The 53085-nt window shown below is 34.3% G+C and overlaps 6 protein-coding genes across 9 annotated transcripts; 1 reads left to right on the forward strand and 5 right to left on the reverse strand.

Annotated features, from left to right (window-relative positions):
- Window positions 1-502: 502 nt before the first annotated feature.
- LOC131004142 (serine/threonine-protein kinase RIPK-like) lies at window positions 503-2606 on the reverse strand. Its single transcript, XM_057930752.1, has 5 exons — window positions 1987-2606; window positions 1772-1907; window positions 1565-1698; window positions 1360-1483; window positions 503-1175 (listed from the first exon to the last, which is right to left on the reverse strand). Exons 1-5 carry the CDS (start codon window positions 2371-2373, stop codon window positions 637-639), a joined length of 1320 nt encoding a protein of 439 aa, XP_057786735.1. The 5' UTR covers window positions 2374-2606; the 3' UTR covers window positions 503-636.
- Window positions 2607-4478: 1872 nt separating this feature from the next.
- On the reverse strand, window positions 4479-8010 carry LOC131004143 (uncharacterized). Its single transcript, XM_057930753.1, has 7 exons — window positions 7852-8010; window positions 7707-7764; window positions 5858-6092; window positions 5654-5783; window positions 5249-5572; window positions 5034-5141; window positions 4479-4945 (listed from the first exon to the last, which is right to left on the reverse strand). The coding sequence occupies exons 3-7, from the start codon at window positions 6085-6087 to the stop codon at window positions 4604-4606; spliced, it is 1134 nt and encodes a 377-aa protein (XP_057786736.1). The 5' UTR covers window positions 6088-6092; window positions 7707-7764; window positions 7852-8010; the 3' UTR covers window positions 4479-4603.
- Window positions 8011-15806: 7796 nt separating this feature from the next.
- LOC131004144 (putative late blight resistance protein homolog R1A-10) lies at window positions 15807-19028 on the reverse strand. The gene is made up of 2 exons (XM_057930754.1): window positions 16278-19028; window positions 15807-16044 (listed from the first exon to the last, which is right to left on the reverse strand). The coding sequence occupies exon 1, from the start codon at window positions 18895-18897 to the stop codon at window positions 16279-16281; it is 2619 nt and encodes an 872-aa protein (XP_057786737.1). The 5' UTR covers window positions 18898-19028; the 3' UTR covers window positions 15807-16044; window position 16278.
- A 2946-nt stretch (window positions 19029-21974) lies between these two features.
- On the reverse strand, window positions 21975-28962 carry LOC131004124 (exportin-T). 2 transcript variants are annotated; one of them, XM_057930732.1, is made up of 14 exons: window positions 26796-28962; window positions 26598-26687; window positions 26429-26518; window positions 26182-26286; window positions 25788-25847; window positions 25346-25408; window positions 25180-25275; window positions 24477-24641; window positions 23768-23941; window positions 23613-23678; window positions 23438-23536; window positions 23085-23231; window positions 22450-22622; window positions 21975-22362 (listed from the first exon to the last, which is right to left on the reverse strand). In XM_057930732.1, the coding sequence occupies exons 1-13, from the start codon at window positions 28518-28520 to the stop codon at window positions 22533-22535; spliced, it is 2970 nt and encodes a 989-aa protein (XP_057786715.1). In that variant the 5' UTR covers window positions 28521-28962; the 3' UTR covers window positions 21975-22362; window positions 22450-22532. The 2 variants fall into 2 exon arrangements, with proteins under 2 accessions (XP_057786715.1, XP_057786716.1); XM_057930733.1 differs by lacking the exons at window positions 21975-22362; window positions 22450-22622; window positions 23085-23231; ... (1 more) ...; window positions 23613-23678; window positions 23768-23941 and adding an exon at window positions 23949-24398 and having other exon boundaries at window positions 26796-28947.
- A 16710-nt stretch (window positions 28963-45672) lies between these two features.
- LOC131004094 (probable GTP diphosphokinase RSH2, chloroplastic) lies at window positions 45673-49148 on the forward strand. Its single transcript, XM_057930696.1, has 6 exons — window positions 45673-46838; window positions 46933-47118; window positions 47390-47850; window positions 48034-48192; window positions 48280-48631; window positions 48722-49148. Exons 1-6 carry the CDS (start codon window positions 46134-46136, stop codon window positions 49016-49018), a joined length of 2160 nt encoding a protein of 719 aa, XP_057786679.1. The 5' UTR covers window positions 45673-46133; the 3' UTR covers window positions 49019-49148.
- Window positions 49149-49859: 711 nt separating this feature from the next.
- Window positions 49860-52015, reverse strand: LOC131004095 (transcription initiation factor TFIID subunit 9). 3 transcript variants are annotated; one of them, XM_057930699.1, is made up of 4 exons: window positions 51857-51976; window positions 51364-51395; window positions 50504-50817; window positions 49860-50363 (listed from the first exon to the last, which is right to left on the reverse strand). In XM_057930699.1, exons 3-4 carry the CDS (start codon window positions 50762-50764, stop codon window positions 50112-50114), a joined length of 513 nt encoding a protein of 170 aa, XP_057786682.1. In that variant the 5' UTR covers window positions 50765-50817; window positions 51364-51395; window positions 51857-51976; the 3' UTR covers window positions 49860-50111. The 3 variants fall into 3 exon arrangements, with proteins under 3 accessions (XP_057786682.1, XP_057786681.1, XP_057786680.1); XM_057930698.1 differs by having other exon boundaries at window positions 51352-51395; XM_057930697.1 differs by lacking the exon at window positions 51364-51395 and having other exon boundaries at window positions 51857-52015.
- Window positions 52016-53085: the final 1070 nt, after the last annotated feature.

A 53085-nucleotide genomic window follows, 5' to 3' on the forward strand; every position in this document is an offset into this window, starting at 1 on the left:
ACCCCACTTTCGAAATATTGAAATTTATGCTAATTATAACTCTACTCCTAATTAGTCCTAAATAATTTAGTTCGAAATTCATTTAAGATCTTAATTATACTGTAAATTATGCAACATTTATATATGAAGGACATGTGTCAATTTTAAGAATTTTGATTTGCCCTTTATTAGAGTGTCTATTTTCCTATATTAAACTCTAAATCGTAATTTTTTAATATTGTATCAGGTGTCAATTATACACGAATGCAATAAGAGATATCACACTAGAAGGCAATAGAAAATCCAAAATTGAAGAAAACTACCCTATACTTTTGGTTAAAAATATGATTGGATGCAAAAGGAGGTAAGCGATTAATTAGTGGAAGAGGAAAGTTGTGATATTGATGCTGTTAATTAATGTACTAGGTTAATACTGCATCTCTCAAGGAAACATGTCTGCAAAACACAAACACTAGCTGATCAAGATCAATAGCTTCAACAACAAAAAAGGCAACCTTAAAAGTGATCAAAAATAAAAAGTTCTTGAATCTTTCAACAACCAAAAAGGCCATGAAGAAGAAAAAAAAAATCTACACAACACACTAAACAATCAAATGTACATCAAAATCAACATTTTCTTTTTTTCATTTCCAACTTCTATCTCCCTTCAATCCCTACACTAATCATCTCATTCTTGTAAGTTCTATACAAATGAGTATCGGTGTAGACACCACGAGCCCTTATGGGATGCTTGTGCCTATAGCCTTTCCTCCTTTGCTTTCGCCTCGTCTCTTTCTTCGCCTTCCCTTCATCTTCGTCTTCATCTTCCTCATTGATCTTTGCATCCGCCTTACCTTCTGTAGGCGCGATGTAAACAAAGGGCACGTCTCTTAGTTGGGTGATAAGCTCCAAGATCTTGACCACATGGTTCATAGTTGGCCTGGATTTTGGGGAGTGGCTAAGGCATTGGTGAGCCAATGCAGCCACCCTCCTAGCTCCTTCGGTCGAGTACTGCCCCTCGAGGCGTTGGTCTATTATGACATCGAGCTTATGGTGATCCTTCAAGTAGGGCTTTGCCCAATCCACGAGGTTTTGCTCTCTGGGAGGCCGTTTTTTATCCATGGCTCGCCTCCCAGTTAGCAGCTCGAGCAGGACTACTCCAAAGCTGTATACGTCGTTCTTTGTTGTCAAATGCCCTAAAACAAAAAGAGGCCATATTATTGTCTAGGACTAATTTCTTATAAAGTTAACTAATAAAATAGTACAAATAAAAAAGTAGCCACTACTATACAAAAAAGATAATAAAATTCACGACCGAGGGTAGGTTCAATTGTGTTTATGGCTATCTTTATCTTTACAATACAAGGTTGGTTTCTTCACCTGTCATGATGTACTCCGGCGCTGCGTAGCCGTGGGTGCCCATTATACGCGTGGACACGTGAGTCTCGTCTCCCTCCGGCCCGTCCTTGGCCAGCCCGAAGTCGGAGAGCTTCCCGTTGTACTCCTACAATTCCACAAAAATACACTATGATGATCAAATTAATTGCACATTAATTAATGTTGAAATTAAGAGTATGAATTTTACAGAGTCGAGGAGGATGTTGGAGGTCTTGAAATCGCGGTAGATGACCGGTTTCTCCTCGCCGTGGAGGAACGCTAGGCCTTTTGCAGCGCCGAGCGCGATCTTCATTCTCGTTTCCCATGCCAGCGACGCGTATCCTGTGGATCGAGGGGGCCGGGGGAAATCAGTACTTCAACTGAAACACGAGATGTAAACAAAATGTAAACTTACTTCGAAAGAGATGGTTGTCGAGGTTGCCTCGCGCCATGTACTCGTAGACGAGCAGCCTGTGCTCGTCTTCGCAGCAGTATCCGATCAGCTTCACGAGGTGGGGGTGCTTCAGCTGACCCAGCAGCACTACTTCTGTCTGTTTTCAGACACATGTTAGAAAAGTACTAATTAATGTAGGAAAATGTGTGTGAGTGCGTGTAGGAAAGGACGCTGACCAGCCATTCCCTGTGGCCCTGATCGCCGTCGGGGTCGAGGAGCTTCACGGCGACGGGCTGCGGGTGGAGGCCCGGGCGGCACTTGGGGTCGACGAAGCCCTTATACACGGGGCCGAAGCCGCCCTCGCCCAGGAAGTTGACGGCGGAGAAGTCGCTGGTCATGATCTTGAGCTCCGAGAGGGTGAAGATGTGCAGATTCGATGCGAATTTGGAGTTTGAGAGGTCGCTGAGGCAGAGAGGCGACCCAGGATCACTTATATCGGACAGAGAGATTCTTGAATTTGAGTTGTGGATTGTCACATGGATTCTTGAATCCATTTTGTGGCTGATTCTGGCTTTCAGACAAGATGGGATGATCCATCTCAATGCCTTGTTTTTGATTCCCATCTTGAAATGATTATGGCAAGACAGAGGTTTGAATGAGTGGGATATATATTGTGGGAGAAGCTAAGGGGATTCATGTTGTCATTTTCTTACATCATGGGTCCTTGCAATTCTTGCCTTGACTTGGAAAAATGGTTTAGTGAAGAAACTAAAGTTGGTGTTTCAACTGTTTGAAGTGAGGCCATTGAAGAGTTGATTTTGGCCTCAAAAAGCCCAAACTGGGTTTCCATGATGTTTCTGGAATTAGTGTTTTGGGATGACAGGTTGGCAAGAATTGCTCCCACTGGACTATTTATCTATGTTCATATTAGTGGGTTTTATTAAATATCACATGTATTATCTAGTTATAGATTTAATTGTACACGTCCACCGACCCACCTACGTGAGACTTATGAATTTAAATCATTTAAACAAAAATACATGAATTTTATCATAGTTTTGAAGAATTTCATTTAAAAATTACTTTTGTCTTATATCCAAATAAATAAAGTATAATCATGTATACTATAATAAAATTATTCTTAAAAAAAATATGAAATGTTTATATTATTGGTGTATCAAATTTTGTAAGAATAATCACTTTTGAAATACTGATAATAGATATTATGAATGATTTTCATCAAATCATGAATTCATGAGAACTGTCGTAAAATTTTAATGGTTTCAACCAAATCTTGTTTTATAACGACAGAAATACCAGTCGTTAAAGTTTAACAACTGAAAAACTGGTCGTTAAATATAGAAACAATCATCAAATTCATGATGTCTAATTTCGATAAGGGAGTGTGACATGTGTTTTAATAAAAGTTAGTTGAGTATTTGATAGTAGATAATAAGTCCCACAAAAAATAAAGATTGTAAGGATAATAGTTAATGAAATTATTTCCAAAAATAAATTAAAAAAATATTTTGGGGACAGACCAAAATAAAGAAAAGAGAAAGATGTTTGAGGGATGGAGGGAGTAATATATATAACTACCGAATCCTCATTTTTAACGATCATCTTTTAAGTAGTATTGTCGTCGTACACTACAAAAAAAAAGTGATTACCGGCGGCATTTCCCGTCGGTAAAAAAGGGACGGCCGCCGACGATTCAATTACCGGCGGCATTACCGGCGGCAAGTTGCCGCCGGTATATATCTCGTCGGAGATGTGAATCCCGGCGGCGAAGCTCAGCCGCCGGAGATTGGCGGCGGCCCTACCGCCGGTGGAGTTTCTCGGGAAGCTCAGGTGATTTCCCGAATGTTTACCGGCGGTCATTGCCGCCGGTAATCAGCGGCGGCTATATGCAGCCGGTAATCAGCGGCGGTACCATTGCCGCCGGTGATCACCACCACTACACCGATGGTCGTCGATGTTTGGGGATTACCGGCGGCCCTTTGCCGCCGCCAATTACCGGCGGGATATTGCCGCCGGTAATTAATTAATTATTTAAATTATTTATTTATTTAAAGTATTTATTTTATTTATTTTATTTATTTTATTTTCGTATTTATACAATATTTCAAACCTTAGGCGAACTTCCCAGTGGGTCACCCATCTTAGTTGTGCTCTAAGTCAAGCACGCTTAACCTTGAAGTTCCTTTTGAATTGTCCCCAGTAGAGAACACTCGTATAATTGATATATCTATTGCCTATTAAATCATTTAAAGGCTATTTCAATATACAATATATATCATATATTCATAACATTTGAATATGAGGAGATTATATCCAAGTAATGTTAATTACGGACCAGTCTCGTGCCGCCCGTATTTTTATGACAAATAAATATTTATTTTTTAATTTATTTTTTAATTTTTTTTAATTTTTTTTAATTTTTTTTTAATTTTTTTTAAAATTTTTTTTAAATTATTTTTATCAATATAGTTTATTAATCATAAGCATTTTAATTTGATAGTTTTAATGTATTTTTGAATTCATTTGCATATATGTCTTTATTTTTATGTCGAAACAATATATCTATTTATTAATCAATATGTTATTAATTTTTTTTTATCAATCTACGTTATAGAATATAAGTATTTTCATTTTGTAATTATAATATATTTTGAATTCATTTGCATACCTTGAATTCACTCACAATAAATAGAACGATTTGAAAACATAAAACAATTAAATTGTTCAACAAAACACAAATGTTAAACAAAGTTCAAGTGTAATTGTGTTTATTCAGAAACATAACATAAAAAAAAAGTTCAACATGATATAGATACATAGAAGTGATCATGCTCAAGGTAGCTGACCCGACCGCCTCAGTATCTCCTCTAACTGACTCATCCGCTGCTCAAGGGCCTCACGTGCTGCTTGTTCGGCCTCACGTGCTGCTTCCTGGGCCGCCCTATCCTCCTCAGCATTTTGGAGACGCTCCTCCAGTGTGGAGATCCGAGTCTCATACATCCGCTGAGACATCTGGGAAGAGCATGTACTGTTGGTAGACCCCCTACTGAACTGGCTCACACCAGCACTTCCAGTGCCGTACAGTCGTGACCTACCGGGACGTACGAGCTCCAAGTAGACCTCATCGAGTCGGTCCTCTCGTCCTGTCTCAGCGGCAACACGATGAATCTCCGCCTAATTCATACATAACAATACACAATTATTATAAAATAAATACATTTTACTATGTATTACTAATATTTGTTCAAACTTAAACATTTACATCAAGGTTGGCATCCTTTTCTGACACAAAAGTTCCATCTGCGTACATGTGTAGGCGGAGGAAAGTGCTGTAGTTAGATGCAGTTGGGGGGACTTCACCATCCACGAGCTGTTCATGCATTTATATAAGAAAAATAAGGTAATATATATATATATATATATATATATATATATATTTATATTTATTAGATAAATACTTAATCGATAATTACTAACCAGACTCTGCTGCAGAATACGACTCGACTGAGACCCTCCAACGTGCCGACTGATCCCTGTACCAACTCCATCTGGCTCAGAGTATCGGTTCTCACGTGCGCGCCTAGAAACGGCCTTAACCTCATCTTGATCCCAGTATGCCTTGAGTCCCGTCCAAAAGGTGTCGGACATGCCCAGCGGTGTCTCCATCATCTCCCCTGCCTCGGTCTTCTGCTTGAGCAGTCTCTTATACTCGCTCATGTTGTCACTGTACCTTTTGCGGGCCTTTTCTAACCACATTTTTTTCACATCAGCCTCATCCTCAGGGTCCCAAGTAAACTCTTTCTGTTGAATATATTGGTGAAATTAATATAACATTTTAACAATATATAATGCTAAATTTATATATAGTAGAAATTCATTTACCTTGAATTCCTCAAAATACAACTCCTGCACCGTTGGCGGAGTTAACTTCCACGTGTACCCGCCTGGGTTCGGAATCCTCTTAAACGAGTTCGTGCAGCAGGTGGAGATCCCCGGGGGCTCGATCAACTTACTGTACCAATATATCAAAATAATTTAAAGAATTACTTGATATAGACAAATAATGATTTAAATAAAAATACTCACCCAACAGTATTCCTCTGAAAGAGGATCCTCCCGTCGCGCCTAACACACTCAGCCCTAATCTGCGCCACTGATTTGCCTTTGGGCCTTCTAGACCCAGATGCAGCAGCGCTCTGTGGAGGGGAACCAGACTCTGGAGTAGCGGAAATATACGGCCCAGAGCCTGAGGAGGACTGTGCCTCAGGCCTAGAAGACCGACTACCAAACCCCAACAATCCTCTACGATGAGACATGGTACCTATTTCAAATAGATTCAAATAAGTATAGACACAACCTGTATACAGTGATCAAAATAACACTCATGTCACAGAAATTGATTAAGATAAGTATAGACAGTCTGTAAATTGCAGGAAGTTTCTAATCACACATGAATAACAAGTATAAACAAATACATTGCCAAATAACCTCAACTACTGTCATCATCATTACTGGCGTCGTCATCATTACTGGCGTCATCAGATGTCAACGATTGGTCGTCGTCTTCTGGGTCATCATTACAACTCTCTAGCTCACTGTCGTCCCCCCAATACAACATGCAGTTATTAACGCAACAATCAATCTTCTCTACTGGCAAACCCAACCCGCGCAGATTTCTCTTCGTACTGTAAAAGCTGTCAGGGCAGTTGTTATCCTTCGGTAAAGCCTTTTGAACCATCTCAGATATCTGATTAAAACATCTCTCTGACATGTGATTTTCAACCTTTATGCTCATCATCTGTGTCATCCAGGATAACTGTGAGTAAGTATCACAGTCTGGGTATAGAGGACTATCGGCTGCGTTCAACATGTCATAAATTTGTTGAGCGTCAGGATTAGGCGGCTCCTCAAGATTTGGAGGATCTTGATAATTACTAGGTCCAGCATGATCATGCACCATCCTTTGGTAATTACTGTATGACCCATCATCCTCATCCATTATAGTATGTTCTGCTGGCATATACACTGGTGCTTCCCCTTGATAACACCAGTTCGTGTAATTGTGGACAAATCCACGCCTAGTAACATGTTCTCTGACTGTAGGTACAGATGCAAAGACTTTATTCTTACACTTCCTACACGGGCACCTAATGTTACCAATTCCATCTGTATACGCTGTTTGATTTATCGCAAACTCGAGGAAACTCTCAAGTCCCGTTTCAAATGCAGCACGATCATTGTATCTCGCGTACATCCACGATCGATTATCACTCATTCTTGCAAATTCTAATTGAGAATAAAAATAAATCAAATACAATAAATTACTTGAATCTAAGAAAATTTCGACAGCATAACCCCACTATCCTAACTACCAAGTGCTCGACTCTACCAGCAACTATAGTGACCATAGTGGTCCTAATTTACTAAACCTATACTAGGTCTACCCGGCCCCCCAATGTCGAAACAATAATAAAATAACATATAAAACAATAAAAAAAATAAAGTAATAAAAGCAAACACAATCATTTGTTGGGAGAAGATCCTTAAGAAATAATCAATTTCTATCCCAAAGGGAGAAGATCCTTAAGAAATTGATTAAATCTATCCCACAATATATAATAACATATCATTTCATCCAAAACAGAAAATCAATTTAAAATTAATCTAATTAACAAATTAATTTCAATTAATCATACTTTAAACATCCTATAAAGTAACTACAGTTAAATCAATTCATAATTAATCTAATTACCAAATTAATTTCAATTAATCATACTTTAAACATCCTATAAAGTATCTAATTACCAAATTAATTTCAATTTATCATACTTTAAACATCCTATAAAGTAATTAGAATTATGTTAATTTTAATCAAACAAATAAATAATAAATAAATAAACAAATAAATAAAAGTCTATTAAAAACGAAAGTGTACCGTAGGAGTTGACGGCGGAACCGTGCGGTGGCAGGAGCGGTGAGACGGCAGGATTGGCCTGCAATTAGGAGGAGAAAGATGAAGAGAGGATGAGAGGGTGAGAGAGAGAGAGAGACAGAGAGAGAGAAGGAAAGGAGGGGCTTACCTTGACGGAGGCGACGGCGGCGACCGGCGACGGCGACAGGCGGCGGCAGCAGGGCAGGGCAGCGGCAGGGCAGGGTGGGGGGGGGGGGGCAGGGGGGCTGGAGGCGCGAGAGGGGGGAGGGATCTGTTCTGGAGGAGAGAGGGTTAGGGCACGATTTTGGGCTTTAAAATTAGCGGCGGCCCATTACCGCCGCTAAAGCCCGACCCGCACTATTTTTACCGGCGGCAAATTACCGCCGCTAATCACCGGCGGCAGCTGCCGCCGCTATCTGCTAAATATAATAAAAAAAATTAAAAAATAAAATTCCCGGCGGCCTTAATATTTACCGGCCGCGTTGCCGCCGGTGATCACCGGCGGTGACTTTGCCGCCGGTATCATCGCCATATATTCAAAAAATACGGGTCGGCAGCACCGCCGTCGGAAAGCCGCCGGTGATCGCCGGCGGCGAGCCTGCCGCCGGTAAATCCTGCCGGTAAATCGGCGCTTTTTTGTAGTGGTAGTAGTAGTAATAATAATAATAATAATTTATTATTATCTTGTTTTTTATTTTATTTTAACTTGGATAAAACTTTTTTTGGTGTCTCTTTTACACATACATAGTATATGGAATTCTTGACTCAATTTTTCTTTAATTTACCAGTCAAAAAGCTTCTTCGACACTTCCCTGAGAAAGAACATGAATTTGGAATTACGAGCTCTATTTATCATTTATCACCATTGATACACAGTAGGGTCAAGTCAATATTCTAAAACTATAGTGGACCAATTAAATACGATACTTTTTATATTAGTAATTTGAATAAACAAACTACAGCAGGATTTTTTATTTTCTCTATGCATTTTATTTTCTAATATTAGTATATTGAAGGTAAATTCGGGCTGATGAATAATTTACTCAACAAAAAATCCTGCTAAATACACTTTAAACATTAGAAACAATTTGTATTAATTTATTTCCTAAAAAAAAAATTGTATTAATTTATAAATTGTTTCCGATTCATTCACAAAAGAACTCAATTAAATTTTCAAATCATAGAAGCGCCCGTATAACATGTCAATAATTTTTTATCAACTACATACCAATAATTTTATTAAACGTTTGGGGTTTGAATTCTGGAGTGCGAGATTTTCAACAAATACATATTTTCAACAAATACGTCAGTTAATAAAAAATTATTGACATGTTCTTCACAATTATGGATATGTTCATCAAAATTTGGACACAAAATTTAATCTTAATTATTGACCGTTCGATGGATCATGATCAATGGATGAAATTGTTTCTCCCTTCTTTCAACATTTACTTATCTCTATTGAACATTTTCTTATATAAATATATATATAGAAATTACATAAGTAAATAAATTAAGAAATTTAAAGACAGCGCGACGGAGAATTCGAATCCAGTACCTTAGGTCTTGGACAAGAAATTTAAAGACCGTACGACGAAGGATTCGAACCCAGTACCTCAAGGTTTTAGGCATTAACCTTCTACCATTACGCCAACACACGCACACTCCCATATTTGTATTTTAATTTGTACAATATAAGAAGACATTTTCTTATAAAACTGCCTTCTCTCTCTTGCTAGGCGTTATGTTGAATTTTTTTTCATAAATATGACGAACAATTAGTTACTACTGAATTAAATTTTAGTCCTTTGAACTGAACTTAAAAACTTATAGGTCCACAAAGTCAGAAATAGAAAATTGCAGATAAAGAATTGATTATTATTTTATAAATTTTACTGAAAATTTGTGATGTTTGCCATTGAAACTAGGCTTCTTTTTCAGATTTCAGTAGGAAAACTAACATACCCGTCAACACAAGTTGCAATATTATACACAAAGATTACAGCAATTGGCAAATAATAATAATAATAATAATAATAATAATAATGAAAAAAATGGCATTTTGAGTCAAGTCCTATTTTGCAACCAAACTATTTCTATATTTTTATTTTTTAACAATGTCAACGCATGACTCATTTTTTTCAATATGCCTAAATTTTTTCCATATTTTAAGTCAAATAGTGTAGCAATAATAATTTCTCATAATGAATAAAGGTGATTAAATTCGCAAGGCTTCTATATTAATCAGTTTCGAATTAATCATTTTAATTTATTTTTCCTTTATATTTTCGAGTGACACGGAAAAATTCACATTATTGTTATTCAAGAATAAAATACGCGCACTATAATCGTAGTGCATGCGAAATAAAATTGTATTAAATAAATCTTATAATGCAAATTAAACCTAGAAAATATGGGGAGATTTTTCGAATATTCTACATTATTTTTATTTTTCTTCATATATGGTTGTTATAATGCGTTACAGAGCTAAATTTAACTATTGTTGCCGTCTGAAAACAATATGAAACTCGACTAGCACATGAATGTGTAATGATTTCTATACAGCTAAGATTTAATTTAATTTAATGATTATTAGCACGTAGGTGAATTTTATTGACTAATAATAATATTATCCTCTATAATTTAAAACGACTTTATTATAATAATATTGGTAGCTAAGTGACAAATCAAAAGGAGTTATAGTAGTGGAATATCTTGAGCAGATTTATCGGTCAGGTGGCTTAAGATGTTTCCCATTGGCCATTGCAATACAAAATTTTAATAAAGTCATATGTTACCAAATTCTTGATCAATTGATTTATTTTTCTCGTAAAGTTTTGAAAAATAAGAATTTCTTAATTATTTTTGTCCGAGGTTTCGATTGCACATCTCATCAATACGTCGAGCAATTGTTGCAATTTACCCATTTAATTTTGTGTGGTTAAGAAGTCAATAATCTAAAGCTCCATTTGAAATTGTAAGAAGAAAAAGACGATTTTAGATTACAACTTTTAAAACAAGTTGCAGAAACCATTATTAACTGCCAATACAAGCGATAAGAATTTATATTATAGTCATTTAAAAGCTAGATGCAATTTAATAGCAGTCCTAATTACCTATCATTATTTCAAATGTAACTCTAATTTATAAATTTGATAACCAGTCCTAATAATCGAGTTTCAACAGCTGAAATTTTTTAAAAATTATTATTTCTACCCGTAATCTATATATATATTAAAGCAAAATAAATATTATCCTACGTGGCATCATATAATCACTCCATTCTCATTTATTCTTATTTTTTTCTAAATTTTAATCAATTTCTATATCTAAAAACCATTAAAAATCTAAAAATCATGATATATTTAAAAACTAAATATTAAAAAAATATTATATAAATATTTCAACAAAATAAATTATATCCTACATGACGTCGTGCAATCACTCCATTCTAATTTTCCTCAATTCTCATTCATTCTTATTTTTTTAATTTTTAATCAATTTTCATATCCAAAAACTATTAAATACCTAAAAATCATTATATATCTAAAAACTATTGAATATCTAAAAAACATTATACTAAGATTCCACTGATCAATAAAATTTTATTTATATCCTTACACGAAAAATAGAAAATACATACATATTTGTAATTTTGAGCAAAATAAATCTTATTCTACGTGGTATCGTATAATCACTCCATTCTAATTTTCCTCAATTCTCATTCATTCTTATTTTTTTTCTAAATTTTAATCAATTTCTATATCTAAACACCTTTAAAAATCTAAAAGTCATGACATATTTAAAAACTAAATATCTAAAAAATCATTATATAAATATTTCAACAAAATAAATTATATCCTACGTGGCGTCGTATAATCACTCCATTCTAATTTTCCTCAATTCTCATTCATTCTTATTTTTTTAATTTTTAATCATTTTTATATCCAAAAACTATTAAATATCTAAAAAATCATTATATATCTAAAAACTATTGAATATCTAAAAAACATTATACTAATATTCCACTGATCAATAAAATTTTATTTATATCCTTACACGAAAAATATAAAATACATAAGTATTTGTAATTTTGAGGTTGTAATGATTATTGTAATATTATACTTTATGATATCCAACGTTGAAATTTCAATTTAAAATGTACATGATATACTTTAATATATATGACTTTGATGTTATTAATTCTATTTAAATTCCCTAAAAAATTATCTTCGACTTCATGGACAGACCAATTCAGGTTTCAACGTATATAATACTTCAATTGAGTTAAAATAAAAACCATCCTTAAGATAAAAATGTAGAACATTAATCTATACCTTTGATCAATAATACTTAATATATTTTAATTTGCCTCTAATACCTACTGTATATTAGGAATAAAAAACTACTATAGAAAAAGACTATAGATCCCTTAAAAATCGCAACAAAGTTGATCACAAAATGCAAAACTAGATAAGTATTCTTAATTATTAAATCTACAAAAAAAAAAACCTTTGGAATAGGATTTAATCATATCCATTAAGATGAAAAAATAATTAATTTAGTTCTAAGTTCTTACAATAAAAATGGTTTTTAATTGAACTCTTCCCTATATATATATATATATGATATATATATATATATATATATAATAACTATTAAATTCAATTGTTAACATTTTTTCCTTCAAATATAAATAAATTGATTTCATTGTTCAAAAGAGCACTGGTGAATTTATACGGTTGAATGAATTTAGTCATTTCTATCTTCCGATGAACTATCCGCTAATATTCATTTATGAAGATGACTGATTATAAATTCTCATTCATTCCAATTACTCCATTCTAATTTTCCTCAATTCTAATTCGTTCTTTTTTTTCTTCTAAATTTTTTTTTATCAATTTCCATATCTAAAAATCATTAAATATCTAAAAATTATGATATATTAAAAACTATTAAATATCTAAAAATCATTATATTAGTATTTCAACAAAATAAATTATATCCTATGTGATGTCGTATAATCATTTCATTCTAATTTTCCTCAATTCTCATTCATTCTTTTTCTTTTTCTAAATTTTAATTAATTTCCATATACAAAACCATTAAATATCTAAAAACTATGAAATATCTAAAAATTGTTATATTAATATTCCACAATTCAAGAAAAATTTATTTATATCCATAACATAATTAATAATGGATTTGGTACATAATTGTTTAAGAATAGAGCTATTTTGGCCCCCACTAATTAATGAGATGATTGATACGATAAATGATTACGTCATGTCTCCAATGTATATTAAAGAAATGGTTTATCTAAGTTCAGACAATATTTGCAAAGAAGATGGATAAATTGAGCTTGACGAACAGGTGTTCTCGGTTGAATATCTCGACACGATCAAGTGTTCAAGATTGCCAAATCATGAGATTAAATTGAAAGAGGCATGCATAATCACGCTTCTCAAATATATGATCAATCTAATGAGCTCCAGGCTAATAGTAACTCAACTTGGGGAACACGTAAGTGAATGGAAACTCATTTCAGGAAAAAAAAAATGAGCACAATAAGTTTTCTATAGCTAGAATGATTACGATTTCATCGCATTTCACTAAATTTTCAATTATGTTCCAGAGAAGGCAATTCCCTATGAGTGTTTATTTTGCTATGTCGACAATAAATAAAAGTTATGGACAATCTCTTTTAAATGTATACCTGTCGAAACCTATTCTTAGCTATGGACAATTCTACATGGCAATCTCAAAAGTCACGAAAAAAATATGTCATATGCAAGACGCAACAACTAACGTGTTGTATGATGAAATTTTCGATAGATTTTGAGGTAATTGCAAATTTAATAATTTATTCAAATTTTTAAAGTTTAAGTCATTAATGATATTATTTAATTTATTTTTTTCTTATTTTTTAATTATTGGTTTCAACTACAGACATCTAATATAGATACGTTTCAAATAATTGTTCCAATTTCTCTTTTAATATTTTTTGAATCGAAATTCTGCTTACATATAAATTTTATAAGATATTTAAATTAGGTCAATTTGAAATAAATATTATAACTTTTTTACTTATTTAAAATAATTTTATTAAATTCTCTATTTTTATAAAAAAATAATTCATGAAATAAAAAATGTATTAATAATTTTATAATTTTATATTTTAATAGATTCTTCGAATTTCGACGAGTCATTACTAGTTATTATATACTATACTAGTAAATAATTTGTGTGACACCCGGCCTCACATTGTGAACATGTATCGAGGTTCTAAATTATTTCACATGAATCCAAATAAAATAAAATATTTAAAATCATCAATCACGTAGTCATAGTGTTATATATTTATAGATTATAACCATAAAAATAAATTATTTAGAACATCTTCATATCTTGGATGACTGCAAAAAAAATATGCACTATAATCCGAAATTATACACGCTCTGAAACAACCCCCAAATTAAAATTAGAAGATGTAGAAGTAGAAGTCAGCACGCGTCGAAGGCGACATCATCAATGTATATATGTATAATTGTTTATAAAGAAATAGTTTCAACACGTGTTGCAAAAACTAGTGACGTCATTCTGATTCAGGATTAAAATCATAATTATAAATAACATGGACGACTTCAAAGTTAAAAATAGAGTTAATTACATGTAAATTAGTGAATTTTATCACAATTTTCATTTTCTACATTAATCTTAAAATTTATATTAAAATTTCGTAAAAATTAAAATTTTCTTATTTTATCATCTCGTTCATTTTTTGGCCAGATCCTACTTAGAGTTGTTGCAATTTCAAAAGCAATTGTTGTTGTGTAGCTAAGTAGCTATTACTATCTCCGTCCCATTTATCTTGAGATAGTTTTCTTTTTGGGCGTTCCATCTATCTTGAGACATTTTCTCATTTGGCAAAAATTTTACCATTTATTTACCTTTTCATTTTTCCCCCTATAAACAAAACACTACTTTCTTAATTTTCATACAAAAAAAAAGGTCTCAAGATAGCCGGAACGAAGGGAGTATTTCGAAAGCAACAGAAATTTCAACAAGAAGAATCGAAGGAATTTAATATTTTGTTGTTGCAATTTCAATAAGATAATTAGGAAGGAGAACACGAAATAGGGATAAAAGAGATTAAGGACTTTTAATTGTATGTTACAGAAATGACATTGTTTTCATTCAGCTCAACAATAATACGGCGTTTCTATTTTTTGTGTAGTCATATTTATGCCACATGAGCATATTTATGTCATGTTACTGGGTTAGAATCCGACAAACTAACAACAACAGAAAAAAGTACTTCCTCCGTCTCAACGAAAACGATGCGCTTCTTTTTGACACGGAGTTTAAGGAGAATAAGATTGTAGTGTAAAAGTGTGTAAAGGTGTGTGATGTCACATTGTTTGTAGTGTAAAATTATTATCAAAAAATGAAATACACCATTTTTGTTGGAACAACTCAAAAAGAAATACGCACCGCTTTCGTTGGAACAGAGGGAGTAATGAAATAATTTTAAATATAAAAATCCCTCCGTATTATCACTATTATGAAATGAACTTTCAAGATTTTCACCTTTCTACTTTATCCTTTTCTTTTGTTTAATAATACCACCTTCAACTTATTAACAAAACAACAATAATAAAAAATGCATCCAGATGTTACCTGCAATTATTATCTTAGCAAAAAGAAACAACATGGCATGATAGCACAAAATATATATTCTAAACATAAAGAACAAATTTATAAATAAATAAATAAAAGTAGATTTTGTGAAAGCCGTATACGTAGACTTGAGCACAAACAAACATTTTCAACCATCATTTCCTGCGTCAACTCATTTTGTACAAATAAAATTATAGTATCAATCACGCCCTTTTTAGACAAAGGATGCCTCAGGCATCATAATTTTTTGAATAAAAGGTGTTCCACAAAACAAAAGTCGAAGAAATTAAGAATTACCTAATATATCAGGAATTGGATAACAATCATAGGATTATTGAAGACGATATTTTGCAAAGATTCACATTCCAGAATTAAAAGGAATTCACGAAGATCATAGATAGCATGAGAAACAGAACTAAAAACTAGAGATGCAAATTTGGATTCTCCAGTTATCATTTATGACTTTAATAATTGTGATTGATGAAAGCAAGAGGAATCATCTTCCTATGTTTATTAACACTGCACTATAAATATCCATATAAATTTACAAAAATATAACTTGGTTCTTCCCTGTTCTTGCTAGAAACCACAACAGTAAGGCCCCCTTCAAAATAAATTCCTGCATCCGTCCCAGTTGAGGTGCATTCTTGATAGATAGCATCTGAAGCACAGAAAGTATAAACAATCAACAAACAACTAAAGCCAAACCAAGAAGAATGGGGCAAAACTAATTAATATAAATACTATATACAGCAAATTGGCTAAGAAATTTTGAATAAATGCAACAAATTATTAATCATTTCAGACTCAATTAATTTTTTACTATTTTTTTTTACAGATGATCCAATTTGTCATAGTATTATAAATAACAAGAATTAATCTGTGTCATTGTACCTTAGTTACTCCCAGCAATCAACACACGAAAGTCGGGACTTGCCAAACTCTCCAGTGCTTCGTTCTTTCTTGATAGCATAATTCCGACTTGGAGGGTTACTTCCCCTTGTAATTCCTCCTGTTCCTCTAGTATTCTCTTAGCAGAAACGACAGCAGAATCACTGCAAAACTTCAAGTCAATATATCTAAGTGTCGATGATTCTGCAAAATCTAAAGGAATCTCCTGTAACAAGAACAATCGGTGAAGTACAAGGTGTTCAAGGCGTGGAAAGTGGGAGCTCTCCGTTTTCCAGAATTCTAGTTCATCACACTCGTGAAGTTCCAAGAATTTAAGGCTGCGGAATTGCCCTTCACTCGTTTCCCACGAGGACCCTCCAAAAGACCCATAGTAGAGTTTGAGCTTCTCGAGAAGTGGCAATCTACCTATCTTTTGCAATATGGCATCCCAACATCGCCAGAATCCACTTTGTAGAGACAACTTCTTGAGCGAATTTGGGAAGTTAAGGCATGCCAGATAATCAGCATTGGTCTTTGGAAAACAAAAGCAGCCAAAGGACTCGAGTTTATCTAGACATACAAGATTGCTAAGACAACTTTCCCTAAGTCTCTCATAAGATACTCGCAATTTCTTGATATTGGGAATTCGCTTAACCACCTCTTTGCTACACTTGAAATCTTTTATTGTCACAAGTGTTTGTAAGTCTCTCAAGACAATGTCACCTTGGCCGCTCGGATCTGGGAGACTTAGCCCTCTCCAATGGACATGCCTAATTTGAGGCATGTGCCAAATTTCAGCTGGTGCAATAAGGCCTTGGAGTGTGTCAACAATCAATGTCTGTAGATTCCAAAGCAGATTGACTGAAGAAGGGAATCCTCTCGCGCGCCCCCATTGGGCGCTAATATCTAGATATCGCGAGTTAACTAGTCGAAGCATATATTCTTCTAGGCTATATGCTTTAGTAGATCGAGAACTACATGTGACCAATATCCTCAACAATCTAAAATTTAGTGATGGTGGAGCTTCCCCAAAATCCCATATCAAAGAACGAGCTAGTGACATTGACTGCAAGGCATCCGAGACTTTCTCCTCCGATGTGTTGTTAGAAACAACAAGGCGGCGTTGGGCATTCATAGTTTCTTGAGACGTATCTTGTCTCACTACACCATAAAACCTTTCCTTTTGAGCCTCTCTCAGGCAGAAATCTCTCAAGAGATCATGAATCTTGCAGTATTTTATGCTTCCGGTGCTGCCTAGTTCATGAATCAAAATGAGGTTTCTACTGATTAGGCCATTCAAGTACTCTTTTCCTATATCTTCCAAGCTTATTCCTGCTATAGGCTTTAGAAATCCTTCGGCAACCCATAGCTTAATAAGCTTTGAGATATGAATCGGTTTATCCTCCGGAAAAACTCCCATATAGAGAAAACATGGTTTCAAATGTACCGGCAATTGCCTGTAACTCATGTACAATATTTTCAAGCAACGTTCATCATCCTCTAAATTAACAGTTGCATTCAAGTTTTCCCCTATGTATTCCCAAAACTCTCTTGCATGTTTGGACTTGGCCAAAAGCCCTCCCACTACAACAATTGACAATGGAAGTCCTTTGCAACTTTTTCCAATCTTTTTTCCGATTTCCTCCAATTCAAGAGGGCAACTTTCCTCACCAAACACAATTTTGGAGAGAAGATCCCAACTATCAGCCTCATCCAAAAACCTCATCTTGAGGCTATTAGAGCTGGCTAACTCAACAGCCAAGTTTGCTAGCCTAGTTGTTATTACAATTCTGCTACCATTTTTGTTGTCTGGAAAATACCTCATAACTCTATCCCAAGCCTCAATACTCCACATATCATCCATTACAATCAAGTATTTTCGACCAAACAGATGTTTATGTAACATCTCGCCTAACTTATCTTCCCTAGAATGTTTACTATATTCGTTAATTAATTCTCCAAGAACTTGTATGAGAATTTCTCGAATGCTATATTCTTGAGAGATGGTAGCCCAACCACAAACATAAAAATGCTCCTTAATAAGACGTTCTTGATAAATGTTTCTAGCAAGAGTGGTCTTACCAGAGCCGCCCATTCCTACAATTGGAATGATTTGTAGATCACGGCAATCAGAAGTGAGCTTATCCATCATTTGAAGCTTGAGATCGTCAGCACCCACCATCCTACTCTTCTTCTTCTGCGAAATTGAAGCAAGTTCCATTGAATCTGAAGGCGTTGACTTTATGCGGGGCTGATTTTGAGTCTGTTTGACTTCCATGGCCTCTTTTTGGATCAACGCCATTTCTTTGATCACCTTCTCCAGAGCTTGATGCAAGGCGTCGGAGCTAATCTTTCCCCCATCACTTGTGATCTGATCCACAATATGAGATTCGATCACGTCTTCGGCCGCATGAGCTGCATCTGCAATGCGACTCTCCAAGGGATCTGCTTCTGTGGTGTAGCCAAGATGAGGGTTGTAGGCTTCGAGAAATTCGAGCAGGAAACAAACTTTTTCAATGAGAGACTGAACTTGTTTAAAAGGGAGAGAAATAGGAGGGCAAGGATGAAGCTTAAGGGTATCTATGATATTCATAAGAGAAAGGAGAGATGCATAAGCCGCCATGATTTTGAAATTGTGTTTTAGCTATTGAGAATGCAGAATATGGGAATGAAAATGAGACGGTGTTTCTAAATTCTCAAAAGTTGAGCGTCTATGGAAGTTCACAAAAAGCTATGGACCGAGAGGGACGGAACGGAGAGGTCACACTCAAAAATTTATAAATAATTACTACTACTACATACTCCCTCTGTTTTTTTTAAATTTTAAGTGTCCTATTAAGATAAATTTATTGTTCCTTTCTAAGTGTCCTATTTCAAAATTTGAGAATAAAAAAATAACTAACTTGTTTCTCTCTTAATCAAATTAATCACATTATTTGTGACTCATTTGTTTTTAAGAACATCCGCAATGGGCTTACTTGATAGCCTACTTGATAGCTTACTTGATAGGAGGGGTCCACAATGAGCAAGGAGGCCACACTGGGGTTACTTGATAGTTTACTTGATTTTTTTAGTTTTGATTTTTATGCTTTTCATTTAAATTTAATTGCTCAAATTTAAATTACACAATTTAATTCAAATTTAAATTGCATTAATTTTAAAATCCTAAAAATTACATAAAACTTAATTAAATAAAAACAATTCCTAAAATAACTATTCCGGTCCTAGAGGTCCGAGACGTGCCCAAATGTGCTCCATCAAATCGAAGGAAACCGGGGTTGCTCCAACACTCTCCGTCGAGTCACTGCTAGACGCCCCGTGTCCTGCGTCGTCATCTCTCCAATTGGTAGCCGCTTCACCTTCGTGATCCACAATCATGTTGTGGAGAATGATGCAACACATCATAATGTCCTTAAGATGCTCCACCTCCACGTACCAATTACGTGACGGGCTTCGAATGATTCCCCACCGAGCTTGAAGGACTCCAAAGACACGTTCGATATCCTTTCGTGCCGATTCTTGCATCTTCTTGAAACTCGCCTCCTTCGGATTGGTCGCCATCGGTGGACTCTTGACGAAACAACACCACTCCGGATATATGCCATCGCACAAGTAGTAGCCCATCTGGTAGTAGCGTCGATTGGCCTCAAAGAGCACCGGCGCCGCCGTTCCATCCAACACGTTGGCGAAGAGAGACGATTGGTTCAGAACGTTGAAGTCGTTATTCGAACCAGCGACACCGAAGAAGGCGTGCCAAATCCACATATCGTGGGATGCAACGGCCTCCAAGATCAAGGTCGGCTCTTCTTGATCACCGAGTGTATATGCGCCGTGTCACGCCTTTGGGCAATTCTTCCACGCCCAATGCATACAATCAAGACTCTCGAGCATCCCGGGAAATCCGTATCGCGCTTTATGCATCTGAAGAAGGCGTTGGATGTCCTCCGGCGTTGGACGGCGAAGATACTTGTCTCTGTAAGCTCGGATGACAGTCTTGCAGAATCTCTTGAGGCATACACGCCCCGTCGATTCGGCCACCTTGAGATACTCATCAAACGTATCCGCACTGACGCCGGTGGCTAATTGGCGGATAGCCGCCGTGCATTTCTACAAAAACGTGAAAGAGTTCCGACCTATTGCATCACTGCTCATCTGGAAGTAACTATCCACACCTTGAACAACTTCCACGATGCGCAAGAACAGCTCCTTCTGCATTCAAAAACGACGTCGGAAAAATGTAGGCTCGTACGTCGGATTGTCGTTGAAGTAGTCTTGCATAAGACGTAGATGGGCATCCTCATGATCACCGTGGACGTAAGACCGGGGACGTTTAACACGTTCCGGCGCCGGTTGGGAGTAGATTTGAGACATCAATTGTTTGTGCAACTTTATCTCGTCCATGATCGCTTGAGCTACACCGTCGGATGAATTGGACGAAAAATCGTGCACCGGTTCCGCCATTTTTTGAAGAAAAAAAAGGAAATATTGAAAGATTGAAGGAGAAGAATTGTTGTTGTGTGAATGAAGAAGGAGTTTAGGGGTATTTATAGATAGGAAATTAAAAAAAAAGGAAAAATCGTCAAAATAGCCGTTGAAGGCAAAAAAAAAGAAAAAAAAATCAGACAAAGCCGTTGGAATGAAATTTGAATTTGATTTTTTTTATTATTATTGTGGCGTGTGTAAAACACACGCCTGATTTTAGGCGCATCATGCTTACCCGTTCTATCGGGTAGCACTCGAGTAGGGGGGGGCTGCATCGCCCTACTCGATCTCGCCCTTACTCGAGTAGGGGAGATCGAGTAAGGCGTTGTGGATGCTCTAACACATGATTAAGAAGAATATTTAAATTGAATAAAAATAATAGAACTTATAATTTTTTAAGAATTTTTTTTATAAATTATATCACAAAATAGTAAACGGATCAAAATAAAAAATGAGTCACTTCAAACGAAGAATGGCTCATTTTTTTTATAAAATGACTTATTTTCATAAAATGCAATAATTAACTCTTAAAACGGTATGAAGTTCACAACTTTTATAAATTTTATATATTTCTCTTAATTTACGTGTCAAAAGAAAAAACTACAAAAAGCGAAATGGAGTAATAATTTTTAAGATTGATTTAATTTAGTCATATCATTGTTAATATAATTTGAATCAAACCACTAGCATGTAGTGGATTTAGATTTCATTTTGTTATTGTTAGATGTTTACTTTCTCCGTTCATAATATCATTATCATTTTGAAAACAACACAAGTTTTAAAAGTTTGTGAATAATAATTGATAATTATAAATATTATTGTGAGTGAAGTTTGAATATTGAAGTTTGTGAACACTAGTCAATATATTTTTATGTGAATATCAGTGCCTTAAGGAGGTGAATCGACTTTTTATGTGAATCAATGATATTAGAGAGATTGTCAACAAAAATCTACAGAATTTTGAAAACTCCAATTGTTCAGATTATATGTATGTTCATATTGAATTGGAAATTATTATACACAAACCATTATCAACTTCATGATCATCATCATTAAATGAACTTTCGGAATCTCGTAGCTAGCTTTCTACTTTGTCTCCAAAAAAAACAGCCTATCATTAAAAAAAATATATATATAGTCTAAACATATAGAATAAATTCTAAAAAGGAGAGGAAATCTCGAAAAGCCATCCATCCACACTTGAGCAAACAACAAACATTTTCAAGAAGAAAATGAGCATAGGGGAAAGCAGCTCAATACGATCATAGATGGGGTCGCTTTGTACGAAAACAACGAATGAAATGAAGCTCGTGTAACAGCTACGAAAAACATTTGATGAAAACAAAATCTGCTCATTTTCACAAAAGGAATGTAGAAGTTTTAAAACCAGATCTACTATTCCCTCATTATATGAAACACAGAACCTGAGGTTCAGATTCGTCGTCGTCGCCACCTTCTTGAGCGTGTGTTGTTTGCTGAAGCTCTCTACCAAATGACGCGACACCAAAGAAACGAAACAAAACTGATGTCACATGGAAATAACGAACATCCATAGATCTCCAGCATCCATGATGACCAAACGAATTATATTTACACGAAAAGAGACCTGCAATTTTCAGGAAATTAAGTAGGCGCAACAATTGTAAGAGTTGATTTGGAGGGCCATTCACGAGAAAAGTAATTGGTGACCAACCTTTCGAGGGATAAATATTGAACAGCAATAGCTGTTAGGACCCTTCGAACAACACAGAGCCAGAAAGAATACGGGACATTTTGTTATCTGAAAACCAAGCTGCCATTTTGTAATGGTCTCAACCTTTCTATGAGGGATTGGTAGAAGGATTTCAGTGCCTTGAAGTCATTGGCCTGATAACAAAAACAATGCCATATCAAATCATCACAAATTTTGGTCTGTATTTAAGCACACACACATCAAATAAAATTGTAGCTGCATAATTAACATCTAGTGAAGTAAAATACTAATTTCATCATGGACAAAGCTGCAGTAATACACTACTCTCATTCAGCTGAACTTCTATCTCTCTGTGGGCATGGATTCCTGAGTTAACTAACTGTCGTTTTTTAAGATGAGAATTAGTCTGCGTGACTCTGTGTAAGTTTAACAAGCATACAATTTTAAATCCAGTCAGATGCTACAGAGCTTCTACCACGACTTGTAGCCTAGTGTGTACCCATCACCCAACTAATAAAAAAGGAGGATGCTATAGAACTTCTGATGCATATTCAATTATGAAGGACCTGAAAATTAATCCAAGTTTAATTTATTTGGAAGCACGACAGAAAACTGTTGAAAGCGTTAGATAGTACCTGCAGCTTTTGACAATACTGCTCTGCCAAGTCTTGAGGGCAATGAATACTTGGAAAACACTTTGATACAAAATGAAGAAGGAAATCATTGCCGAATTTCTCATACATGACCTTTTGGGCTGTTACTATTTCACCAAACAAGAGGACCTGTCAAAAAAATGCCAAAAGAAGAAAAAATGGATGTGTTAAGGCATGGCAAAGGACGAATGACATAAGATACATAGTAGATACAAACAGAGAGATAATAATACTTACGTATATATACTTAATTTGGTAAAATCCAAAAGTCATACAATATTGAATCAATGAATGGTAAATGTTATGATACGTGCATAAGATCTGTTTGAGCTTACAGTATTTGCATCACGAAACTCAAAGGATTTATCCAGCACACTGTACAGACAACAGTTGACTGCAAATGTCTCGATTATGAACCGCTGAAAACCAGGCACCTGAAAAATAGACCTACTTTCAGTTTTTCTGAATAGAACGGTAAAGCATAAATTATAAGTAGTCCATGTCTGATACCGTTTCTTTTCCGTAAGGACCAGTGCACCAATCTTTGATTAACCTGATGAATACTTGAACACATGCCTGAAAGATATACATAGTTTGTTAACCCACGTAAAAATAGAAAAGAGCACAAAGCTTGTGACATGAAATGCGAGAATTAGGCAATGTACCTTTCTAATAGTGATATCCTTATGATTACAACAATTATATAACAGCAACTGCATCATCAAATCCAGGTGCGTACTACTTTTAGGGGATAGGAAGACCGATGAAAGCTCATGTGTAGCAATAACATTCAGAAATATAAAGACTGTTTTCTGAAGCTCTTGCAATTCACGGATTTCCTGAGAAAAAAATGCATATTAAGATTCACAAAGAAGTTGACTGTGAGCTGAAATGGAGAGATTTGCATTAGAAGAAGACATCAGCCTAACTGATACATTGGCCATAATGCATATCTAATAAAGCTACGATTGCCACTGAAATGATGAGTTGATGACATTTCAGGCAGGCTGTTATTATGATAAAGAGACAAAACAAATTTTGGGAAAAGGCCATAGACATATCTCCACACAAGAAATTGAACAAGCAATTCAAACACCTAAAGATAAAATTAAGTTAAAGTTATAAGATTATGCTCGAAGGCAACTTTCCCTGGGCACTATGACTAAAACTGTATTCAAGAATTCCAAGCTTCCAGCCAACAGAGGGCAAATAATACTCATCAACGTCGTCCAACTGCTTATCCACTTCAATTTTACCATGTGTGTTAACTTGAGATTAAGCCCATCTCAGATCTTGCTGCACAGCCCATGTAATGATAATTTTCCATCTTATCAACTCAAAATAACATCAGGAACTAGTTCACTGATAACATACCTCACCACAGCTGCCTGGCCCTGACTGAATATCATTTCTTGGGAGAATACTGAATGCCCTACTAGCAATAACAGGGTAAACAGCTTCCAATATGTCGCGGACTTCAGCACCAAATTTGCAGATAAGCTGATTAAGAAGTACAAGAAAACCCACCAATTCCTTTGGCTGCAATAAAGCATTATAAAGATTGATGTCATCACTTTACAACATAGACAACAGAATGGAAAATACTCAAATAGATTACATGGATCATGCATATAACTTTACTATAGCTCACTAATAACTGAGGACATTATAGAGAAAACAAGTTCATTTATTAACCCCAACCTCAAATCAATAAGTATTTAATGAGGCTGAGGAAAACATATGACCATATACTTAGTCGAAAGTATAGTTTCCATACAATAGAAGTGTATCTAAACCATACAAGCCTGATGATCAAACATGCACTCAGCCCATTTAGCTGAAGATGTTGCTGCAAATGTAAAATCATCAACCATATAAAACCACAGACACCAGAAAGTCCAAAACATCAAGGCAAAAGGGTACTTTTTATTTCAGAACATATGAACACAAGAACTCAGCATAACTTTTATCAGTAACTGACCATTACATCCCCACACAAAGTTTAGTATATAAAATTAAAAGTAGTAAAATAAATAGAAGATTCAAGAAAAAACGATTAAGAGACAAATCATTATACCTCACTTTCTATTAGCAACTGGCCCAGTGCATTCGGAAGATAAGGAAATATTGAAGGTCCTAGAGTGTCCACCATACGATGAATGAAAGAGGTAACCTAGAAAAAAATGTGTCGTTAGGTAGAGTTTGGAATATGGCCATCAAGTGGAGAGATCTGCAATTCTTACCTTACTTCGCAGGGGTTCTACCTTTGGGAAGACAACAAGAATTTGCAGGAGAATATCCAAAGTCTAGAATAAATAACAAGTCATCAGTATGTACACATATGAATAGAGACCGATAGCAACTAACTCCACATGTCCAGATTACAGAAACATACGTACAAATCTCTGCTTCTAGATTCTTGTGAAGCACAAAAGTATATGAACTAAATGAAAAGGATGAAGAGAAAAAGAGGGTCGAACTGTGAATGAATACATCTTTATCAGTATTTACCTATAATCTATGTCATGAGAGGGGAGAAAGCTAGCTGATGTAATACATGATAATAGGAATATAGTAACTTGCCATTTCTCCAATAAATTTGAATCAAGCCACACTAGATTACTAAATCAAGTAGTATAAAAGAATAATAGCCAATTCATAACTTAGTAGTTGCCTAGAAATTACCTTCTTGAACATGAGACCAATTCCAGGGCGGGTAGTAGTTACCAGACGCTGACTGAAGCCCTAATCACGCAAAAGTCATAAGTGTGTAGTAAATATTTGCATAAAATAGCTAATACATCATATCTCTACAGACCCAAAATATAGAATGCAAGCAAGCTTCCCACATAGACACAGAGTATGTCTTATGGTAACAAAATAAGCAGAAATATGTGTTGCCAAGAAAGAATGTGACATCATCAGGCGTATTATGTCGCCCTAAACTAATATAATTGCAACAACCGAAATAGGCAAAATGAGACAAAGCCTGTAACAACACTACAGTTAACGAAATAGAAATGGGCTAAACCAACTAATTGAACAACATGACACAAGAAACTTGGGTCTCGACGATCACCTTGCTAAGAGCATTAATAGCCATGACTATTTGCTGCATATTTTCAATCTGCAGAAGAGACTCTTCAGGATTTTGAGGCTTAGCATTTAAGAGGGCCACCTCAACCTGCAAAAGCATAAAAATTGCAATTTAGCGTGGTTTTTCCACCATAGTCAAGATCCAAAAAAGGTAGGAATCCTTCTCCATAGTCCCCTACAAAACCCAACTGTAACTTAAAGAAAAAATACTGTCATATGCCAATTTTGACCTGCTGGCAAAGGGGAGTCAGCAGTGAAGAGAGATAATCAGATTGCTTCTCAGGGGGTACATCTTCCATCCCTATTAACAAGCCAATTGCCTAAGAGAACAAAAAGATAGCGTCAGATAACAACATCAACTATCTTAATGAATCAAAAACCTCCATGTAAAGAACCGACCTCAAAAATGTGACTTCCATCTTCAGATACTGAAACATCGTTTGGGACCCTGCCCATTCTTGTAAATTGGGCAACTGTATCCTGTAGGCTCTGGAATTTTATGTGCATAAAAGGTGTCAAGAGAGAGCAAATATAGAAGCATCTTTTAAAGCATATATTGCAAGAACAAATAAGAAAGCTAGGAAGTTGAACTGCTACCTGCAAGATTGTCTCAATGTAAGGCACAAGCTTTGCTTTTAGCAATTTGACAACCCTCATGAAGAGATAACTCGCCCTTCTGCTGACATTGACATTTGGATGGTGTATACCTCTCTCATCAAGAAAGGCACGCAATGCAATTGGAATATATTGTGTATTCTCTGATACATACTTCACATATCTTGTTATTGTATCCAAATACACATGCGCAACAAGTCTATTTGAGTGGCAAGGAAACCGTGTTGATAACAGCATTGGTATTAATTCACCAAGTAGACCGGTCCTCATAGCATCATCACTTAATGATTCTCCGAGGGCATAAAATAAGGAAAGAGAAGCCTCAACTTCTTCAACATTTCTATCTTCTGAGGATGACATAGAATTGCCCAGTGAGTTTTTTATGAATGCCTGAGTCAGATCCGGTGCAACACGGCCTACATTACGGATCAATACAAATAAATCCTTCCGAAACTCCGCCATCCTATCTGCTTCTTGCTGCCCAATCTTGTCCAATATGTCCAGATTATTTCGATACATGGGATCAAACTGAATCTGCATTCGGATCACTTCCAGTATCTGGCTCAAATGAAGCAGCTGCCTGTCTGTCAATGTCGAATGGTTTTTCATTGTGCCAACATAAACTGAGAGAAAATGCACAATGCTGAATGCTGAATCAACTTCACCATTCTGAATAATGTTGAAAACTGATGGCAAAACCTCATTTAGAAGTTCTAATGAAACTTCTTTCCCATCCTCTGGCTCCAAATGTTTCGAACATTCCAAAACTTCAGTTGCATACCCAGTGAGCAATGAAGCCACACCAGAAACCAACTCTGAGCCACTATCATCTGTAACCAACCTAAAAACCCTAGATATCTGAAGGCTTTGCAAAAGAGCAAGCTTTGATTTAAATTCCATCCTTTTTGACACCACCGCGAGAACAGCACCAGATGCAGCAGCTCGAAGCTGATCTGGTAACCCATCCACCAACATAAGTTCAAACAGTAACTGAGTGAATGCATCATTGGCTATCAACCCTATGTCAATCCACGAAACATACTTCCTCATAGAATTCAAAACACTAGAACACAGGTCCGGGTCTGAATTCTTATACATCAAAACAATGTCGTACCAGGCTCTAACCATCTGAGGCACGCATTGCACTCTCATTGCATCCTTAATCCTCCCCGCCACAGCCACATCATTCCCGCTACGCGGATAATCCAAGCTAATTAACTCATCATCCATCACATTCAAAACCCGACAAAACATATCAATCACAGCAGCCCCTTTACTTAATTTATGCAAGAAATCAACAAAAACAGATGGCCAAATCTCCGGATACTCATAATTAATCAATGTTACAACAACCTGAGCAAGCTTATTTTTTACAAATGACGGGCTCTCAAAAATCCTCACCGAATTAGTGTCATTAGCATGGACGGGTTCACCGCAAGCCATCGAGAACACAGATTTCCGAATCAAATCCTTCTCCTCCGACGACATTGAAGAGTACCTAACTCGAAGAATCTCATGGAGGCACTGTAAACACCAAAACTTAACCTCCACCAGGTTCGACAGACAAAACTTTTCTATACATATGCTACAGATTGACGGTGTATCCTTAACTTGCTGAATAAAGGCAGCTGCTTGTAATTTTATCAGTGAATTAATCGTACCAGATTCATCAAAGCTTATCAGAATTGCCTTTTCGAGATCATCCATCACTCGCCAAAAACCCTAAACCCTAGAATCAGAACTTCAAAAACTGAAAACCCCCCAAAACCGATCCCCGATTGCCAACTCAACTTAGTTCTAACTCCTGACAGCGGAAGACTACCAATAAACTCAATTTCCCCACTTCTTTATCGAATTGATCGAACGAACAAAACCTCCATACCTTTGATTAAAGGATTATAGAGCTTGAGTTTTGAGTAGAGATTCAGCAATGAGGTGTACAATCGTCAAGCTTTCATAATCAGATTCCGAATAGGATTAGGGTTTAACAGCTTCGGATTAATCGGTGCGGTCGATGTACATATATAGATGCCTCAATTAATACACGAATTTAGTGAGAGATGAATACTTAGAGAGAGAGAAGAAATGGAGGTTTATATATAATGGTTGAAGAAGAGAAGAAAAGGTGAAGACGGAGGTTTTTCAAGGGATCCTAATTTATAGCACCCACAATCCCGAATTCGCATCAACTACTCCCCTGATTTCTCTTTTTTTTTTTTTAAACAAAAATAAATACAAAATTTCCATAAATATTGATTTTCTGCTAATTTTCAACTAAATATTTGGGAGTAATGCTGCAATTTAAGGACTTGGCCACGCCCTACATAAATGAAATTTCTTAGTAAAATCTTAGCATCTCGTCAAAAAAAATGAGTAAAATCTTAGCATTTAGTAAATATTTACCTTATAACATGAGAAAATATCGAATCTCTTATTTAAATTATCTTCTTTAAAACTTGGAAAATCAATATTGATATTTTAGGTAAATTATGTATCGAATCTCTTATTTAAATTCTCTTCTTCAAAACTTGGAAAATCGATATTGATATTTTAGGTAAACGAGCTGATTCGAATACTTACAAGACTCAAACTCAGTTCGTTTAAATATTCAGATGTTTGAACTTGCTTCGAAACCGACTCAAACTTTTGTCTTGTTGATCGAGCTCGACTCATCATTCATTCATCAAGCTCGAGCTTGAGATTAGCTCATATGATAATCAATAATGTCGAATTTGACTTGAGTTTGACATCGACTCGTCAAATATTCCCCTAAAATAATATCCAAGTTTGAACTCGTTAAAAACTCATAAAAGGCTTAAAAAATGTTTAGAATGTGTTATTGATCTTAATCAATATATTCGCGAACTAATGAATCTGAATATGTTTGTGAGCTCAACGAGTCGAGCATTGTCAAGTTCGAGCTCGACTCGTTTATTATGAATTCAAAATATGAACGAACTTCTTTTTGAATTAAACTTTAAATAATTTGCGAGTACCTCTGTTCGTTTAAAAAATTAATTATTAACCTTCAACCACATAAAATAAACAATGACGTTTAGTAAGTTGTGAGATTGCGTGAAATAATTTCATATTACGGGCTTACAATTGGGCTTTAATAGTAAGCTGACAGTGTTTTCAATTGGGCTTTAATAATTATGGGCTTTTACATTTATTTTAGTAGTATGTCATTATTTTGGACTCTAAAAAGAATTTTCAATTGGGCTTTAATAATTTTATGGCCATTATGTATTAATATTAGTAGGCCATAAATTTTGGACAATTGGTCTATTAAAACCTTCAACTTGGGCCCAAATTGACTATTTCGAAATTCGAATACACTTCTTTTTTAACAAATGTTTATGAGAGCATTTGAGGAATCGTGACCTAATATTTTATTATGTCCATCGATGATATGATAATATTGTATGTGTCACATAGAAATATTATTATTGTTATTGGTTAAAAGACATGTATCTATTCAGTGCACACCAAGGGCTCGTTTGTTACGTGGAATAGGATAATTTGTGATATCTATAATATTGTATGCGTCACATAGATATATTATTATTGTTACTGGTTAAAAGACATGTATCCATTCAGTGCATGCTCATCATACAACTTTGAGTTTCCACAATGGAAAAGAAAAAAAAAATACTACTCTGAGTGAGACATTTTAAATGATGTATATCATAATTATTTCAATGGGAACATTGTATCTAAGTTCCATGGCTAGTCGTCTCCTTGGCTCAGTTTTCTTTGAGTTCAGAAAGTGTTTATTATTTAAATTTGTAGTATTTGGGAAATTTTATTAGGAAAATTAGGTTTCTTTTGAAACTCATCGCCTACCCATATGTTTTTATCGATCACATGATGGGCGAGACCTAACACAAAAATAGGCAAAATGCTATTATCCCCTCATATACTTGAATGCAATTACTTCGTGTTCAAATTTAGAAACAATATAAAAATATTGAAAAATCATGCCAAGATTACAAATATATTTGCATGTATAGTTATTTCCAGCAATTAACGAGAATAAAACGTATATAAAAAGTCAATGACTTCAATGTGCTCTCTCTAACTAAATGTGTACATCTAGTTGTTCACTCCCGTTGAAATCTTATTCATGAATTTTACTTCATCGGTCACAATTCAATATGTTATGTTTCTTATTTGGACGTTTCATTTAAATAGATCAATACATAACAAATAATTCCACATAAGAATGTATTTGTTTTTTATTTATCCCTTTAAATGCAACATTTTTTTTGTTTTCTTATTTATTTTAAATGATAATATATTTATCTCACTCTTATAAAGGTAGTAAAAGTTATACTGCTATACATATAAAATTATACATTGTCCGAAGAAAAAATGTGTTGCCCAAAATTTTATACGATATATCCGAATTTTTTACTACGTCAAAACAAACGAGATATTAAGTGTTAAATAGAGTTTATTACTTTCTTATACATCAAAATAAACACACCCTAAAAGTCGTCCAAAAACGGCGATGACCTGAAGAAAAAAATACTGAAGTAGAAAACAAAATCCCAAATCAAATTTGACTTGTCCTAACAATCTAGTGCAAGTAAGAGTTGCTTCTTGTTTTTGCATTCACCTAACAAAAACCCAGAAAAAAAGTCAGTTGTGGTGTGTGGACAACATAAAACGACATAGTTTGTGTTGTGCATAGAAACATCTCACGTATAGTCACGTGTTATAGCTTATAAGGAGACAGACAGCTCCAAAGATTTGGGTCCTCGATTCCTTAGAATTAGGTCGACCTGTTTTTGGAATCTCATTTGCTACAATCAACGCACGCCTCTCCTTCTCTTGATTTATTTTTGAATTTGGCCTTTAATTATTTCCCATTCTAGCTTAATATGTTAGCAGAATCAGAATAAGTGTTTCATACCGTCAAATATCGTATCGTATACCTAGAAATCAGATTAATTTAGTTTGTTTACATTTAATGATTGCGTGAAAAATTGAACTACTAGATAATTATATTGACGATAAAATTAAGATGGGAAGTTTACAAAATGTGACTCTTACTAGAGGGGAAGTTTTATATTTTCAAATATGTCACTTAATTATTTGGATATGGATAGAGCGATGATGCGCTAATAATTGCATGGAATGTGGTTTTTTATTTTTATTTAAAATAAAAAAAAATCGTAGATGATTTTACTTATGTTCAGGTATAATAAATATTGAGAAGTGTAGACGCTCATCCCAAACATGGAGGTTGACGGTGGCGGATTAGGGGTTGAAGACTCCTAATTATTTATTTATTTAATATGACGAGAAAGAAATAACATAATATATGGTTTTAATAATTAAAGTTAAAAAGGAAAGTTAGTTCCTACTTTTCAATACAAGTATTTTACTTAATATTTGTTAGTGGTTTATTTTATTAGTTTGTTAAATTTTAAGGCTGAGTTTGAATCAATTTTTTAATTGAAACAAGATTGTGAAGTATCAATAATAAAAATTAATTTATTATAGCAAGTGATTAAACTCTAATCCCAAGCCTATTAGAATTCCACATGCGTCCAAAAAATGAATTATGCTGATTGTTAGGGAAAAAAATTTGGCCTCACGACTATTATTGCTCCTGAAGCTCGTACAAATTAATACCTACATACTCTATTTTTAACATTAATTACATTTAGTTCTTAATTATAAAAAAGGTGTTAATTGGAGTCCAACTCAGTCTATTAATAGCTTGCGATGATGGAACTCAACTCGAAATTATCTCTTTTTCGGTTTATCTGTTTTGACTTCCACACATTTAAGACTGTTGCTTGATCCATTATGCAGCTTCATATAAACTCATAAGGATTTAGATTTGTAATTAACTTGAACTTTAAAATTGTATAGGCATGGTTTTATAACTTTTATTGTAATGTGGAATCAAATAATTTCATTGAACTAACGGCCACATTGTATAGATTGTGTATATAATTAAGTTTGTCAAGAGTGATGTGTTTATATAATATATATAGCTCTAAACTATCATATAAATATAACAACAGATAACCAAGGGGTTTAGCTCACCTGGCCACCGGGTCCTCACTTAAGTGATGAGACTCGGGTCGATCCCCATTGGGAGCGAATTTGGTGATTGGAGAGATAAGGTGGGCTTGGTGATTTCTTGAAATGTTTGGAGGTACTAATTGTTAAGTGCATAGTAAAATATAATAGATGCACAGTTTCTTTTGTTGACTAAATCCTAACCATTAGATCTAATATTTAAAAGGTCAAGATTAAGTTCCTATTTCTCATTTTAACAGAGCTTTTTATTAGAACCTCTTCCTATATATATAACAACAGTTCGCAAACTAACGTGTGTCAATAACAATTTCAACCATTCAATATCTTTAACATTTGATTAATTATTTTTTCTCTTAAACGTATCTATTCGAGGGATATATTCATTTCCACTCCATCCACAACATTTTATACAATTATTATGCATTATCTTTAAACATAAAAAATATATAATAAAATAAAACAATTATAATTATAATAAAAATTCTGAAAATGCCAAAAGATAAAATGAGCAATAAATAAAAAATACACCAGTACTAAGAAATTGCAAGTTAAACTAATAACATACTAAGTTACAAGGTTGCTGTGTGTAGAAATATAACAAATACGTACGTGATTTTTATTTATAAAGAGAAAATTATAGTAATAGTAGTAATATGTTTTTAATAAAATATATAAAAGATATTAAAATTTTATCTTAAAGTATAAGATAAATACATGGAAGTAATGAATGATGATGAGTTTCAGATTTTAAGTGGGAGTTCGCATGTTCTCATTCGTGTTGCCGCCACCGTGGTAGTCTCTCAAATTCCTAATACTCCCTCCTCCGTTTCACTCTAAATATTTCATTTCTTATTTTGAATTGTCCCATTTTAAATATTACATTTTTTTTTGACAATACACTATTTTTTTATATATTTAATATTTAAACAATTTTCACCAACTCACTTTATCTACTTTATACTCACTTTATCTATTTTATACACATTTCTTAATCTCTGTGCCCAAAAGAAATGAGACATTTGAAGCGGGACGGAGGGAGTATATTTTTAAAATTATTAATGTTTTCCCACGTGGCGCGTCGATCACATATGCTGTTATGTGTAGTTTAAATGTATTTATCCGATGAATAAACATTGAAAACTTGGAGGGGAAAAATAATGAAATGAATAAATGTGTAGAATACAGTAGAAAACAACCAATTGAATGGTCATAGGTGGGTTTGATAGCCAAGAAGCAAGTGTTCGCCGTCGTAGTTGACCACTTGTCGCTCGCCCACCACGTGCTTCACCACACCCCTATTTTGTCCTCTTTTATTTTCTTTTACGGCTAAAAGAATAAAATCATTTTTATGATTTTTGGGTTTTCACAATATATTCGTGTAAGAAATCGGTCATTTTCATTCATTTCTAGAAAAATTGGGAATTTCCGTGGAGATTCATTGAATGTGACAACTGTTTAAATGACCAAAATGCCTCTTGGACTCCACATTTTTGCTAGTTTGATTTGTTTGCTCTATTTATGCAATTTCCATTTTCTACTTAAAAAATGTTGACCTTTTTTTTCCATTAATTTTCCGCCAATTTAAGTAGGGTGTGTTTACTTTTGATGAGGAGTAATATGTGCAGAACAGAGAAATGACATAAATCAGACGAGCAGGCTTTATCAGAGAAACGGGCTTCACCAGTGGAATGGATACATCAGAGAAATGGATTGTGCCAGAGGAACCACCTTTATCAGAGGAACCACCTTCGCCAGAAGAACGAACTTCACCAGAGAAACGGGCTCTCGCAGAGGAGTCAGAGGGATGGACCTTATCAGAGGAACGACCTACACCAGAGAAGCCGCTCTCGCCAGAGGAACAGTCTTCGCCAGAGGAATCACCAGAAACGCGGGAAGATCTCCCGCGTGAGGGTAATTTTACTATTATGCCCTTGACCACGCAAAGCGCATGCTCCAGTGATGAATTTACCATTTTACCCTTTACGTGTAATCTATAAATAGCTACCTACGTGCACTTTGTAACCTTACGTTATCTTCACTCTTAATACTACAACATTTTCCTCTCGAGCTCTCAATCTTACTTTTCTATCAATCTTCAAGCAACACTAGGTATAATTCATAGTTTTACTATAATTCTCCGATAAAATCCGTCTCCGTTTAATCATGCTTCACCAACTTTAGTAGTAAAATTTTCATTTGAAAATAATGGATAAAAAAGATGAAATAATATTATATTTTTCTCCTTTTTTATCATATGTTTACTTTGTTAGAAATAGATAGATAAACAAATTGAAATATTGGAAAATATTTTCACACCCTCCCAATAGGATAATATTATCCAACATTTATAAGAAAATGAGTGAAAAGGGGCTGCCCGAATAAATTTTTCAGTTTGATCGGAGAAAATTATCAAAGTATACTTTTTCTAACATTTTCTATCAAAGTAAACCCATCGTATACCAAATTGTGGAATCCATTTACGAAAAACTGGATAAATCGTTTTGATATTATTTTATTGTGAAGATTCATTTATAGGTGGGTTTGCCGACACTGGGGGAATGGGTAGGGGCCATGACCATAAGTAGCAATCTCCAACTTTCATGTTTATGAAAAAACTATCGTAGTCTATGATTAACTTTATTTTGTGGAAATATCAGTAATATATTCATATCAATATATACCGACAGAGATCGAAGAAAAATTATAGTACTATAATATTCATTATTATGGTGTCATCAAAATAGCAACGAACTTGAATACTTAAAAGATCACTTAAATTGGTTCTCAAAAAAAAAATCACTTAAATAATACTAAAATTAAACTTATTTTAAAGGACTTATAAATTTCAACAGTTTAAATGTAATTTTTTTTGAAAATTTATAAATTATTAAATTATTTAGATCATTAATTTTATAAGCTAGAGATATAATTTTATGCTATAATGAGAAACTTTTTATTAAAGAGATGAAATTAATTAAAAGATATAAACTAGAAATGGTATACAATGAAAATAACAAGTTATAGTTTGAATAATACTTGGAAATTTATTGTTGCATATAAAATTATGAAAAAAAATTAGTTAGAGTAAATAAACTTATTTTTTGGGAGCTTAATTAACACTTAATTATTTTTACAACATATAAATTATTTAAAAGCTTATTTTTTTCAAATACATTGAAATAGCCTATAAACTTATAAATAATTTATAAGTTCAGCCAGAACACACACATACACTAACACACACTAAATGAAGCAAATTCTTGAATTACTGATTAAAAATAAAAAAAATTATCAAACTGAGCTACGTTTTATCATTTAAAAAAAAAATCATAACCGTTTGCTGCAAGATATACTTGATACCAAAATGGTGTAACGTGAGGGTCAATTACATATTATGGAATGGCATATATTCATGAGATATGGATGTTATAATACCAATATGTTCTTAGTTGCTGTCTATGGTTACATTATGTAGGAATTTTTAAATTGCATAAAAGGTATATTTTATCATATCAATCATATATAACAAGTTTCGTCTAAAATACATTTATAGATATATAATAAAGTTGTGACATATTCTCTTACATTTAGGGCTTCTATAATTTTATAGCTAAGAATATCACACATCTATCAATTTATGGCATATATAAGTCTATTTATGTTTCCCTAATTAATTGGTTAGATGGTCAAGTAGCAATTTTAAACTTGAAAAATCATATGCTTAAATCTTATTAACATATTTTAAGTTAGAATATAATCACCCATTTATACTCATCATATTCGACCAACCCTAAATTTTATAGTTGAACCCAATAGTTAATGCTCTATTATATTAGAGCTAGCTTCCATCCCTAAAAGTTAATTAATATATGCCCTAAACAATTTTGATGTTTGATAATATTCTCTCTTTTTTCTTTTTGAGATTGAGATCTACAATATTCCCTTAGAAAGAGCTTGGGATATATATTGATTCCTTATTTTCAAATTTGAAAATATTTTCAATTCTTTAGGTGTATTTTTATAAATAGTCATCTATTGAATTAGAACTGAAAACACGGATTTTTATTAAGTTAAATTAGTATATTTTCCCTGTTAATTAATTTTATATTATACACAACGAAGCATATTTACTAAGTTAAGCGCTAAAAAAAACTAAATTTCATTCATGTTTGCTTCGAGAAAAAATAATGATTCTTAATATTCTCTCCGTCCTGGCTATTTTGAGACCTTTTTTTTTACACGAAAATTAAGAAAGTAGTATTTTGTGTGTGTGTGAAAAAGTGAAAATGTGAATAAAGGGTAAAACTTTTGCCAAATAAGAAAATGTTTCAAGATAGGTGGAACGCCAAAAAAAAAGTGTCTCAAGATAGGTGGGACGGAGGGAGTAGAATTGAGAGGTGAAAATTATCCCCATCTTAAAATAAAATTGGACTATGATTTGAATTATTTTTCAATTATAGCCATTGGAGGTGTATTTTTGTGTCATTTTTATAGTTAAAATTAAGAGTTGAATTTTTTAAGACAAGTAATATACATCCCTAATTGTATCTATTGCATAGCCTTTTTTCAGTAGTTTGGCCATCCTTAATTATCATTTATGTAGTATTACTTCAAAATAATTTCAATAGTTTTTGCTAGTTTATATCGTTTTTGCCAAACTATAGTCAACCCATCACTCGGAGTAATATGTGCAATTAATATATAAAGAAACTTTAAGTGTCACCCAGCCAAACCCCTATATAGTATTTTACTGGCAAAAAAAGGCTAAAAACAAAACAATAAATGCAAGTAGTCAATAAGAGAAGCTTCTAATGGTTGACCAAAAAAATATCTGCAACTGTAGTTGGGCAGAGTTTGAAGTGTAGCAAATACTAGCAATTAGTACCAATTAGATCAAGAGTTTAATTTGATAGTCTATTAGTCACAAATCAAACGAATTAAATAAAACGTGAAAGGTAAAATGATCAATTGGGTAGAATCAAAATTTTCCCACGTTCACAGGAAAAATGTAAAAGAAGAAAATTTGATCAATTGATTAAAAAAATAAATGCAGGAACCTATATGAAAGAGCTAAATCTATAGTATTACTTTTTAAAAATAAAGTCAAATTAATATATAAAGTTATTGGATCAAGCAAGTTTGAGTACGTTTATATAAAAATGAAATTGCTCAATTTCACAAGTTTGTGGCACGTAATTTGACAAATATGGTGTATGCTTCCGATTTAAGGATTGATTTACATAAAATAGAGATTTCCTAAAGGAGTAACCATTAAAAAAAAAAAGAAAAAAAAAAAAGAGGAAGACCGTGGGGATTTAAACTACTTTAAATCTTAATATCTTTGTTTGACAGATTGAAGTTAACACAGTTCGAATGTTCATTTGAAAACATTCAAATACTAGTATTTATAAATAATAATTGTGAAATTTCTCATAAACAACTTAGTTAGAAAAGAGAGTGGGTATCTCAAATACTCTGTCACTTAACAAAAAAAATGATACGTGTCATTGATATTGAAATTTCTTGTCATTATGAGATTATCGTAAAATGCTCGAAACATGAAAGCTATCGATATATAATGTGCTTATAAATATGCAGATAAAACAACTAAAGATACGTAATTTATCGTTTTGAAATAGTCGCCTTTTATTTTTGAACATAATTCCATTTACAATCAAGTTGAGCCTTTTTTTTGTCACATATATTCATTTTATATTTTGAAATTTTTTACCACTAAAATATCGTATATTTTTAAAAGATTGTGATGAGGAAGATGAGACCACCGTCGACTGTTATGATGGCTGAAATAATGGCAATTATTCTAGAAATAGTAGTTTGCGTAGAGCATGATGTGGCGCCGATGGAGATATTCATTGATTCTGTGTTGGCTGCGCGAGCAATGGCGAGTGAGGATGAGGACTCGAGATGTTTATCAGATGACTTAAAAGAGGTGTTTGGTGTTGCTAAAGAGAATTTTTTGATTGATGTTAAATATGTTTATAGGAAAGTTAATATGATGCTCATAGTCTTGCTAATTTTTCTAGTTATTGCTCGGAGTTCATTTGTTAGACTAGAGATTTTCCTAGATGATTTAGGGATATTGTTGTTGATGATCTTTCGCAATATAAGTTCGTTTCTTGGGTTTAAAAAAAAAAAAAAGAATTCGAGTCATTTAACGTGAGTGAGTAGAATAATATGCACAATTTGAAACAAATATAAGTGGTGGGGTCGCAAATTATTCAACTATGTTTAAGGAGTATTAAAATAATTCGCACATGTCACGCCGATAAGACATTCCATTCTTATCCAAACACAAATATTGTTTTGCTTAATTTAATCTCAAATATTATGTCATGCCTCAAATCAAATTGGTTTCGTACAATGATGATGCTAAAATTACTATTCAATACCAATTAAGAAACACATGTAGGCCCCAAGATAACCAATAAATTAACTTTATAATCTACTCTATGATTCTATATATACACATGAGTTCCATTTGTATTTACATATCTAATCCATATACTTATCTCATAGTATTAATAATTTTACAATGTAGTGCATAATATGAGTGCACGATCATCCAAACAAATCCATGTACTCTAGGATTATTTTGAGGATACTGCATCATAAGTCATAACATTAAATAGATTTGGATTGCAAATATATTAAATTCATAAAATGTCTAACGATCAAACATATTCGATTTTTAGTGATTCATGAAGGGGTTTTGTCAAATAAAATCACGAATTATTTTGAATTTGCAATTTTAACGCGACTTTTAAAGTGTGACGAATTAAATCACCACCATTTTAATTTTTAGAATTATGTCCCCCAATTATTTTTTTATCACCACAGTGTTTAATTGGAGCTTATGTGGATTAGTAAAGACGGCACCGTTTTTGTGAGGCTTAAACGACGTCGTTTCGCACAATTTCAATTGAATCTTTTTCTAAATTATAAAGAGATTGTATCCTATGTTTGCACTATGATTTTCAATATTCATCAATTTTATAGAAAACAATGTCGTAACATGAATATTACATGGCGAACTAATCCACGTAAACTCCAATTCAACAATTCGACGATCGAAAAAAAAAAATTAGGGGGATGAAATTGTAAAAATTGAAAAAATGGTGATTTAATTTGCCACACTTCAAAAGTCACGTTAAAATTGCAAATTCGAAATAATTCGTGATTTTATTTGCCAAAACCTCATTTATGAATTATATCTTAAACATTAAAATATATTACTCCTAGTTACTTACATTTCAATCTTTAGCAATTATATCAATTTTACCTTGATCTTTGAAAATTATCAATTACTATATCTGACTCAACTCAAAACACCCTATGAATTGATTTGCAATCGTACGAGGTCATCCTAGTGTAGTAAGCTAACCCAAGTCGTCTCGCAAGGAAGGCTAGACAGGGCTTTGGTCATGCTACGCACAAAAAATAGTAAATCATAAACACTTTAATCAAAGGTTTGGGTCTGACGTTACTCTCTCTCACTCTGGACAGAAAATAACCAACATGAATCAACTAGACTTAATGGAAATAACTCATGCATAAAGACAAATAGAAATAATCAACACATTCATTTAAGTAATTAGAAGTAATCTAGCACAAGAAGTAAAGAGCGATAGAAACTAATCTCCTTTGAATTCACCAACTATGATCTACCAATACATTCAACAATTACCAACATCTCATTCAAAATTCAACATAGAAATCACTAAGCAACATCCACATATGCAATCACAAAACTAAGCAAGGTAACCAATGGAAAGACAAACTAGGGCAATAACAATTGATCACAAGATGATATTAACCTAACCAAAACGATGAATGAAAAATCTAAAAACAAATCAACAATAATCAACAACGATAAGAACAAGAATCGCAACAATAAACTTTAACCAATCAAACAATCATCCAAATGTGAGCAAACAAGAAATCACCATAAACCATAATAGGAATCAAAGAGGTTCTTACAATAATCTAAAGCAAATCTTCAATCCAAGGTAATCCAATGTGTTTAGAACAAGTTTCAATCTATCAAAACTAAGGTAAAATGGTGGAAAATGGGTTTGGAGGCTGTAGGAGCCGAAGGTGTGAGAGAAACCCTAAAAATGGGTTTTTATATGGCAAAAACTATAACTGCCGGAACGCCAGGGGCGGCGGCTGCAGAGCTGGCCCTTTGATTAGGCCCAAGGGGTAATGGCCTAGGGCCCCCCAAAAAATATAAAGCCCACTAGTATTAGTAGCCCAATTATTAAAAATATATATATATATATATATATCTAAAACCTATTCCTAATCAGCAAAACAACAAGCAACGTCTCTTTCTCAATTTTATTTCTTTCCCTAGCTGACTAGCTCTAAGTCTAACGTCTCTCTTCTCTCCCAATTCTCCAATCGCGCTGTTCATTCCTATTTTCTGTGCTAATTGCGTCTGCCCATCCATCTCTCTCTCATTCTATTTTCAATTTCAATTTGCTCCATTTGTTGCTCGATGCGCTGCTCAGCCTTAGCTCGGGCGGTCGGGCCTCGGCAACCTCTGCAGCTCTGCCTGAAGGCTAAAATTAAAGGGTATTCTCTGCTCAGCTCAGCGCTTGCGGCTTTGCTTCATTTTCGAAGAAGGAAGGTATTTTTTTTATTTACAAGAATTTAGATGAGGGATTGATCAAGGTATTCTACTCTCACGTTTCTCTATCAAATTTTTGATTTATTTGTGTTAGTTTGTAAGATTATAATATGTTGCCTAGAAAATATTCATCAGGAAGCCAAAAAAGAAATAAAAGAAAAAGAATTGATGAGGTGATTAAAACTCAAAGATGAGCTTTTCATAAGTTTCTTATACCTAGTTCTAGTTCTTCGGTGAAAGAAGTAGAAGTGATTGGGAATGAAGAAGTTGATGCTTTGAATGAAGTTGAAGTAGTTAATGATATTGAGAATGAAGAAATTGATGATATGAGAAATAAAAAATGATTCTTTGAATATCTTTGATCCAAGAACTTGGAATAATCTTAATAACAAAACTAGAGATATTTTGATAGAGAAAGACCCCTTCAGAGAATACAATCTCACGTTCCCTATAGATGAGCTTGGTAGACATTTTGCATATTCTTATTATACTAGAAAACTACCAAATGGTGAGAATCAAGATAGAAAATGGTTGGTGTACTCAAAAGATGCAAATAAAGTATATTGTTTTTGTTGCAAATTATTTAGATCACTTCAAAACAATAGTTTGCTAGCAAATGAAGGTTTGAATGATTGAAAGCATATAAATGATAGGCTCAAAAAACATGAGAATAGTATTGAGTATATTAATAATATGAGGACTTGGATTGATTTGCATATTAGATTGCAACATAATCAAACAATTGATAAAGATTTACAAGCACTCATAAAAATAAAAAAAACATTGGAAACTAGTTTTTGTAAGAATTATTGTTGTTGTGAAATGTCTTGCTACACGTAATTTGACTTTTCGTGGGGATAATAAAAATATTTATCAAAATAATAATCGTAATTTTCTTGGCTTGCTTGAATTACTTGCAGAATTTGATTTGATAATGTAAGAGCACTTGAGACGTGTCCAGAATAAGGAAATTCACTATCATTGCCTTAGTCACAAGATTCAAAATGAGTTGATTTCAACATTAGCCTCTAAAATGAAACATGATATAATAAAAAAAATAAAAGAGGCCAAATATTATTCAATGATTCTTGATTGTACTTCTGATATAAGTCATAATGAGCAAATGACTTTAGTAATTCAATGTGTTGATATGTCCAACACTCAAATAAAGGTAAATGAATATTTTATTGATTTTTTTAAGTGTGGATGATACATCTGGTGTAGCCATTTTTAATGAAATACAAGATGCTTTACAATCACTTGATCTTGATATTGATAATGTTAGGGGACAAGGATACGATAATGATTCCAATATGAAAGGAAAACATCAAGGTGTGCAAAAGAGATTTTTTGATATTAATCCTAGAGCTTTTTATATGCCATGTGCTTGTCATCTTCTTAATTTAACAATATGTGATATGGCTAGTTCTTATGTTAAAGTTGTCTATTTCTTTGGAGTTGTGCAACGTTTGTATACTTTATTTGTTAGTTCTACAAAAAGATGGAAAATTTTACAGGATCATGTTCATCAATTTACTTTGAAGTCCTTATCAACAACAAGATGGGAAAGTCATATTAATAGTGTTACTGCTATAATAACTCAACCTAATGAGATAAGAGATGCTCTATTTGAACTATCAAAGAGTTAGTGATGATACTAAAACTAGGAGTGAAGTCGAGTCTTTGGCGACTAATGAACTTGAGAATTTTGAATTTTTGTTGGGTATGACTATATGGCATAATATATTGAACAAAACAAATTTGATTAGCAAAAAACTACAATCTAAAGATATGCAAATTGATGTTGCAATAGTTATTTTGAAAGGTTTGATTTCTTATTTTGAAAAATATAGAGATGAAGGTTTTTAGTCGGCCTTGACATTAGCTAAGGACCTTGTATCTAAGATGGAAATTGATCCTATTTTTCCACCAGCACGTGTGATTCGTAGGAAGAAACAATTTGATGAAAGTTGTCAAGAAGAGATTTCATTATATGATAAGGAGTCTTTTAGGATCAATTATTTTATTGTTATAGTGGATATTGCTATTTTATCTTTAAAGGCTAGATTTGAACAATTGACAATTTTTGAAGATATTTTTGACTTTTTGTTTCCTCATAAGATGTTACCTTTATGGGATGGTGATAAATTGCACAAATGTTGTGTTAAGCTTCAAGGTGCCCTGAAACATAATGATAAATTTGACATTGATGCTGAAGATTTATATTCTAAATTGCAAGTGCTACAAATGTTTTTACCATCTGAAACAAAGTCTCTTGGTGAGGTTCTTGAGTTTGTTAAAGTTTCAGATTGCTTTCCTAATGTTTTTTATTGCATATAGAATATTGTTGACTATACCAGTTACTGAAGCTTCAGCAGAAATAAGTTTTTCAAAATTAAAATTGATAAAATCATATTTGTGTTCTACTGTGTCTCAAGAAAGGTTCAATGGATTAACGGTTTTATGCATTGAACATGAGGTATTAGAAAAACTTGATCTTGAAGAAATTATTGATGATTTTGCGTCTCAAAATGATAGAAGATCTAAGTTATTTTTATAATTATTTTATCATTATTTTCTAGTTTATTGCACTTTATGGTCTATGTTATAGGTTTACAGTTATCTCAAATTTGCTACAACTTCTCGAAGCTTTTTCTTTTAGGGGCCTCTTTTTTCCTTTTCGCCTAGGGCCCCCGAAATATCAGGGAAGCCATGGGCGGCCGCAGTGAGGTGGCCGCCGCTGCTACCACCTTCGCATCTTATGGGCGGCGAGCGGTGTAGGGCGAGCGGTGCTGGCTACGGGCGCCGTGAGGCGGCGACGGTGACTTTAATTCACAAAATACCTCAACCTTCTGCAAAACAACAAGAATGCATCAAATAGCTATCAAGCAAGAATAAAATGATAGAAATATACACGGAGCATGCTTGAATGCGCACCCAACAATCCACAAATAATGCTAAAAAAATCCCTCCATCCCGTCGAAATAATTTTTTCAAATTGTATCACAATCTAATGTGTCAGAGGAGAACCTATTACTATTTGTTCAAAAAAGTTGTATAGATGGATATTAATACTCCTTCCATTCCGTCGAAATTGATGTGTATTTTTTTTCGGGCAGTTCCAACGAAGTTGATGCGTTTTCTTTTTTGGAATAAATTAAAGTTACTTTTCATTAACTCTCTCTTTTATTTCACTTTTTCACTAAACATTAGTGTCTTAAATCTCGTGTTCAAAAGAAACGTCTCGTCTTCGCTGAGACGGAGGGAGTATTTTACTTTAACTATTAGTATCATTTAGAAACTATTATCTCAAGAACGATTTATAAAAATTATGATAGAATCGATGAAATCATTATTACAGTTCCACCTTTTTTTTCATTTCTTTTATTCCATTTCATCATATCAAGCATGTTCTAATGGTTTTATGATAAAAAAAATCCTTAAAATATAAACAAAAATACATTAATTGACTTTTTTATTTATAAATAAAAAAATATATCAATTGATAAAATCATTTAATGCAATATCCGATATACATAATCCGTACTACATTTTAATTGATAAAATCATTTAATGCAATATCCGATATACATAATTCGTACTACATTTTAATAATTAACACTAGTATTTCAAAAATGACATATAATCATCTGTACACTATACAAGCATTGGTAAAATATACCAAATTCGACATTTTGTATTGGATTGAGATTCTGTAGGATTTTAAAAGACTTTAAAAAGTTCATAGATTTTAAAGGATTTTAGAAATCCATAGACTTCGGGTGAAGTTTAGAGGAATCCGTCGAAATCTCAAGTCTGAAGCTCGAATTTCATCATTTATATTTTTTTTGACAAATCCATCAGAATCTATGCATTTTTAAAATCTATGAAATGTTGAATACCACCTTATTTTAAAAGACTTTAAAAAGTCTGATTTGAATACATCTGAATTTAAAAAAAAATTAAAAATCTGAATTGAATACCTCTGAATTTTAAAGAACTTTTAAGAATTTGAATTGAATATACCAAAATTTTCAAAATCCTTTAAAATCATACAGAATCTCAATCCAATATACCCCTTATATTCCTTCCTTTTCTATCTTCATATACGATACGTGTACGTATTAAACAGTAAACACACACTATTCTCATTTCTGCAATTTTCAGCACTATAGAGGGGTATATCGGTCTTTTCATCTCATACGATCACCCGTCTTCAAGAGTAGCAGATTCACAGAAGCCAGGGAAAAAAGAAAAAAATATCAGAGTAGAAGAATATAGAAATTGAACAAACCCTAAGTGAACTCTCTCTCTCTCTCTCTCTCAAATTGTTTCAACTCGTCGTCTCAAACCTCACTTTCTTGACTTTCTCATTTCCAATTCCCAATCAGTAACCAGAAAATTCACTTTCTCTTCCATGTGTATATATAATTGTGTACAGATTCTCTGTATTTAGTCCAAAATTCCCACAAACTACACTCCTTTATTTCTCCCGTGAATTGCGCAATTTAGCCGGATCAGAAAGTTTTGGCCTTGAATTTGCTGTAATTGCTCCGATTACGGTTTTCCGGGGTGCTCAATTTTCTGTGAAAAGCTAGAAATCGGAATTTATGGCGGTTTCGACCATAGCGCTCTACTCGAGTCCGCCGAGTAGCGTGTGCTCTGCTTCGCACCAGATCAGCTCCCACGCGTCGTACGATTTGGATGTGAACAGCCGGTCAACGTCGTCGGCGTCGGCATCGCCGTCGCAGAAGCCATTGATGGGTGGCCTGTCGTGCTTGTTTGCGTCGCCGGCGATCAAATCGGCGAGTTATTCGTCTGGAGCGGAGGATTTGGGTGCTCTGTGGCATGACAGGACCGAGGAATTGGGGTCCTCGTTTCGGTACTCGTCGTTGAGTTCGTCTATGAAGCGAGATCAGGCGCACCAGAGTCCGGTTTCCGTGCTTCAAGGCCTGAATAATTCAATTGCGTCGGGTTCTCGGAGCCCGCCCATGAGAATTAGCGCGGATTTAAGCTCAATTAGGTCGGGGAGCGGGGGGATGTTTAAAGGATTCGTGAGGCACGCGTTGGGCTCGTGTGTTGATTACGATTCTGCGCCTTTAGATTTGAATGTGAAGGACTTTGATTTGTCCTCGTCGTCGAATGCTTTGTCTGCAGATGAGCTTACTTTTAACATGGACGAGAATTTCATGGCGATGGATTTGCCGGCCTATGCGAAAGGTTTACTTTCCGAAGCGCAGTCGAAGAACTCGATTTTTAGGGATGATTTCGTTGTTAAGGCTTTTTATGAAGCGGAGAAGGCTCATAGAGGCCAGGTATTTAGCTTTTTCCTTTTGAAGTGTTTCTCGATTTTATGCAAAAATGCGATGGTTGTAGAATTAACTAATCTGATGGTTTTCTTCTGTGTAGAAACGGGCAAGTGGTCATCCTTATTTGCAGCATTGCGTCGAAACGGCAGCTCTGCTGGCGAACATAGGCGCCAGTTCTACAGTTGTTGCTGCAGGGCTTTTGCACGACGCTGTTGATGATTCTTTCCTCACCTTCGATCATATATCGAGGTCTTTCGGAGCTGGAGTTGGTGATTTAGTTGAGGGGGTAAGAGAAAGTTGTTATCTTTATTCTGCTTTCTTACATTTCGATATGAAGTTTTAGTCTTGATGCTAGGTTAATATAACTATGTTATTGGATTTGTTGATGTTGATAATTATTAATGATGTGGATTGGTTTTAGAATGTTGAAATATATTACTTTGATTACTCTTTTCAGCTTGGAGGATGAAATTTTTCAATAGAATCAACAACAGTTTGTTTAAAAACTGCATATTTGAACTTGAGCTAGACATATTGAACTGTGTTTTCTGTGTCAGGTATCTAAGCTGAGCCAACTGAGCAAGCTTGCACGCGAGAACAACACCGCCTGTAAAACTGTTGAGGCAGATCGACTGCACACCATGTTCCTTGCGATGGCAGATGCAAGGGCTGTTCTGATAAAGCTTGCTGATCGATTGCACAATATGTTGACCTTGGATGCGTTGCCGTTGATCAAGCAACAAAGATTTGCTAAGGAAACTTTGGAAATATTTGTTCCTCTTACCAATAGATTAGGTATCTCGACTTGGAAAGAGCAGCTAGAGAATCTGTGTTTCACATATCTCTATCCGGACCATCATCAAGAGTTGTCCTCCAAACTTCTGAAGTCCTTTGACGAGGCTGCGATTACTTCTTCTTTGGAGAAGTTGGAGGAAGCACTGAAGGATGCTGGGATTTCATACCACTGTGCATCAGGCCGCCATAAGAGCTTGTACAGCATCTATTCCAAAATGTCAAAGTATGTATAATTCCCTTTTTCTTTTATTTCCTACAATCATATCTAGATGTTCGTCTCGATATGACCTTAAGATGCAATTCATATACTTTGTTGATACACTGTTTTGGCTACTCTCCTTGGTGTTTTTGTGTAGCTTTGTGGTGTAACTATTGTCATAACCCGGTGAAATTCTTCCTCCTACAGAAAGAAGCTGAATATGGATGAAATTCATGATATTCATGGATTAAGGCTAATTGTTGAAACTGAAGAAGACTGCTATAAAGCTCTAAGAGTTGTCCAGCAGCTTTGGCATGAAGTGCCCGGAAGGTTCAAAGACTACATTGTTCGTCCTAAGTGTAACGGGTATGTCAACAACTCAAAAGTTGAAAATGTTGTTCTATCGGTTCACTTTGTATATATCGTGTACTTAATTTGTATTACACATTGCAGATACCAATCTCTACACACAGTAGTCACAGGCAAGGATATGGTGCCCCTTGAAGTTCAGATTCGAACAAAAGAGATGCATCTGCAAGCCGAGTATGGTTTAGCTGCTCATTGGAGGTACAAAGAAGGAGATTCCCAATACTCTTCCTTCGTACTTCAGATGGTTGAATGGGCACGTTGGGTGATGACGTGGCAGTGCGAGGCAATAAGCAAAGACCGGTCCTCTGTTGGTTTTGACGACTCCATGAAGCCACCTTGCACCTTCCCTACCCATTCTAAAGATTGCACCTTTTCGTGCAAACCCCTTTGTGGCGCTGATGGTCCCATCTTCGTTATCATGATCGAGAACGATAAGGTTTGTTCTTGATGTTCATGCAATGTAGAATGACCTTTTCAAAACTCTTAGTTCATCGAGTTAGTTTAACATCATATTTCCAACCTGCAGATGTCTGTTCAAGAGTTTCCAGCAAACTCATCAGTAATGGATCTGCTGGAGACAGCCGGTCGAGGCAGTTCTAGGTGGACTTCATACAGATTTCCTGTTAAGGAGGAACTAAGGCCGCGGCTGAACCATAAGCCCGTCAGTGATCCCACCTGCAAGCTGAAAATGGGCGACGTCGTGGAATTAACTCCAGCCATACCGGACAAGTCGCTGACAGAGTACCGGGAAGAAATCCAGCGGATGTACAACAGAGGTGCGACGCCGTTGGCTGCCGGTTCCATGGCTAGCTTCAGAAGCTGACCCCTTCTCACCTGAATTCATTCTTTGGTAGTCTTACATTTGATAACACAAAAAAGAAATAGGTATTCTTGTACATAAGCATTTGTAAAGAACAGTTCATGTTGTGTTATGAAGGGAATTATTTACCCAACTGCATCAGGTGTTGAATCTTGAAAGAGTAGTTTAGAATTAACTTAGAGCCTAAACAAATCGCATAAAATAAATTGAATTTATTGATCGAATTCTTACCAAATGTGATGAAGTTGTGAAAATTTACTTCAATATAATTTGGGATAAGACTAAAATATTCGTTATATATAGTTTATTGTTTGATGTATTAAATTTATATATAATCAATAATTATTATAGTTACGACAACTATGTTTTTTTATAATGTTTACCGCATGAAAGGTTGGTATGTATAATCACATTTTTTGTGTAATATTTTTGAGCTTTTAATTTTAAAAAAGTGTGTTTTCTACTAAACAAGAAACTAGAGCATCATATTGTACACATATATTAGTGTTAATTTCTCAAATAACCTGTATTAAACAAGCTCTTTAATAAGAACATGTGTTAATATTGAGCTTTGCTCAAATAATTTTTTTCTTTCTTTGAGTTGGGAAAAAAAGGACGGTGAGGATTGATCTATACACTTTTTTTTTATGTGGTTTATCATTTCATTGACGCTGTGAGTGGTCTTTTTAATTTATTTGGATTTGATCTAGTATATACTAACTTGATTATTGTTATTTATTAGGATTGTTTGTAATATTTAATTAATTATAATATAATTTGTATATTGTATCTAGACAAAACACATCTAAATAAGAGAGTACCAAGGAATATTGGCACAATGGGATACTGTGTGAATTGTGATAATGAAAATTCACATTCCACTGTTGTCAATCGGGACAAAGTTGGCTATTACAAAACGAGACCAATTTTTATTTTCTTAATGAGGAGCACAAAACAAGAACTATAACAGATATATAATAAGCAACATTTACATTCCAAAGAATGGTCGTCTGAAATTGGAGCAAAGGACCATATTCAGACACAAGAACAAACTGAAGCTCCTATACTGCAAGCAAGACAGCTCCATCGAATTTCATCATTTTGGATCTTTACTTCCAAGTGAGAACGACACGGGCTGTGGAGCATCTTGTGGGAGATCACTCTGATCATGATTCGATCCAGCAGGTTCTTCGTCATCCTCAGTTTCTTCGTGTTGCCTCTTAGGCACAGCAAGTTGATAATTGGGGTGGATCAAGATATCTTGCTCCGGAGGGAGGGGGATCCCAGGTCCCGCTATTGATTTTGGCAGCGGGGCCTTGTTTCTGCTCCGAGCCAACTCCAAGAGCACCTAGTGAGAAGCAATGCCATGATTTTTAGCAATGATACAGAGTTTTCTATAAAAGGATAATCATTTCATGTGTTAAAGAAGATCATAATAATCCCAAGTCACAGTCGAAACAAGAAGGCAATATAAGTAGCAAGATTTACCTCTCGTGGTGGAGGCTGCGAGAAGCTGAAATTGACTTTAGACTGAATTGCAAGCTTGATATCATCAGAATCAATCACAGACTTCTCAGCATGTTCTGAATACATTTGAGCATCCGTCAACACATCTGCAACGTACTGATACCATAGCTCCAAGAACTGGTGCACAACTTGGGGTTCATAATCATCAATGTTCATTGACCTCAGCAACTCCTTCACAATCTTTCCATCCCTCGGCATATCCTCTTCTCCACCCTCAGCCATTTCCCAAATACTGGCTCACAACGAACTGATTTCACTTCTTATGTTGATGATATCTATACCAAAACAATAAGATCAGTCTAGAGGATTAGTGCAGCTTTAATGAGAGTTCTTACCAGAGAAATATGAACAAAGCAAAAAGAAAGAGAAGCCACAAATCCAAACTACAGATGGTGAATTCCACTTAAAGTCCATTAGAATCCAAAACTTTCTACTGGTCCAACATTGCATGCTGAAGTTTGTATCATCTGCTTTCAACATGTTTTCCAGTTTCATATGAAAATGCCATATGTATATTATGAGATCTTCGTTATATACATGATAAGCACTTGTAACACGAAACAAGAGCTCGATAGAATACACAGAATAGAGAATGCCTTGCTTAATTCAGATCTACCCAAAAAAAAACATATTCAACCCTAGAAAAGAGAAGTCCAGAAACTTATCTCATGCTAAAGATCCGATATGCTAATCCAACATCATGAATAAACTGTGTTGCTATAAATCTCCATCATGAAGAACAGCAAAAAGTTCATACAGCAACTCAGCAACTCCAATAACTCATTTCATATAACAAGAAAAATTCACACCTCGAAATTCACCTTGAGCAATAAAACATCACTAGCATCCCTACCTGTTGAAAACGATAAATTCAAAATGACACTCCATTCTAACAGCTTAGTTCAACCCCTGCACCTGAAACTCTCAGATAAAAGGCAACACACTTAATTTAATTGACCGTTTCATCTAAAATCCCCGGCTGTTAGCTACGAGATTCGTTAAAATTGATCATCTTCAACACTACAATAAGTGACATTTTCAGAGCAATCGTGGAGCTCCACATCATACAAAGCCAGTTGAATTAATCATTCTCAATTCTAATGAATTGAAATTTCAATACTTCTAAACATCAATCCTTCAACCATTTCATAAAGTGCGGCCATGAATAACATAAAACGCGTAGATTTATTGAAATTGATACTTTTGCAGGTAATCAATCGACCACTCGACGTAACTGCCTATCACTAATCACATAACAGAATCAAAAGCTCCAAAATGTGAATATATACGCATATATATTGCGAATTTTCTTACTTCGCCGGAAATCCGCGATCTGAGCTGCCACTGGAACTCCAGACTCCGCGAAATGCTGCCAACCCGCCGTCGGTCACCACGACAAATTATAGCAGAATCGATTGCAAGATTTTGCATATACATGTAGAGTTATATGTGTCAGTGTGTGAGTTAGGCTACGGAATTTTTTGGGTTTCAAAATGAATTTAACGTGGGCCCATTCCATTTCAGCCCATTTAGAATCTGGACTAAGTGGAAATCCAATACTCGGCCCATTTTAATACCTATTGGGCCATAGAGATATTACTCCCTCTGTTCTCCAAACATCTTCCTAATAGAAGATGACACGAGTTTTTATAAAAGTTAGTTGTGTATTTGATAAGTGGAGAATGAGTCCCATAAAAAGTGAAGAGTAATAGTAAGTGCAATTATTTACAAAAGTAGATTAGAAAGATGTTTTTGGACATACCAAAGTAGAAAGAGAGGAAGATGTTTGAGGGACGATTGGAAGTATTATTATTATTTGGAGTGAAGATGATGCTTTGTGTTAAATTATTGGCTTGATTGTCCTAAATAAAAGGTAAAAAGAAAACTAAGAAAAAGAAAAGGAAAAAAGAAGAGAAGTTAGCTAATTTATTTGGGACAAATTCTGAATCTTCTTTACTAATATGATACTCTTTTATCACTATGTTTTAGAATCTAAGAGAGACATAAATTATTCTATTCTACTATGAATTTATAAAATAAAATAAAATAAAGACACCATAAATCATAAGTTCATAACCAACAATTAGCTATTTTTCATTAATTCTTTTTATTCCTTCCTCATTCTGCCCATTGATGTTGTTATTAATCATCCATAGTTAAAAATATTATGTCAAGCCTGTTGTTAGCAGCCTTCGATTCAACTATCAAATTATTCTTTATTATAAGATTAATCTTTTCTCTCGAGTAATTTATGTAAATGCATGAGAAGCCAAATGGCCACAAAACCTATAGCCCCAAAGTTCGTGGTCATCTAGTGACTGAGTTCCAATTGTAAAAATAAGAGTATAATTGTATTTAATTACCAACGTTTGAAAGTGGTCTTTGAATTGTAAAATGCGTCATAATATTCGCGATTTATCTAGTACTAATATTTTCTTTATATATATTCTCAAAAAAAATATTTTCTGTATAATATAGCAAAAATTGTGCATTCAAGTGTACAACGCACTTCAATTAGAGTTTATTAATACTTAATTATGATC

This window comes from Salvia miltiorrhiza, unplaced genomic scaffold, assembly GCF_028751815.1.
Source record: "Salvia miltiorrhiza cultivar Shanhuang (shh) unplaced genomic scaffold, IMPLAD_Smil_shh original_scaffold_326, whole genome shotgun sequence".
Lineage (NCBI taxonomy): Eukaryota > Viridiplantae > Streptophyta > Magnoliopsida > Lamiales > Lamiaceae > Salvia > Salvia miltiorrhiza.

Bases quoted from the DNA above. Each gene is read 5' to 3' on its own strand.
- LOC131004143 (XM_057930753.1), bottom strand. From the start codon at position 6,087: ATGTCTCATCGTAGAGGATTGTTGGGGTTTGGTAGTCGGTCTTCTAGG. The intron at 5,142-5,248 runs GTTAGTAATTAT...ATGCATGAACAG, and splicing joins GTATTCTGCAGCAGAGTCTG to CTCGTGGATGGTGAAGTCCC. The intron at 4,946-5,033 runs GTAAATGTTTAA...TGTATGAATTAG, and splicing joins AAAAGGATGCCAACCTTGAT to GCGGAGATTCATCGTGTTGC.
- LOC131004094 (XM_057930696.1), top strand. From the start codon at position 46,134: ATGGCGGTTTCGACCATAGCGCTCTACTCGAGTCCGCCGAGTAGCGTG. The intron at 46,839-46,932 runs GTATTTAGCTTT...TCTTCTGTGTAG, and splicing joins AGAAGGCTCATAGAGGCCAG to AAACGGGCAAGTGGTCATCC. The intron at 48,632-48,721 runs GTTTGTTCTTGA...TCCAACCTGCAG, and splicing joins TCATGATCGAGAACGATAAG to ATGTCTGTTCAAGAGTTTCC.
- LOC131004144 (XM_057930754.1), bottom strand. From the start codon at position 18,897: ATGGCGGCTTATGCATCTCTCCTTTCTCTTATGAATATCATAGATACC.
- LOC131004095 (XM_057930697.1), bottom strand. From the start codon at position 50,764: ATGGCTGAGGGTGGAGAAGAGGATATGCCGAGGGATGGAAAGATTGTG. The intron at 50,364-50,503 runs GTAAATCTTGCT...GCTTCTCACTAG, and splicing joins CGCAGCCTCCACCACGAGAG to GTGCTCTTGGAGTTGGCTCG.
- LOC131004142 (XM_057930752.1), bottom strand. From the start codon at position 2,373: ATGGGAATCAAAAACAAGGCATTGAGATGGATCATCCCATCTTGTCTG. The intron at 1,699-1,771 runs GTAAGTTTACAT...CTCGATCCACAG, and splicing joins CGACAACCATCTCTTTCGAA to GATACGCGTCGCTGGCATGG. The intron at 1,484-1,564 runs GTAAAATTCATA...GTGGAATTGTAG, and splicing joins CCAACATCCTCCTCGACTCT to GAGTACAACGGGAAGCTCTC.
- LOC131004124 (XM_057930732.1), bottom strand. From the start codon at position 28,520: ATGGATGATCTCGAAAAGGCAATTCTGATAAGCTTTGATGAATCTGGT. The intron at 23,942-24,476 runs GTATGTTATCAG...TTTTTTTCTCAG, and splicing joins GGCCAGGCAGCTGTGGTGAG to GAAATCCGTGAATTGCAAGA. The intron at 23,679-23,767 runs GTACATTGCCTA...TATATCTTTCAG, and splicing joins AGGATATCACTATTAGAAAG to GCATGTGTTCAAGTATTCAT.